Here is a 72,089-nt window from a genome sequence, read left to right as displayed (position 1 = left end):
TATAAAAAGAAGAGATTAGGTCACAGACATGTGTGCACACAGAGGAAGGACCGTATGAGGATATAGTAAGGAGGTGGCCATGTGAAAGCCTGGAAGAGAGACCTCAGGAGAAACCAAGCCTGCCAGCGCCTTGGTCTCAGGCTTCCAACCCCTAGACTGAAAAAGTAAATTTGTGTTGTTTAAGCTACCCAGTCTGTGGTATTTTGTTATGGCAGTTCTAGCAAGCCAATACAAGTAGATACATTGTAATATGTAGAGAATCCATTAAAATAAAATAAAACTGTACAAAGAGAATGTATCAAGAAGCTGTTAGACATATTAAAATGGAATACTAAAACATGCACAGATAACCCAGAAGAATGCAGGAAAAAGAAACGGGAACAAAAATAGAACAAACAGAAAAAGTTAGAATATAGTAGACTTGTATACAAACATATCAATAGCCACATTAAATATTAATAACATAAGCATAATAATTAAACTGTTTTAATCATGAACTTAAAAATAACTGTGTTTCTACAAGAAATCATATATAATGATGTCAGTAGTTTTAGAGTAAACAAAGGAATAAAATATACAAACGCTCATGAAAAAAGCTGCAGTGATTACATTAATATCAGAAAAAGTAGACATTGGAGTGATAAAAATTATCAGTGATAAAGAGGGACAATGCATAATGATTAAAGGATAATCATAAACATATATAAATCCAAATATGTACATGATTAAAGCAGAGTATCAAAACATGAAGCAAAGAGTGGCAGAAGTAAACAAAAAAATAGATAACTTAAAAATTGTAGTTGGAGACTTTAACACTTATCTCTCAATAATTTGCGGGACTAGCAAACAGAATATTAGTAAGGATAAAGAACTTAAAAACTCTGTCAGCCAATGGGCTTCTGTACCTATGGTGATGGTTCTGAATAAAATTTGCCTTACCATGTTTTAACAAGTGTATTCGAATAATTTTTAAAACAATATTATAAATTCAATGACACTGTGAAATGTTCTCAGTTATGTGAGAAATTAGGAATTATTTTATCCATGTACATACATAGTGAGAGAAAAATAATGCAAAGAAATATTAATAACTTGACATCTCTTTTAAATAATATTTAACTATTTTAACACTTATTTGGAAAAGAAGATTAGATATGCTATTAGGAAGGACAGAGGAGAACTGCTAATAACATTACCTTATTGGCATTTGCCAAGAATAAAATAAAATTCAGGCAATTAACTAGATTTAGCTTCCTTAGAAAGTAGTATAACAATCATCTGTACCTGATTACTAATGCTTTACACCAAATCCTCCTGTGCACTACATAAAACATCCTCCTTGAGTGATGTCCTGGTGAATAATTTCCCACTCTTTCTTTACGCATTCAAAGCTATCTTACTGCCCCTTGGAATTAGTGCCCCTGGGAAACTGTCCACCTATTCCCTTCTTGAATCTAGTAATATATATATAGCTCCTAAGCACTGCAAACTCCTCACCGGATTGTACAAAACAGTACATTATCCAAACGTTTAGGTAGTAAATAAGGGTTTCCTTATCTACTTTTTTTTGAGAAAATAATTTGAATTTATATTAGAGAAAATATATATGGACACTAGGCTTGCTATAGTTAAAATTCCATATGAGCAAGGCATATTTTCTGTACTGATTGTTGCAGACGAAGCTGAAGAATACTTTCCAGTAGTTGCCATGGTGTCTGACATTATGTAGATGAGAAGTAAAATGTAATTGACAAACTAGAAGCTGTTTCCATTTCTTATATTTTATTCTAATGAGGTTATATAATTGAACTTATTTTATCAACTGGTAGGTTTAAGATTGCTTCCCAACAGACAAGATTGGATGATGCACTTTTTTTTATGTGATTTGATCCAATCAATATTCATATCTGATGTTTCAGTTATCAAAGCTAACGCTCTTTTAGTTGGCTAAGATATGGAACTTGTTTAAATTCTCATTTACCACCGAAAATATTTGCTGATGAAATCATTTGATCAAAAACACATTTAAATCTAAATTACCTAAATTATAATAATAATTAAGCACACTTGAGTATATAGCCTATATTAAGCTGAAATTAAAACCAATTCCTGTGCATATTAATACATTTATATTTTTCATGTTGAAAAAACTGAAAACTAATGATTTTTAATCAAGACATAATGGCAACTCTGGGTGGGACAAATTTGCATAGCTATATCATTTGATTTGAGTATAAAATCTGAAAATGAACATATCAAATACAGTAAAATTAAATGTTATTATACATTAAGGACAAGCAATGGAAAGTTCCTGGCTTGAGAATTTCAACTGTAGGGGGACTTAATAGCATGAAAACAATAGACACAAAGAAAGAGAAACAATTCACCAAGATATCCAACTAGGAACTTACCTAGAGGAAAAAATATCAGAACAACATATGAACTGTGTATCAAGAACATCCCTTCATTTTTTAGTTGATAATAAATTAACTATTATTACTAACTATTAACAATCTGCTACATGTAAGACATATTAATTACAAATGCTTCATACCTCAAGGAAATCAATGAAAAACATAGGATGGACAATGAAAGACACTGGAATAAGCTTTAAGTTAAAGCTAAGAAAATAAACAGAGGGGAAAAAAATTCTGGCTTTCAAAGCCAGAAGCTAGCAGCTGGGCTATAGTGGTGCCGCTAAACATTACCTGAGCAAAAAATCTACAAGCAGTTAGAAAACATTACTCCACGGCTGTGGTGGAACAAGAGAAAGTAAGACCACTTAGAATCATACATGAATATAAAACTAAGATAAAGACACTGTGTCACTAGAAAAACAATCAAACACCCCCTCGCCAGGCTAACAGGAGTGACTGCCACCTCTTTACCAATGATAACCCTGGTCCTACATTTTCTTCCTGTCTCCTAGAAACAAACAAGCAAACAAAGAAAACTAATAGTTACATTTGCCTTGCATTCTGACAGCACTCAAACTGAAACCAAACAACCCAGGCAGTTGAAAAGTCTTAATGTCCCTGTTAACAGCGACAAATAAACAAATACCAGATTATCTTCAGCTGGCATTGAGAGATGGAGAGATTGACCCCTGAATTTAGGGGCTGGGTTGGCAACTTGAAGTTTCATTGTTCTTCTGCAGTCCTGACATTCCCAGATAACTTGGACTCTCTAGGTGGTCAGGAGGTCCTAGACAAGGCTACTTGGCAAACACACATGGGCAACTGCTGCATGTCCTTGGAAGTATACAAAGCCCTTTGCTTGCTCATTCCATTCTTCAGGACAACTGTATTAGCTTAGTGTTAATATATTCCCATGTAATAGGTGAAATCTGGGTTTTAGGTTAAATCCTTTTCCAAAGCCAGGAAGCCAATTTGTGATGAAGCCTCAGTAAACAGAGGTTTTAGGGCAGCATCCAAAGCACTGCTGGAGCCCAGTCCCCAAAGGAGAGATGTAGGAATCGTGGGATAAGTCTCTCAGGCATGAGAGACTGATAAACCTCTCAGAATTCCAGACACCTGTGCTGGAAGCTCATCTACAAGGTAAAATATTATCCCGTGGAAGGCATGGAGAAAGAATTTAGTGATGTCTGGTGGTTTCACTTCTAGGAAGTTTGAAGGAGACTCTTATACTCCTCCTGAAATGTGACTGACCCCCAGAATGCAATGGGTGGGGGCTCTCCCACAAACGTCCTTCTAGTCACTCATTCATTGCCCAAAAGCTTAATGTGTGCCAACTAGATGCTAAGCATTAGATGCTGGGGATAGGACAGTGAGTAAAATAGACCATTTCCTCAGAGAAAAACATTAATTCACAAGTTACAACACATTGATATATGCCGGAACTAAGGCATTCCTTACACATTCCATTACACCTTTCCCAACTTGGGAGAGCCAAGGGGTGTGAGAGTGTCCCAGGGACACATTTTTTATTATAAAAGGAAAGCAGAAAGGAGAGGGATGTTGAAGTATTTTTGAAGGTATAATGAACATTTTCCATCCGATGGATTCTAGTTCCTCTGTGAAGTTGGTGTATAGCACTTCTTTTTTTTTTTTTTTTTTTTTTTTTTGAGACGGAGTCTCGCTCTGTCGCCCAGGCTGGAGTGCAGTGGCGCGATCTCGGCTCACTGCAAGCTCCGCCTCCCGGGTTCCCGCCATTCTCCCGCCTCAGCCTCCGAGTAGCTGGGACTACAGGCGTCCGCCACCGCGCCCGGCTAGTTTTTTGTATTTTTAGTAGAGACGGGGTTTCACCGTGTTAGCCAGGAGGGTCTCGATCTCCTGACCTCGTGATCCACCCGCCTCGGCCTCCCAAAGTGCTGGGATTACAGGCTTGAGCCACCGCGCCCGGCCGGTGTATAGCACTTCTGTGGAGGGGCCAGGGTGGAGGTGGGCAACATTTATGAGAAGTGGAGATCTGAAATACTTTTGAATAGGAAGAATGTAGGCCAAAGAAACAATCATGCAATCTTTATGGGCCTATGATCTTTGCTTGCTTGGTATGCTTATCTATTCCATATGCTGCATTTTACCTAATGTATAGTAGGCACTTAAGAAATAAGTGTAGGATAAATGAATGATTTTCAGGTGGCTTCTGAGTTGACCATCCATTCTACAGTATGTATGTATGGTGACATCCATATGTGCCATAGCTCAATAGGGGTCAGTTACTTATAAGAAAACAGGGCTTGCAAAAGCAAAGAGATGTGTTTCTGCCAAGGCAGAAAGTGTTAGAAGGAGAATAAGATGCAGTGTTTAAAATAGTTAGTTACATGACAGACCTCAAAGTCTATTATAGTGAGACGGAGAAAGTGAGAGCAAGTTGTTACATCATGTGTTTAAACCCATGTACAGATTTCACCAATGATTCAAATCCCACTGAGTACTTTATAAAATATTAAAAGAGACTATATACTCTACCCAATTAAAATTTCTATACTTTCAGCACATATCTGTAAATTCTAATAAGCAAAGTAACCTTTTTCCTTGAGGACGATTACTGACTTTAAAAGCCATTCTGAATGAAATGTTATCAAATCTAAAAAACTGCTACAAGATAATAAAACTAAGAACCACATGTTAAACAAAGAACAATTATCTCTTTTGGTACTGTCTGACATTAGGAGTTGTCTGACAGAAACCTATGAAAAAATTATATATTATAGAAATCAGCATAAAAATTAAAATAAATGTAGCTCGTAATTCATGTTTTACCCAAGTACTATTCTGATACAAATTATGCTTAGGTATTCCAATCACAATGCTGTATTAAATTCTGAACATGATATTTAAGCAAAGATAATAACAAAACCAGGATTGAGTTAGAGAAATGTCAGAACAGGGATGAATCTGAAAAGCATGTCAGACGGAAAATGGTAGAAGGAATAGTCAAAGAGTTCTTGGAAAAGAAAGTGTTCAAGAGACGACGCCATAAATCGGAACTTGTTCTAGTGTCAAGAATAAATAGATTTACTTTTCTGTATAACTCCAAAAAATAATAACTCCAATGGAATAAAGTTATTAAGAAACATATTTTGGTTCTAGCCATAGAAAATCCTAAAGAAAGTTAAATAGTTTGGTTTGGGATGGCTTCACAGTTATATTACCTCCTGGTAGCCAAAACTTAAGGGTCTACAAATCAAAGAGAGTTTATGAAACACAGTGAGAAAGTAGTTACTGGTTACTCTTACTAATAAAGCATACTTTTTTTTTTTGTATTTTTCAAACAAATCATTGTTTTAGAGTTTTTAATCATTTTGAAAGAATATATTTTTCTCCAGCTTTCTCAACAAGGAAAGTTACGCAATTTTTGTGAGAGAAGATACTAAAGAAAATCCAGAGACTATTGGAGAGTGCTAACTCTGTCAATACCCTTTTCTCATAAATGCACCATGAAACGAATAAACAGAAAAAATTAAAATACCTTATTTATTTTATAATGTCAATTTGAAAATTCAGTATTAATTATTCAATAAAATATATATTTTTATTTGGGGAATTTAAAACATGTGGCTCTTGTCTATTTCAGAAATGGAAAGAATTCATTCCTGAAGTAGCTATAAGATAAGTACACAGGCATTGGAAGGCTCCCATATTTAACTCTGTATCATGTGGACTGCATAGAAGAAAGGCAGTTCATTTTCTAAATAGTTGGATGGGAGCTAAAAACTTTTTATAAGGAAGTAGATTTTGCTCTTTGCTATAAAAAAGGAGGCAAGTATGCTTAAATGGATCATAAAAATAAAGGTGATAGAGCCAGGTGCAGTGGTTTCCACCTGTAATCCCAGTTACTCAGGAAACTGAGGCAGGAGGACGGCTTGAGCACAGGAGTTAGAGGCAGGTCCGGACAACAGAGTGAGATCTCATCTCTAAATAAATAAATAAAAATTATTGACTTCAGTACCTTGAGTTAGCCATTTATTTTGGCTTCAGTTTTTTGAATAAAAATAATACAAAAGAAAGAATTATTGAGGGATAAATAATGACTATCCACACATCCAGATTTGTTTTTTGAGTTTAGGCATAGAATAAAGAACTTCAGAGGATCAAAGATCATGGGCTAACAGCAAAAGAAGAAAACTGAATTATGCTGAAAGAATACATAAAATCAATTTTTAAAAACTAAAAAATACAAATTTTGAAATTAAGAACATATTTCAGAAAACAGTACATGCTCAGTTTCAACTGTGGAATTTTTTTCTTAAATCATTTGTGAGACTGGCTGTCAGAACTATTTAAATTGTTTGCATCAGAAATTGTTCTGATCTTCCGCCTGAAAAGAAAATCTACCTTTGTGAAATTAGATATTCTAACAGTAATCATAATACAAAACACAAACCATCTTTTATATAATAGAATATTCAAATGTAAATAGACATTAATCTTAAGATATTTGAATAGAAAAATAGTACAGGTTGACCAAAGCTTTGAGGACTTTTATGCAAATCCAACTTTGGACCCAGTCTAGGGCTTATTACTTTCTTTGTAGGATTCTTTTGATGAACATTACTTAGTGAGTCTGAACTAGCAAGAAAAGTAAGGTGTTTTAAAGAATTGGGGTTATTTTTTGAGCTGCAAGGCAGGCAGTGCTTATGAGGATGTCACGGGGTGCTTGTAATTGGACAGCCATCAGGAAGTAAAATAAAAGCTCTCTTGATTGATTTCTAATTTACAAACTCACTGCATTAGCAAATAATTCCCACTCACTCTCTAAAACATACTGATTAATTCTCATAGCATTTGAAACAGTTTTGTTTAATAGCCTTCTGTCTACTGCACCCCAACAATTCTGCACATTTGAGGTTCAACTATATGCTTAAAGTGGTTTCTGTCATTTCTCTAACCTGCTTTTACTCCTGTACTTCACTTTTACAAGTACAGAATGTAATCATTATGTAAATTGATAATGTAAAATAGCATATTGTAAGAAAGCCTTTTTCTAGGAAATTTAATTCCAACGCTTTGGAAATGCTTGACAAAGACACATGACAATCTTGCAGTTAAACTAAGTAAATGTAAAACTACAAAGGATGGGAGAACATTACGTTTAAAACGTAGAAAAATTCTTTATTCAGTTTCCCTCACAAGAGGGTTTAAGTTCTTGCTCCATTAAAAAAAATTAAACTGTAAATTACAAATGATACATTATATGTGTAGTTTATTCAAGAATACAACAATAAACTCCCATCAGCAGACCTATATTCACAGAAGAAACTTTGACATTCTATTAAAGAATAAAGGTAATAAGTATACATCTACACTGAGAAAAATTAGAATCTTTATATATATATGTTTATAAAAATGAGTATATATATTTTTAATGATTTCCTGATTTAACTAAAGTTTCAATTACTAATTCTTCCATACCTTGTAAAACAAAAGGGCTTTCTTCTGCCACACTAGTCTCTACATCTCTTTGGGATGAAATAATCACTTGCTCTTGCTCCTCTCTCTTTTTCAATATTTTAAAAAATACCAGCATTAGTTATTTGTTTATTTAATTTACTTATTTTTGGATGAATAACAGCTTTATGCTTTTACACTTAAAGACTGATGAAAAACCATTACTAATCTGATTAAAGAAATTCCAACACTCCAGCTGAAAAGTATAGTAGGCCAGGCATGGTAGCTTACACCTGTAATCCCAGTACTTTGGGAGGCCGAGGTGGTTGTGTCATTTGAGGTCAGGAGTTCAAGACCAGCCTGGCAACATGACAAAAACCCATCTCTACTAAAAATACAAAAGTTAGCCGGGTGTGGTGGCATGTACCTATACTCCCAGCTACTTGGGAGGCTAAGGTGGGAGGATCACTTGAACCCAGGAGACGGAAGTTGCAGTGAACCAAGATTGCACCTGCACTCCAGCCTGGGTGACACAGCAAGATTCCATCTCCAAAAAAAAAAAAAAAAAAGAAGGAAAAAAAGTAGGAAATAGAGTAACTATACTTACTCATTAAATAGTATTTAAGTGTTCTAAAGCACAACTTGAAAACATCCAATATGAGTGTCGAATTTCAGTACAATGAATTCAAGACTAGATATACATGTTACATGCATCAAGGCTAGATTGCAAATTACCATACTTGTAGTTGTCATCATTATCATTATCATCTTCTTAATGTTTCCTTTTCAGTGGACTTGATGATCCATTGGCAATATTTTGTGATGACTCCATATTAGTGGTAGTAAGAATGTTTTTGGACCTGAATAATGATTGATTAATTGGAGTGTTCTTTGCTGATGATGTTGCAGAGATTGATGCTTTTAGTGCTGGGGTCTGTGAAGCAGAAAGCTGTACTGTAAACCTTTTTCCCTGTGAGGGACATTGGTCCCTACTTTAGTTAAAACAGACATGATTTGTTGGGTGGTTGCCCCTAGTGTAGAATTACTTGGTCTACTAGTAACTGAACCAATGCTTAACCACGAAATTGTTACTCTTCCTGCAGAAGTAGAAATCTTTTTCTGTAAAGACTTAAGCCTATAGTTTGGAGTGATTAAGCAATGTCTGTTAGAATGTTGAATTAGGACCTGAATATGGCTTGATGAATGGCAAAGGTGTTTAATTTCTTTGACTTGAAATATCTAACAAAAAAAAACTCTTAGAGGAGAAGAGGTATTAATTTAAAAACCTGTTGGTTGGTCAGCTGGTCAGCACAACACTGGATTGCCAATCGCATAATATCTGCATCAACAGTAGCTTTCTTAGAATGTCTTAAGTAAATTTTTGTGTCATCTAAAATTGTAGTCACATACCAGAAGTCAAAATCCAACATCTGATTTATAACTCTAAGTTCATATCCTTCAGTATGTGTGCCATTATCTGTGCATCTTCCCACATGCTCTTGGGAGAGGGCATCTTGTCAGACTCCATGATATCTGGTGATGAGACTTACCCAGTTAAATCACTCACACTAATGTATTCCATTTCTGATCTTGATGCAAGTTCTTTGCCTAGTGTTGTTTTTCCAAACCCTGGTGTAACATGGTGGTTCCCAGTGTCTTGCCCCCTGCCTTATTTTTAATTAATTAATTAATTATTTTTAATTGACAAATAAAAATTATGTTAATATTGATATAACCTCAGTGGAAGGCAATTTAGCAATAGTTATCATATCAAACATATTTTGATTGGAAATTCAGCTTCCAATAATTTAACCAATAAGAAACTTGTATATATTTGTCCTGTACAATGTGATGTTTTGAAATATGTATGCATCCTGGAATCACTAAATTGAGCTAATTAACATATGCATTACCTCAGTAATATTGTTTTAAGGTGAGAGCACAAAATCTACTCAATTATTTTATAAAACACAGTGCATTATTGTTAATTATAGTCACCATGTTATACAATATTTTCTCAAAACTTACTCTTCTTATATAACTGAAATTCATACCCTCTGACCACCAGCATTTCCTGTACCACACCCAATCTTTCCCAGCACCGGGTAATCACCTTCCTACTCTCTGCTTCTGTAAATTCAACTATCTTAAATGCCACTTATAAGCAAGATCATGCAAAATTTACCTTTCTGTGCTAACATAATGTCTTCCAGGTATATCCATGTTGCCCTACACAGGATTACCTTCTTTTTAGAAGATGAATAATATTCCTCTGGATACATATACAACATTTTCTTTATCCTTTCATCCTTTAATGAATACTTAGGTGGAATCTATATATTGGCTACTGTGGATAGTGCTGCAATAAACTTAGGAGTGCAGATATTTTCAATATCCTGATTTTATTTCCTTTAAACTTATATACCCAGTGGTGAGAATACCGGATTATGTTGTAGGTCTATTTTTAATTTTTTTGAGGAAATTTCACATTGTTTACTTAATGGCTATTATAACTTACATTTCCACCAATCTTGAGTAAAGGTTTTATTTTCTTCATATCCTCTTGAACACTTGTTATATTTCACCTTTTTGATAATATTCATTCTAATGATATGAGATGAAATCTCATTGTGGCTTTAATTTGCATCTCTCTGATGATTAATAACATTGAGCATTTTTTTCATATACTTATTGGCCATTTGTATGTCTTCTTTTGAGATATGCCTATTCAGGTCCTTTCCCCATTTTTAATTCAGGTTATTTGTTTTGTTATTGTTTAGTTGTTTATTTATATATTTTGGATATTAACCTCTTATCACATGCGAGATTTGCAAAATATTTTTTCTTATTCCGTAAGTTGTCTCTTCACTATATTGGTTGTTCTCTTTGCTAAACAGAAGTGTTTTAGTTTGAGGTAACCCCTGCCTACTTCCCCCTCACGAAGTTATCTCACCACAACCTGTAGTTAGAGAGAGCTAAAATTATTAGAGTGCAAGTAAATATGTATGTATAGCAAGCCAAATACTTTTATTTATTCTGAGATTATTAAAAGTTCTGTAGGCACTTTTAGTAAAAATAAAAATCTAATTTCAACAATTAAATGCCCAGTCTAGTGTCATAATTACATTAAATTCATATTCTAACTCTAAACCTCTTTCACATTCACGCAGGACTTCATTCTCTCCCTGATTTCCTATCTTTATTGTTAGCTGCTTAGGGAAAAGGCCATACATTCATCCTTCTATTCTTCAGAACTAGATACACAGCAAATAGAGATTTTCAGGATTGTGAGGATGAAAAGTGATGTGTCCACTCTGTATCAGAAATTCCATTTGCTTTCTTTCCCTTATCCTTGCAAACCACCACTGCTAATCACCACTATTAATTAACCACAACAACCACCATTAACAACAGCAAAAATACTTAACTATTTACAAATTCAAAAATTACTTGGCCAATAGTTTTATCAAAGCTTGTTGTTTTACAAGTAATTAATTGGCCAAAAGAATTTTCTTTTATAAGATACCAACTGTCAAAGAAGGAGAGAGGCTAACTTATTTGGAAAAGTTTGATAAAATCATAGACATTCAGTGTTTGGTTGCTGGATTTGTAGATTTAAAAATTTAAATATACTAGTTCACCTATGGTGATTCTGTCTTCCATGATCTACCTATGCCTACAACCTTTACTTCCTCATTCAAAACAATGATGTGAATAGATGAATATTAATGTTTAGTCATCAGTGGGAGATTTATTTGACTCAAGTATTGGCTTTTGCACAGAGCTCTTAGTAAGGGAATCAGTATAGAACAGTAAGGTAAAGATAATAAATAGACTCATAGAACATTGAAACAAGAAATGTGGAATTGGTAAACATTTGTCAAGTTCTTATTATATGCCAGGTGCTGTTCTAGGTGCCAGAGGTACAATGGCTAACAAAGCGAGCTACATTTCTGCTCTCATAGAACATACATTTGGGTTAGTTGGGGAGATTGGCAGAGGAGGCAAAGAAATAAAGAAGACAGTTTTAGAATAATTCATGCTATGAAGGAAATGGTCTAAGGAGGATTGCCTGGGGCAATTGTTTTTAATTTTGTGTCAGGGGATACCTTACTGAATAACTGAGACCTGAAGGAAACAGCTACTCAGTTTCCTCTGTGGACAATAAGCCTGAGTGGATAAGGTTTGGCTTATTTTATTTATTAAAAAAATAAAAACAGAACTGGGATTTAGGTTCAGAATTTCTTACTATTCTTCTGATTGGTTTTCAGGATAATCATGGAATGTGAAATGAGAAAGAACTTATCTCAGGCCTTTAGTTCAACAAGCTCTCTGACACTTTGCTGTATTGTATATTCCCAAAAGATGTGCTGTTAGAGCTATTATAGACTGACAGATTCTTTCTCTATCTAGAGTACTTCTTTTAAAAGAATAAGCTCATTATTTTTCTTGGTCATAGCTGGTTAAAGATTTACAAATCCTTGCTCTCAATTTCGATATATTTAGGTTGGTTTAAAAGTAATGCGGTTTTGGCCATTACCTTTAATATTTTGTCACTGCAAGAGCCAGACAAGTCACTACATAATTATGGCAGAGTTTTCCTTTCCATTAATCATAGCTAAATCATCTTTTCCTAATATTATATATTAGTTTCCTTGATTGAGAATGTAACCGAGATTTTTCACTAACTCTCTGAGTGACTTTTTACTAGAGAAGACTAAACTCATTCATTTAATCACAAACATGTATTGAGGGGCCACTATGTGTCAGATAGAAGATAGGAGTTGAATGCAGATAAATAAACAACCTGGAAATTTTTCTGATTTCATAGAGCTTGCACTTTTGTTTGTATACATTGATTTTGTTAGTATTAAAAAAAAATCCTTTGATTTTGTTTCTAGGTCTATAAGCAGGTTTCTGTGATTTACAATACAGAAGTGACACTTCCTTCCACATAAAAGTATAGGTTAGAGATTATAACTCTGCAAATCACTTACTCAAATTTCTCATTATAGATATCTGCAACTGGATCCTGCTGTGTAAGTTCTTTTAACGGGTAAGCCTTTTCCCCCCAGCAGGATGAAACCAGATAGCAATGATGATGAAAATAAATGTTTATCACGGTAGTCACAAAATGTGATTGATTTTTCTCTTCTTTCAAAAATCTAAACCACTGACTTTATATACATGTTTTTGAGAAACACAATGGAGATTACAACAGTGTGTTTAAACACACAGCACAGTTACACAAATCAGCCATATTCCTTCCTCTCATGCATCGTTATGGATTAGAAAGATCCTCAGGCTGCAGTGTCACCACTGCTTATAGCAAGAGCTTAATATTTACAGAAGCATACTGTAAAGTTGGTAAGAATGAGAAAGTTTAAGGAACCCCACAAAGAGTGCATATCTTTAGTCTAAGAACGTTACAGATACTTTGTGTGAACACAGGGGTCAAGTTAAAATAACCCGTAATGATTCCCATGCTTAGAGAGATCTCAGTGAAGTGTAACAACCTTCTTGGCCGATAACTTTCTTCAGATGTAAACTTCAAATGCAACTACCCTTAGAATAAGCTGCCTTCACAAGTAGAGCTTCTTGACATCTGCTTTGTGGCTGAAAGCAAAGAAGACAAATGAGCCAGGCACAAAGGCACCGGGCCTCGGAACGCATGAGAAAGGACAAAGCCTGGGATCCAAAGATAAGCTACCATTTCTCACAAGCTTTTCTGTTTAGCCGTATGCTGTGTGCTGGAGACCAATTAGGTGTAAATTCATGGCTAATGAAGACAGTAATCTACACTCTTTCCCCTTCACTGGTGAGAGGAAGGAACAATGACTGTGGTCTGGAATAATGTGACCTAACAGACTGCTAGCAGAAATGAGAGTTTTAGCATCTTATCATGTATGTAGGTTAAATATGATGTCCCTTTGCCTTTCTTCTTCCTGGCCTATTTTGATGATGGAGTCTATGCTTTGCCATTAGTAGATTGTATCAATTGGTTTCTGTAAGCTTATTAGAAAGCTTGCTAACCAGCTTATTTACTATTTACGATCTCACTATTAGAGAAATTATATTTGACAGGCATTTTAGCTGAAAGCAAGGACAAAGAAGACAGTCTTGAAAAAGATGCCATTTAAATAAGAATGTGTCTAATTTGTCATGAATAGAAGATTAATAGAAGTGTTTTCTATTCCTAAATTCCAGCTGTAAATAGAACTCCTCAATTTATTTCTTTTATCTTTTCTACCCAATCACAAATGAAAAAATGACACAACAGGCCTTTTTATTTTTTAATCTATTTACCACCTGATTTACCAATACCGTAATTAGTTGAAAAATCTTTCTGTCTTTTTAATTGTCTTATCTAAAGAATGTATAAATGCTAATGTTAAAAATTAAATTCTAAGAACCTAAATATTCAGTCAGATTTTCTCTATGCTAATAAAGTCTAATTAAATATTATGACAATGAAATGCTCTGATAATTTGTGATTTCTTAATAGGCACAAATTTACTCAAATTTTCCTGCAGAAAGAAGTTTATAATTCTATATTGTTAGCTGTTATTTACTCATTTCACTTATTCAGTATTGTTAGGTGCTAATTAGATCAAATACTATAAAAGTTCCTTTCCTAACTTTAACGAAAGAATAAAAAGGTACTAACTAAGCATTAGTAAATGCTTAGCATTCTTGTTAATTATTGTATGAGAGAGATGTACAGATAACGGTCTCTTACTCCAATAATTTAAAACAAAATTGAAAATCCATGACTAACCACATGCAGTACAACATGGGACATGGATAAAATGTGTCTACCAGCTTTGTGTAGATAAATGGATTCCGTATTCTGAATCAATGCTTTCAAAATGCAGCAAAGGAAAGCAACAAAGTCATGATGATGGTGGGAAAAAATCAGCATCCAAAATAGCCTCATTTTCATCTTCAAGTCGTGGATGATATATATCAACTGAGCTATAAATGTCTAGAATGTGTCAAGGTATCTGAGGTTCTTATCTATTTTATGAACCTCAAGAAACTGCCAAAAAAAGTTGACTTTTCAAAGCAGATTGGTATGGACTGTAATCATTGGAAAAATTGGTAAAGTTGAGAAAGATCTTTTTTGATATAATCAAAATTGGGCAGGTTATTACAGCTTTGAATTCATTATAACATAAAAGTGCTAGAAAAAACACCAATCTTGAAAAATAATATCATTATTTTAATTCAAGCGCTCCTCCTGAACTTCAGAACCACAAATATTTAACTACCTAGTGGACACTTCCAAATAACATTCTCTGGTAATCTCAAGCTCAGTATGTCCAATACGGAACTCATTATTTTTCTCTAAAATACAGTTGTCCTCTTCTGTGCCAAACTTGGAAGTAATTTTGATCTCTTTACCTGCCCACATCCAATCAATCATCAAGTTCTGTTTATGTAACTTCATAAATGTCTCTTGATTCTCTACATTGCACTCCTCTAACTCAGTCCACCATTAAATTTCATCTTGAGCACGGCTACGACCTCCTCATTTTGCTCTCTGTCTTCCATTCTGCACTTCTCCAATTCAGCCTTCACACAGCAGCCAAATACGTTTTCCTAAAACCCACATGGGAACATGGCATTTCTCTGTTTAAACCTTTGTGGCACTTCCCATTGTCTTTGGGGTGGGGGGAACTCTATATAACCTGTTTATCAGATTCTGTAAATAAACCCTTTCCTTCATTTCTTATATCTTCTATCACTACTCCAAAACAATGTACTCGGAGTTTCATCCATAGGGACGGCTATCATTTTTTTTTCTAAGGCTCTATGCACTATTGTGAACTATGATTATATATTAAGTCATTAAGTCAAGTTAGTGGGTCATTCTTAATAACTTTAAAATGAAAAAATTAGAATTTTAGTAATGGCATAAACCAGAAATATATTTTGCCACATGTATATACATACAAAATGTTGTGTATATTAAGCTATGTCAAAATTTTAAAATCATCCTACTAATTAATACATACTTAATCACTTTGAACCATATATATCTTTAGCTTTAAATGGCCACCACTACAACCACCATCAAACACCTTCTTGCAACGTATCTTCTTTTCAGCACGTCTTTGCCTGGATAAATCCTACTCAACATTTAAGTCTGAGCTTTTCTATTACCTCCTACAGGACCTGAAAGCTAAAGTTTCTTGGTACTCCTGTAGCACAATGTACTGCCAACTCAATAGTATTGTTGTATACTATATATATTTTTGAAGTAAAATGATATTATTTTTTGTTTTTAAATTTTTTTATTTCAATAGTTTCTGAGGTACAGGTGGTTTTTGATTACATGGAGAAGTTGTTTAGTGGCGATTTCTGAGATTTTAGTGCACCCATTACCCAAGCAGTGTACACTGTACCTAATATGCAGTCTTCTATTTCTCATTCCCCTCTCAACATTATCCACCCCCAAGTCCTCAAAGTCTATTATATAATTCTTATGCCTTTCCATCCTCACAGTTTACTCCCACTTATAAGTGAGAATATCTGATTTTTTTTCTATACTATATTTTAATTTCCTATTTACATTAGATAATAATGTATAGGATGTGAGAGAATGTATCGTCTTATATTTTAATGTATTCATACTACCTTTTATAGCACCCAGCACATTATTGTAAGTACTTAATAAATATATGCTGAATGAATAAATACATTTTCTGAAAATTCTGGCTCATCCAGCCTCTCTTTTTTGTTATTGAGTCATAATATTCCTGTTTTTCATAATGTATGCTGTATCTTTGTCCTTTGACTATCTAGAGCAAAATGGTATTTTCTTATATTTTCAAATAAAGAGTTTCTAATTGAACGATTAAAGTATTTCAAATTATTCAATAAAAATATGAAATAAAATAACTTTATATTTAAATTACGGCTTTCCTCCATTTTCTGAGCATTACTGGCATGCATATTAATCCTCAGGGTCATAGTATAAAATTTTATGAATTATTAAAGATATGCACATGTGCGTAAAGAGATGAAAGAAAAGAAAATAATTTACTCAATATATTAGTACTGTTCATTTCATGCTGTTTTCTGAATGACAAAGGTAGATAAATCAAAATACAAAAACATGAACATTTCTGATGTAATATAGTTCAAGGTGACCCTTATTTCATGAGTTACAGAGTATATTTGGATGGCGCTTCTATCTTGCTCACTGTATACATTTTCCTAATTCTTGATTGCAAAAGCAGATGGATAATGTTAAGACTTTATTTTATGGGAAATTAGACATTATAAACATAGCTCTAAAATACGTTTTATTTATTTAGAAATGTGCTCATTTGAGATGTGACCAGAAGGCAAAATTATTTTGCTGATATTTCAAACTACTTACTACTCTAAACATATAAAGTGATGTAAGTGGCAATGCCAGATGTGACTAATTATCACAAAAACACTTCCTTAATCTAGGATCTGGAAAAGTCTATAGCTAAACAGTTCTTATATTTGATATCTGAACCTCGATTTACACTGGAAGCTGTTACGAAGCAAAAAATAACACAGCTCTAAAAATAATAGGCTCCAAAATCTAAAGGTACAAAGACCCCAGTTATGGAAATGAAGATTAAGCCCAATATATTTATAATTTAATATTGATTGAAATTTAAGTTGGAACTGGGATGCTAAAATATTAACAGCTAATTTAAATTTCAGAGAAAATGATATATCTATTTACAGAATTATTTGAAGAGACATTGTGTAGAGATTATAGTCCATTAAAAAAATGAAGAAGAGGTCTCAATGTTACCATAAAATTTAAATTAAATCAATAGTTATTCTGGGCTCAGTCATCATTGAGACTTTTTCTAATAAAATATATCTAAAAATAGTAGCAATTCCTATATGCCAAGACTTGGTCTTTGGACTTTATCTATTGTTCTAGACAGTATCTCTTGGTTTTTCATGCCACTCTCTCCGTCCTGTATTGTCTCTGCACTACAGGATTAGAAAACTTCATTTCCCAGATGCCCTTGCCAGCTGGGCTACTAATCTTGTCTGAGATTAGAAGGGGGGAAAATGTGGGAAGGAGATGATGATGATACTTCTGGCTCTGGTATTGGTTGGTAAACCCAGGCTCCAGTAGCATATGCTGTGGTTTCAGTCTATGCATCAAGAAGAATGCAGATTTTGGGTCCCTATGAGCTCCCTGGTGACTTTTCAGACAGTAATAATGACAATTATAATAGTAGCTGTTCCTGCAGCTGTGCTCCAGTGGCATCATGGGAGAATGTGGCCCTTTCTCTCCTTATTCTCAAGGGTAGCAGCAGCTTCCTGCAGTTACTATTGATATCTCTGGGTAAGGTCCCTATTGTTTTTCCAACCCTTTCAAAACATTTAAATTCAATTCCTTATATTTATTTCTAGTTTATGCTTAATATCTAGAATAGTTTCTGTTTATTAATAGTTTATTAGAGTATCTATTCACTGGACATATAATAATAAGTATATTGACTCATTTAATCTCTACACACTATGTTCTAAGATAGTTATTTTATTCACTCCATTAGACAGATGAGGAAAGAGAAGCACAGAGTGATTGAATAACTTTCCAGAGATTAGCCATCTGTTTCTAGCATCTAGGCTTTTAACTGCTATGCTGTGCTGGTTAAACCAAATACCCCTATTCTATTACTAGGAGGTTTATTTCCACAGCTTGTTTGCTGGTAACCTTGAGAATGTGCATGTATGCTACAGGAATCTACATTTGCCAAGAATTGGAGAAAATTAAGTTTGTAGTCTACAGATGCGAACTATGCTTGTACTAGGCAGTTGAATTTGCTATATTACCTTACATAATCAATATTCTTTGATCGCACAATTCTACTTTTTTCTTTGCTTTAGCAGCTTTATTTTTATTTATTTATTTTTTATGTCAATAGCTTTAGACATACAATGGTGTTTAGTTACAAGGATGAATTGTATAGTGATAAAGTCTGGGTTTTAGGGTAACCTATATACCCTGATAGTATACATTGTACCCAACAGGTAATTCTCCATCCCTCACCAGCCCCCTCATACTCCTTCCTTCTGAATCACCAATGTTCATTTTATCACTCTGTATGTACATAGTTTAGTTCCCACCTATAAGTGAGAACATTCAGCATTTGGTTTTCTGTCCCTGAGTCACTTTTCTTAAGGTAATGGTCTCCAGTTCTATATAAGTTGCTGCAAAATACATTATTTTCTTCTTTATATGGCTATTTTCCATGGTGTATATGTAGATGACATTTTCTTTATCCACTCTTCAGATGATAGACACCTTAGGTTGATTCCCTATCTTTGCAATCGTGGATTTTACTGCAATAATCATATGTGTCCAGGTGTCTTTTTGATATAATGACTTCTTTTCTTTTGAGTAGATACCCAATAGTAGAATTGCTGGATCAAATGGTAGATCTACTTTTAGTTCTTTACAAAATCTTCATGCTGTTTTCCATAGAAGTTGTGCTAATTTACATTCCCACCAACAGTGTATAAACCTTCCCTTTTTACCACGTCTGTGCTAACACATACTGTTTTTTGACTTTTTAATAATGGCCATTCTGGCTGGGGTAAGGTGGTATCTCATTGTAGTTTTAATTTGCATTTTCCTGATGATGAGTGGTATTAAGCATTTTTGAATGTTTGTTGGCCATTTGTAAATCTTCTTTTGAGAAATGTCTGTTTATGTCATTTGCCTACATTTTTACGGTGTTATTACTTTGTTTCTTACTGATTTGTTTCAGTTCCCTGTAATTCTAGATATTAGTCTTTTGTGATACATGCAGTTTGAAAATATTTTCTCCCATTCTGTTTACTCTGTTGATCATTTCTTTGGCTGTGCAGAAGTTTTTTAGTTTAATTAGGTCCAATTTATTTATTTTTATTTTTGTTGCATTTGCTTTTGTGGTCTTAATCACAAATTCCTAGGCCAATGTCTAGAATATTTTTTCTAGGTATTATTCTAGAATTTTTATTGTTCAGGTCCTAGATTTCAGTCTTTGATCCATCTTGAGTTAATGTTTGCATAAGGTGAGATGTAGGGATCCGGTTTCACTCTTTTCCAGGTGGCTGTTCAAGCGTCCCAGAACCATCTACTAAATAGGCTGCCTTTCCCCAGAAAATGTTTTTGTCTGTTTTGTCAAAGATCAGTTGTTTGTAGCATTTGGCTATATTTCTCGGTTCTCTATTATGTTCCATTGGCCTATATGTCTACTTTTATACCAGTACCATGCTTACTATAGCCTTGTAGTATAATGTGAAGTCGAGTAATATGATGCCTCCAGATTTGTTCTTTTTGTATAATTACATTAGAATTAAAACCTAGTATATATAATTCTATGAAAATCACAATGGAAGTACCACTTTAAGCCCACAAGAATGGCTATAATAAAAAAGACAGACAATAACAAGTGTTGGTGAGGACACAGGAAATTGGAACCTTCATACGCTGTTGTAAGGATGCAATATAGTACAACCACTTCAGAAACAATTGGACAGTTTCTTAAAAAGTTAAGTGTACATCTACCCTTGTGATCCAGTAATTCCACTCCTGGATATCTACCCAAGAGAAATGAAAATATATTTTCACACAGAGACTTGTCCAAGAATAATCATAGCAGCATAATTTTTGCTATACATATTATTGGAAACAATTCAAATGTCCATTAACTGATGAGTAAATTTTTTTTTTTTTTTTTTTTTTTTTGAGACGGAGTCTCGCTCTGTCGCCCAGGCTGGAGTACAGTGGCCGGATCTCAGCTCACTGCAAGCTCCGCCTCCCGGGCTTACGCCATTCTCCTGCCTCAGCCTCCCAAGTAGCTGGGACTACAGGCGCCTGCCACCTCGCCCGGCTAGTTTTTTGTATTTTTTAGTAGAGACGGGGTTTCACCGTGTTAGCCAGGATGGTCTCGATCTCCTGACGTCGTGATCCGCCCGTCTCGAGTAAATGTTAAAAGATGTAAGCAATGGAATGTCAATTGGCAACAAAAAAGAATGGAGTAATGTTACATGCTGCAAAATGGGTGAACCTAAAATCATTAAGCTTAGTGAAAGAAGCCGGATTTAAAAGGCCACAAATTGTAGTATTCAAGTTAGTTTGATGAAATGTCCAGAAAAGGCATACATAGAGCTAGAGTAGGAACAGTAAGTGACCATGCAAATGAGCACAAGGGATCATGTAGAGGTAGTGGAAATATGATAAAAGTAGTTTGTGGTGATGATTGCACAACTATATATCTGTCAAAATCATTGAATTGGGCTGGTGCGGTGGCTCACAAGACCAGCCTGACTAACATGGTGAAACCCTGTCTTTACCAAAAATACAAAAGTTAGCCAGGCATGGTGATGCAGGCCTATAATCCCAGCTACTCGGGTGGCTGAGGCAGGAGAATCACTTGAACCTGGGAGGTGGCAGTTGCACCATTGCACTCCAGCCTGGGCAACAGAGTAAGACTCCATCTCAAGAAAAAAAAAGTCATTGAATTGTACACTTAAGGTGTCTGAATTTTGTGGTATGTACATTAAATCACAATAAGGTTATTTAAATATTACTTGAATATTTAAATACTTTCTATGTCTATTAGGCCATTTTGCATTGCTATAAAGAAACACGTGAGACTGGGCGACTTATAAGAAAACAGGTTTAATTGGCTCATGGTTCTGCAGGCTGTACAGGAAGCATAGCAGCATCTGCTTCTGGGCAGGCCTCAGGGAACTTTTATTCATGACGAAAGGAAAAGCAGGAGTAGGCACTTTCTATGGCAAAAGCAGAAGCAAAGAGAGAGAGAAGGGGGAGGTGCCACACATTTTTAAACCACTAGATCTTGTGTGATCTCAGCATGAGAGCTCACTTATCACCAAGGGGATGGCTCAAGTCATTCATGAGGAGTTCACCCCCACGATCCAAACACCCCCATGGGGCCCAACCTCCAACACTGGGGATTACATTTCAGCATGAGATTAGCATGAGGACAAACGACATCAGTGAGTAAAAATTAAATAATTCCTATAAGTTAATTTTGAAATACGAAGTAAAATTGTTTTATTCTGCACAATAAAGCAACTGTTACAATTTTAAGCTTTTGAAATACAGTATCATTGACATCTTGAAGAAATAGTTATTGTGTCCATTTAAAAACAATAAAGGCATATGTTCAGATGATCTTCTATAAGACAGTAGGAGAACATTTATGTTTATTTTCGTAAGAACATACTTAAAGACTGTTTGTCAATGACGGATTTAAACAAAAAAATATTTAATTAAAAAATGAAACCCAAAGCATTGACTAACAATTTGGTAAGTATCAGCCAGGTCTAGTGGCTCACACCTGTAATCCCAGCATTTTGAGAGGTCGAGAGAGGAGAATTGCTTGAACCCAGGATTTCCAGACCAATCTGGGCAAAAGAAAAACAAGACCCTGTTCCTACAAAAACTATTTAAAAATTAATTGGTCATGGCGGCATGGCATGTACCGTTAGTCCCAGCTACTTGGGAGGCTGAGGTAGGCAGAATACCTGAGCATAGGAGGTTGAGGCTGCAGTGAACCATGTTCACTGCACTCCAGACTGAGCAACAAAACAACACCCTGTCTCAAAAAAAAAAAAATTGGTATCACTGTGTTAGTAGTATAGAACATGTATTTCCTTATCACAATAACCAGGACATAGCAACCTTCAAAACCTAAAAAAGCTTAATAATGGACAGGTTTTGGAGATTATAAGCAATTATATAATTTAACAAATTATCATCAATATTATAACTATCATTATTGCTTAAAAGTGAAAATAAATTTAAGTGTTCAAGAAGATACAAGAAATAATTATATCAGAAATTGCTTAGTGATTTTGTCATTTAAATGGCAATAAATTGATAACATACAGAAATATAACTAAACAGAAAATAGAAAGTACTTGTGCACATTAACTTATATTTCATGTGAGAATTAACTATGTGAGATATTGTAAAGAAATCTCTGAAATACTGATAAGAATAAGTAAATGAAGCATGCTTTGATTTATGTAAGCAAGTACTACTTTAATGTAAACAAGTAAGTATGCTTTGTTAGTATTTTATTATTTAATTAATAGACTATCATAAATAAAAGTCAGATCTATCTGTGATAATAATTTTAAAACTCTTTATATGATACACAGAAATTACTTGTTAAGAGTGTGATGGAGGCCGGGCGCGGTGGCTCAAGCCTGTAATCCCAGCACTTTGGGAGGCCGACGGGCGGATCACGAGGTCAGGAGATCGAGACCATCCTGGCTAACACGGTGAAACCCCGTCTCTACTAAAAAATACAAAAAAAAAAAAAACTAGCCGGGCGAGGTGGCAGGCGCCTGTAGTCCCAGCTACTCGGAGGCTGAGGCAGGAGAATGGCGTAAACCCGGAGGCGGAGCTTGTAGTGAGCTGAGATCCGGCCACTGCACTCCAGCCTGGGCAACAGAGCAGACTCTGTCTCAAAAAAAAAAAAAAAAAAAAAAAAAAAGAGTGTGATGGATACTGAAAAGCACATCTCATAGTTAAGAAGCATAGTGATAGAAGTTTAATGTGGAGAATAACATCTCTAAAATATTACGAGAGACAATTATAAAAGAACTATTTTTTTAATCTCAGTAGCCATTTCTTCACTCATCCGTCTACATAGTTACTAAAACCCTACCGTATGCCTATTAGCTATTTAAAGCCCTGTAAGTATCAATGACCTCAAACCCATATTCTTCAAGGTTTGATTTTCCCTATTACATACTGAGAATTTGTAGGAGGAGAAATTTTATGTGTCACTTGAGTTCTCTACTTAGCAAAGGTGCCAGAAGATGTCTATGTCTCTCTGATTCCATCGTGAGCCATTTCTTCCTTAGCTGCCCTTCACAGTCTAAAACCCCTGGGCACGATCATCTTTGGATTATTTCCGAACTCCAAATTCTATTCCATTTCTCTCTATATATACATATCCTTATGTTGGTATCACTCTCTTTTCATTACTGTCCCTTTGTGCAGTAGGTTTCAAAATCAGGAACTATGAGTGTCCAAATTTGTTCTTTCTCAAGATTGTTTTGGTTGGTTGGGGGCCCTTAAAATTTCATATGAATTCGAGCATCAAATTTTCTACTTTTATAAAACGTATCTGTTGGACTTTTAATAGAGACTTCACTGATTTCGTAAGTTTGCTTTGGGTGGTACTGACATCTTAACAACACTGAATCTTTCTACCCATGATCACAGAATGGCTCTACATTTATTTAAGTCTTTAAAAATTTCTTTCATCTTTGTTGTATAGTTTCCAGCAGATGAGTTTCTTACCTCCTTAGTTTAATCTATACCTAGATATTTTTTCTTCTGAATTATATTATAAATGGAATAACTTATTACATTTCCTGTTTGGGTTGCTCATTCCAGCAACCCCAGACTGATAACACAACTGATTTTTGTGTGTTGATCTTTGAAACTTTAATGAATCCATTCATTAGTTCAAGTAGCTGTCCTGTGGAATCTTTGGGATTTTGCTATAAAATCATGTTCTTACTAGAGATAATTTTAAATTCTTCCATTCTAACTTGGATGCCCATTTCTTTTTATTTATATTGTCTAATTGTTCATGCTAGAATGCCCAATACTATGTTGAATAGCAGCGGAGAAAGTAGGCATCCTTATCTTATTCTTAGTTTTTGGAGAAAGCCTTATCTTTCATCAAGTATTATGTTAGCTGTGGGTTTTTCCTAAATGCCTTTTGTTATGTAAAGTAAGTCCTGTCCTACTCCTGTTTTTCTGAGTATTTTTTATCATAAAAAAGGTTTGGATTTTGTCAAATATCTTTCTGCATCAATTGAACTAATCTTTTTTTTTTCATTCTGTTAATTAATTTTCTGAGGTTAACCCACTTTTGCATTCCTATAATAAATTCCACTTGGTCATGATGTATAATCCTTTTAATATGCTGTTAGATTCAGTCTGCTAGCATTTTGTGGAGAATCTTTGCATCTATATTTCTAAGGGATATGTGTCTGTAATGTCCTCTTTTGTGATGTCTTTATCTGGCTTTAGCATCAGGATCATGCTGGATTCATAGAATGAGTTAGTAAGTATTCCCCCCTCTTATATTTTTTAGTAGTTTGAGAAAAAAATGGTATTAATTCTTATTTAAATGATAATGGAATTCACCAGTGAATCTCTCTGGTCTTGGATTTTTCTTTGTTGAGCAGTTTTTGAATACTGATTTAATCTCTTTATTACTACAGATGTGTTGAGGTTTGCTATTTCCTCTTGAACAAGTTTGAGCAATTGGTGTGTTTCTAAGAATTTATCCCTTTCAATAGGTTATCTAATTTGTTGGTGTACAATTGTCTGCAATATTTTGCTGTAGTCATTTTAATTTTTATAAAGTCTGTAATATCTCCACTTTTATAGTTTTTATTTTAGTTGTGTTCTCTCTATTTTTTATTATTAGTCTAGTTAAAAGTTTGTCATTTCTAGTTTGCAACACAGATGCCTCTTGACTTGAAATGGGATTCGGTTCTGATAAAACACTTACATTAGCCTACAACTGAGCAAAAATCATCTGGCAACACAGTGTACTGTAGAGTATCAGTTGTCAGGAGTCACCACTTGTGACAGTGTGGTTAACTGGGAGCTGCAGCCCACTTCCACAGCCTAGCAACATGGATGAGTGTACATCATATTGCTAGCTCTGGAACAGATAAAAATTCAAAACTCAAAGTATGGTTTCTACTGAATGTGTATCACTTTTGCACCATCATAGAGTTGAAAAATCATACAACAAACCAAGGCAAGTTAGAGATCACCTGTATGTATTATTTCTGAATGTCTCAATTATACCAAATAACCTAGTTCTTGGGCCATGGTTTGAACTTGAGAGAAATATGTGTAACAGGAAGAAACAGGAAGCTCAATTAGCCTTAGACTGCCTTCACTAACATAAGCTTCTTTGACATCAGTTTTCCAGTGATCTTTTTGTTGGTAAAGTGAGAAAAAAAGTGAATGAGAAAAAGGAAATGAGAAAGGAATATTCCCAAGGAATTTTAGTAAAGAATCCATGTGGGAGATGAGTTCTCTTGAGTCTGTTTTTTTATATATTTCTTAAAAAATGAATAATGCTGCTATAAACATTCTTGTTAACGTTTTTTGATAGGGAATGCACGCATCTCTATTGGGTACATACCTAGGAATGCAAGTGCTGGATCACAGAGATTGCATATATTCAACTTTATTTATTTATTTTTTGAGACGGAGTCTCGCTCTGTCGCCCAGGCTGGAGTGCAGTGGCCCGATCTCAGCTCACTGCAAGCTCCGCCTCCCGGGTTTACGCCATTCTCCTGCCTCAGCCTCCCGAGTAGCTGGGACTACAGGCGCCCACCACCTCGCCCGGCTAGTTTTTTGTATTTTTTAGTAGAGACGGGGTTTCACTGTGTTAGCCAGGATGGTCTCGATCTCCTGACCTCGTGATCCACCCGTCTCGGCCTCCCAAAGTGCTGGGATTACAGGCTTGAGCCACTGCGCCCGGCCCTATTCAACTTTAATAGATACTTCCAAGATTGTTCTTCAGGAGTTTGCAGAAAAATTATGTCCCTAAAAGAAGTATATGATTTCCAGCTGCTTCCGATGCTTGCCAACACTTATATATGACATGTTCAGCTTTATCTTTAAAACTGTATCTATTCTAGTGTGTGAGAAGTGATATCTCATTAGGTTTTATCTTTTATTTCCTTGATGATTGATGATATTGAGCACCTTTTCAAATATTGATTGTTCGTATGTATATTATCTTTTTTGAAATGCCTATACAAGTCTTTTGTCTTTTATAGCGTGGCTTTTCTCTTGTTGATTTATAGAAGTCTTTATTCTGGATATCAGTTTTGTCACATGTATGTATTGCAAATGTTTTTCTCCTACTCTGTAGTTTGTCCTTTCACTTTGTTAACGGTATCTTTTGATAAACTCCTGTTGTTCTTTTAATTTAATGAAGTATAATTTATCAAATTCTTCCTAGTGTTTATGTTTTTCTTAATGTTTTCCATGTCCTATTTAAGAATTTGGTTCCAATTGGGCAGAAACTAACTTGAGAATCCTGAAAGAAAATTAGCATCAAGGATGAGATAACCTTTATTTTAGTAAACATTTCTCATATATATATTATTTCTCTTTCTAATGTTTTTATAATGCTTTAAGAGCAAGTTGCCATAGAGCTTTCTGAGATGATAAATATGTTCTATATATTCACTATCCAATATGATGGTCATAAGCCACGTGTGACCATGAGACTTTGAAATACAGTAATATCATTGAAGAAATGTATTTTAAATTTTACTTGATTTAAATTAGATTTAAATTTAAATAGCTGCATGTGGCTAATGGCTATCATATTGCATATATAGCTTTAGAAACTTTGGACTTATTTTTCCAGTTGACTCCTATTTCACCTTGTGAATTTGATTGCCATTTAATTTTATCACCAATTTAAGAACAAGGAAACAGAGGCACATAGAGGATAAGTAACTCGTCCACCATTGTAGTACTGTTAATGAGTAGAGTCTGCAATCAAATCCAGGTCTATCTGATTCTGGTCTTGTTTTAAAAACCATGAGGGCCGGTCGCGGTGGCTCACGCCTGTAATCCCAGCACTTTGGGAGGCCAAGGCGGGTGGATCACGAGGTCAGGAAATGGAGACCATCCTGGCTAACACGGTGAAACCCTGTCTCTACTAAAAATACAAAAACTAGCCAGGCGTGGTGGCAGGCACCTGTAGTCCCAGCTGCTCAGGAGGCTGAGGCAGGAGAATGGCGTGAACCCGGGAGGCGGAGCTTGCAGTGAGCAGAGATCACCCCACTGCACTCCAGCCTGGGCGACAGAGCGAGACTCCATCTCAAAAAAAAAAAAAAAAAAAAAAAACATGAGGAGGCGGCCGAGAGCAGTGGCTCACACCTGTAATCCCAGCACTTTGGGAGGCTGAGGGGGATGGATCACCTGAGTTCAGGAGTTCGAGACCAGCCTGACTAATATGATGAAACTCCGTCTCTACTAAAAATACAAAAATTAACCGGGTGTGGTGGCGGGCACCTGTAGTCCCAGTTGCTTGGGGAGGCTGAGGTAGGAAAATGGCTTGAATCCAGGAGGCGGAGGTTTCAGTGAGCCGGGATCACGGCTCTGCACTCCAGCCTGGGTGACACAGCGAGACTCCTTCTCAAGGAAAAAAAAAATAAAACCCTCAGGACCTATATATACAAAATAAACCCATCATTAATTTTGAGACGAGAAGAGATGCTTGTCTGAAGACACAAAAAACTACTTAATTAAAAAAAAAAAAAACTTGAAATAAATCTCAAAACCGAAGCCATCTCTTCCCTATGAAGCCTTCGCAATAATACCAGCTCAAATTGGTTTTTGTGGTTCCAATTCCCTTTGTACTTATTCTTTAAAGCACTTAATTAGTATCTTATTGTAAATTGTATTTCCCAATGCTCTGAATAACAGACATTGATAGAGTTTGAAGTAACTTATAATAGAAGCATTATTCTCCTGTTTATGTTTTAATACATGTGTTTATTACATTCCCAATGTGATTAGAAACTGTAAACTTCTGTGCTCAGTTTCAAGTCACTAACAACTGGTCATTTTCCTTTGGAAATATGGAATGGGTCAAAATTGAATCACTTAGTCCCTTCTACCCATCAGAACTGTTTTTCTATCTTTTCCTCTTTTTGTAATTCTTATCTTAGTGAACACTATCCATGTAGTTTCCCATATCAGAAACCTCATAACCTTGTCTCACCCACCTCCTGGTCCACCTGTTTTTAAAACATCTCTTGTGTCTTTCTCAACTCTCTCCAACCTCACTGCCATGTTATTAGATGAAGACTTCCATCTCTTTTTTCTATTATATTGTGAGATTATTGTAACTTGTTTTTTATGCTAGTCTTGCATTCTTCCAATTATTCTTCATCATGCTCAAAGGCTAGCACTCTAAAATTCAAATAACAACATGCATTCAACAAAAGGTTTCCAATATATACATTGCATACCCACTATGTTCTAGGCACCATGCTGCCTATAGAAAATACAGCTATAAGTTATAAGTTAAATTCTTCTCCATTAGCTACTAGTCAAAGTCCAAACTTATAATTGCACTTTATAATCTGCCTAATTCTCCTATAAAATCAAGCACCAATTCATATCTCTTCCCCCAGGGAATATTTCTCCCCATATATTCTATTACCACCAGAAGTTTTTCTACTGTATTATGGGTTTTTGTGCTTTTGGAATTTGATGTGTACTTTATACTGCCAATAATGCCTTTACTTACCTCCAAAAATTACATACAGCTCTATAACAACCAATCATATTTTAAAATGTATGAACTTAAATATTCAAAATTTGTGAACTTAATGTTATTACTTTTGAAAATCTCAGAGACAGAAAACTACTTCCATGGTAACTGGGTGGAGAGCAGAATTTTGATATGAGTAATTCAGAGAAGTTTATTAGTTTGAAATGTTATTTCCTTTCCTTATTAAACAACAATAAATCACTAACATTCAGTAGTCTCTTGTTTTCCATTAATTTTGTAGAAAATTAGTTTTTACATTATGTGGTTCTTTTCTAATTTATACTTTAAGTTCTGGGGTACATGTGCAGAATGTGCAGGTTTGTTACATAGGTATACACTTGTCATGGTGATTTGCTGCACCCATCAACTCGTCATCTACATTAGGTATTTCTCCTAATGCCATCTCTGCCCAGCCTCCCATCCCCCAAAAGGCCCCAGTGTGTGATGTTCTCCTCCCTGTGTCCATGTGTTTTCACTCCTTTTTTTTTTTTTTTTTTGAGACGGAGTCTCGCCCTGTCGCCCAGGCTGGAGTGCAGTGGCCGATCTCAGCTCACTGCAAGCTCCGCCTCCCGGGTTTACGCCATTCTCCTGCCTCAGCCTCCAGAGTAGCTGGGACTACAGGCGCCCGCCACCTCGTCCGGCTAGATTTTTGTATTTTTTAGTAGAGACGGGGTTTCATCGTGTTAGCCAGGATGGTCTCGATCTCCTGACCTCGTGATCCACCCGTCTGGACCTCCCAAAGTGCTGGAATTACAGGCTTGAGCCACCACGCCCGGCCTTCACTCTTTTTTTAACTTTTAGGTTCAGGGCTACATGTGCAGGTTTGTTACACAGATAAATTGCATGTCATGGGAGTTTGGCATACAGATTATTTCATCACCCAAGTAATAAGCATAGTAGCTGGTATGTAGTTTTCTGATCCTCACTCTCTTCCTACCCTCCTCCCTCAAGCAGACCCTGGTATCTGTTGTTCCCTTCTTTGTGTGCATGTGCTCTCGTTGTTCAGCTACCATTTATAAGGTACAACATGCAGTATTTGGTTTTCTGTTCCCATGCTAGTTTGCTTAGGATGATGGCCTCCAGGTCCATCTATATTGCTGCAGAGAATATGGTCTCATTCTTTTTATGGCTATTTTTCGTGTTGCACATGTACCAGATTTTCTTTATCCTGTCTACCATTGATGAGCATTTAGGTTGATTCCATGTCTTTACTATTGTGAATTAAGGATAATACACATCACCACATGGAATTGTTTACTAATAATTTTTCATGTTCTGGGAAGCTCCAAAATATCAAAAAGTCACAAAATAAACTTGAGTGTTGTTGACATGTGTGGCTTTTCACTCTTAAGGGTGATTTGCACATATTTTTAGGTGTCCAATTTTAAGTGGTACCATGAATGTTTTATTGAAAAGAGGACTTAAAATGAGAATAATTATCATGTATAGAACAGGAATATGCCTAGCAAAAATTAAGCAGAAAAAATTAGCACAAACATAATGTTCTGTTTCATTTTAGAGCTTTTATTGATTGAAGGAAAATGAGAAGGAAGAAAATACAAAGAAATGACATGGTTGTCCCATTATGGAAAACAGTATGGCAATTCCTCAAGGATCTAGAACTAGATGTACCATATGACCCAGCCATCCCACTACTGGGTATATACCCAAAGGATTATAAATTATTCTACTACAAAGACACATGCACACGTATGTTTATTGCGGCACTATTCACAATAGCAAAGACTTGGAATCAACCCAAATGTCCATCTGTGGCAGACTGGATTAAGAAAATGTGGCACATATACACCATGGAATACTATGCAGCCATAAAAAAGGATGAGTTTGCGTCCTTTGTAGGGACATGGATGCAGCTGGAAACCATCATTCTTAGCAAACTATCACAAGAAGAGAAAACCAAAGACCGCATGTTCTCACTCATAGGTGGGAACTGAACAATGAGATCACTTGGACTCGGGAAGGGGAACATCACTCACTGGAGCCTATCATGGGGAGGGGGGAGGAGGGAGGGATTGCATTGGGGAGTTATACATGATATAAATGATGACTTGATGGGTGCTAACGAGTTGATGGGTGCAGCACACCAACATGGCATAAGTATACATATGTAACAAACCTGCACGTTATGCACATGTGCCCTAGAACTTAAAGTATAATAAAAAAAAAAAAAAAAGAAAGAAATGACATGGTTGTCTTAGTTAACAACTATCATCTTACATGATTATCTGTCCTTCCTCTCTGCTGCTACATTTAATAACTTGAGGGTAATTAAGAAAGAAGGAACAGAATGTATGTAATACTATGTCCAAAGCAAATGACTTACTTTAGATTTTTTATTTTCACTATGTCTAATTGATTAACTCCATTAAACATACTAATTTACAGACTTTGAAACTAATGATATACTACTAACGTGTTTGCTTTAAAATTAATTTTCCAAATTTAAATAAGCACTTGAAAATATCATTAATTCTCCTGTATTTATTAATGATGTTTATTGCTTGCTTCCATTATACCACATATTTAGCTAATTTCTAATATAAATATAGAAAACATGATTTTCACTACCGTTAAAGACATTGAAGTCTAGTAATGAAGAAACACAAAAATTAACAATTATAATAAATTATGATATCCTGTGAAATATATTAATTATAGAATATCAATAGTTACAGTACACAGAGTATTTCTTTATGTGTTCCAAACTGTACTAGTATTGTTTCATTCACCATTATTGAGAATCTTAAGCATTACTTTTTATTTCTAATGCCCAGAGTAAAAGTTTCAATGCAGCAGAGCCAGTATCAAATGCCAGTCGTATTTGATTTCAGAGCCTGTGTGTTTTATATGTACAGACAGGAGACATCTAACCTAACCAACAAAGTCATTCAGCTATGCCTTGAAAAAAAAATCAGATAAATACTTGTATAAGAGAAGGTAAGGTACATAATGCACTGGAGAACTATTATTATTTTATTAAAACTCTAAAATGAGAAAGGTCACAGAAATGGTATCTAGAGAAAGTGGGACAGTAACCACGAATAATGACCTCATATGCCATTGTTCACTATTACAGTGTCCTGTATTATATATTTTATGTTTGAATTCATACAGATCTCATTCTTTAAACTGTATTTCCTGAGCTTTACTATATTTAGACACATAAACCTTCTCAAAACACTTTACACTATACCAACTTATATAGGAAACTTTTAGCACGTACTTTTCTTGATGATTGTAATTAAGTTTGCCCATGTTCACTTTGCCAACAGTAAGCTACTGACTAAGCATTCTCTTTTACTTGCTGGATATTAAATAATGAAATCAAACATAAAATGTTTTGTCTTTTATTGAAAATGCAATGTGTTCATAATTCTTCTTTAAGAAAGTAGAGCCATTCTATTTTGATTTAAATAATTTCTTGATTATTTTTGTTGATAAATATGTAAGTTGTTTATTTTAAAAATAAAACCTATATAGATATTTCTAAATTTTACAGGATTATTTTTCAGACCAATGTTTTGTGAACCTGCTTAATATATTATAAACTTTAAACAGGAGACACTGTTAAGACATTTCAAACTGTTTAAACTCCATTTGTATTGTTAATAGTATTTCATTTATAGTGTTATTTTTTCCACTTGTGTTAATATTTTTCTGTAAATATCCAGCAGTTATTTAGTTTAGGTCTCATGAGTTTTGCAAATTTTATAAGTAACTGAGTCTCCAGTAACAGCAGAGGGAGCTCACACTGTATGATTTAGATTATTGCTAAGTATTTGCTTCTATGGTTCAATGTCAGGCTCGTAAAACTAAAACATTTATTTTATCAAAGGAATTTGCATAAATAGGCAATGGCAGATATAATTTATGTACTATGCTTTATAGCAATAAAATATAGAGTAAAATAAATTTAATAACTTCATTACATTGCATTCATTAAACTCAAACTAATGAAAACTAAACCTGAATCACTTCCAAGTGATAGAATTATCCTAGATTTCCATGTCTCAATGAAATCCATCTCCTGAACTCCAGACTTTGATATCTACTCAGTATCTTTCTTCAGATGTGTAATAAACATCTCACTCAGTCCAAAAGTAATCTTCCCTTTCTGTCAAACTGTCTCTCACAGTCTTCCCCATCTCTGCTGAGGATAACATCATCCTGTAATTGCACAAACCAAAGTCTTGGATTCACCTTGACCTATCCCTTTTTCTAAAATTTTAGGTCTCACCCATTGCAAAGTTATTTTTGCTACTCTTTCAAAATATTTTAGAATCCGACTACTTTTCAATATCCATATGAATATGGATGCTACTATCTATCATAGTTTTTTTTTTTTTTTTTTGAAATGGAGCCTCGCTCTGTCGCCAGACTGGAGTGCAATGGCGCAATGTCTGCTCACTGCAACCTCCGCATCCTGGGTTGATGCAATTCTCCTGCCTCAGCCTTCCAAGTAGCTGGGACCACAGGTGCCCACCACTATACCTTGCTAATTTTTTGTATTTTTAGTAGAGACAGGGTTTCACCATGCTAGCCAGGATGGTCTTGATCTCCTGTCCTCGTGATCTGCTCACCTTGACTTCCCAAAGTGATGGGATTACAGTCGTGAGCCACCGCACCCAGCTCCATCATCATTTCTTACTTGGATTACTACAAGAGCCTCTTAAAGAATATTCTGTCTTTTTTCCATGTAACTTCCACCCTCAGTTTATTCTCAGCACAACAGCAAATAAAATCTTTTAAAAATAAAAGATCTTTTATTTTCTTCAGAGACTTCCAATGAAATCCAGTATCTTTTCAATAGCCTATTAGGCCTAGTACAATCACTCCCAAGAGAAGCTCTTAGACATAGAACTCTTAGCAGGAAAAAGTAGACCCTGATTAACAGGGGTGTGTTGGGGGTCCCTAGGAGAGATATTGGTCAAAGTGTGCATAGTTTCAGTTAGACAGCATGATTAAGTTCTGGAGATCTATTACAGAGCATGATGACTATAGTCAATAATAATGCACTCTATACTTGAAAATGGCTAAGAAAGTAGATTTTAAAAGTTCTAACCACCACAACAACAAAAAAATGATAAGTTTGTGAGGTGATGGATAGCTTAATAAACTTGATGAATAACTTAATTAAATCCATTGTGGATTTGCTCATTCCAAAATGTATACATATACAAAAAATCACGCTGTATTCCATAAATACAATGAAAATATTTTTTAAATAGATGAAACAAATTTTTAAAGAGGTACCAAAAATTCAGTAATCAAGCTAAATAATATTTAAAGTAATAAACTAAAAATCAATATCAAACAAATATGTAACAAGGAAAATATCAAAAATTTAAATATAAGCAGGTTACTCTGGTTAATTTATGATCTGGTATCATTGTGTAACTGGAACAGTTGTTTGTTATCAACTCTCTTTTCCTGGGTCTGGGCAGCAGTCATCACTCCTTGCCTGGCATGTTTATGAGACTTCACATGATTTGAAAATTTATTTGGCAACTCAGATTTACTACATAAATATATCTATTCTATAAGCATATATATAATACATAAAGGTATATGTGCATAACGCATTATACATATATATAGGTCTATGTAGGCATACTTCATTTTATTGCACTTCACAGCTACTGTGTTTTTTTCAAATTGAAGTGTTGTGGCAACCCTGCATTGAGCACATCTATTGGTGCCATTTTTCCACAAGCATGTGCATGTACTTGCTTCACGTCTGTGTCATACTTTGGCAATTCTCACAGTAGTTCAAATTTTTTCATTATTATTATATCTATAATGATTGTCCATGATCAGTGACCTTTGATACTATTATTGTAATTGTTTTAGGGCACCACAAACTATACCCATATAAGACAGCAAACATAATCAATAAATGTTTTGTGTGTTCTGACTGCTTGCCAACGAGTTGCTTCCACGTTCTCTTTCTCTCTCAGATCTCTGAGGACACCCAATATTGAAATCAGGTCAATTAATAACCCTACAATATTCTCTAAGTGTTCAAGTGAATAAAGAGTTATATGTCCCTCAGTTTAAGTCAAAAGTTCTAGGGCCCTTAAGAATTATGCTAGATTATGCTAAATCTACTCTGCCTGTGTTCCATTAATGAAAGTCATAAGTCAAAAGCTACAAATGATTAACTTTAGGGAGAGGCATGTCAAAAGCTGAGATAGGCCAAAAGCTCAACCTCTTGTGCCAAACTATTAGCCAACTTGTAAATACAATGAAAAAGTTCTTGAAGGAAATTAAAAGTGCTGCTCTAGTAATCACACATATGATAAGAAAGCGAAACAGTCATTTTGCTAATAGGAAGAAAGTTTTAATGGTCTGAACAGAAGATCAAACCAGACACAACATTCCCTTAAGCCAAAGCCTAATCCACAGCAATGCCCTTTTTTTTGATTCTTCAAAGCTGACAGAGTTGAGGAAGTGCAGAAGAAAAGTTGGAAGCAAGCAGAAATTGGTTCATGAAGTTTTAGGAAGAAAGTCGTCATCACAATATAAAATTACAAGGTGAAGGAGCAAATTTTGATGAAGAACTGCAACAAGTTCTCCAGAATATCTACTTAAGAGAATTGATGAAGGTGGCTATGCTAACAATAGATTATCAATGTAGATGAAACAGCCTTCTGTTGGAAGAAGATGCCATCCAGAACTTTCATAACTAGAAGTCAATGCCTGACTTTGAAGATTCAAAGGAAAGATTGGCTGTCTTGTTAGGAGATAATGTAGCTGATGACTTTAAGTTAAAGCCATCTCTCATTTGCCATTGTGAAAATTCTAGGCGCCTTAAGAATTATGCTAAATCTTCTCTGCCCTTGCTCCATAAATAAAACAACAAAGCCTGGATGACAGCACATTTGCTTACAGCATGGTTTACTGAATGTTTTAAACTCACTGATGAGAGCTGCTGCTCAGAAAAAGAGATATTTTTTAAAAATATCACTGCTCTTTGACAATATGCCTAGTCACCCAAGAGCTCTGATAGAGGTATACAAGAACATTAATGTGGTTTTCATGCCTGGTAACACAAAATCCATTCTGCAGCCCATGGTCAACTAACAATTTTAGCTTTCAAGTCTCATTATTTAAGAAATGCATTTCAGAAGCGTTTAACTTCCACAGATAGTGATTCTTCTGATGGATCTGGACAAAATAAGTGAAAAACTTTCTGGAAAGGATGTAATGCCACTCAGAATATTCGTGATTCATGGATGGAGGTCATAATATCAACAAGAGTTTGGAAGAAGTCGATTCCAAACTTCCTGAGTGACTCTGAGGAGTTCAAGACATCAGGGGAGGAAATTGCTAAAGATGTGGTAAAAGTAGCAAGAAAACTATGATTACAAGTAAAGCCGGAAGATGTGACTAAATTGCTGCAATCTGGTGAAAAATGTTAATGGATGAGGAATTGCTTCTTATGGATGAGCAAAGAGAGTGATTTCTTCACATGTAATCTATTCCTGGTGAAGACGTTGTCAATGTTGTTTTAATGACCAAAGGGTTTATAATATTACATGCACTATGTTGATAATATAGTGGTGGGATTTGAGAGGATTGACTCCAATTCTTAAATTATACTCTGCATAAAATGATATCAAACAGCATTGCATGTTACAGAGAAATCTTTCACGAAAGGATGAATCAGGTAATATTATAAATTTCATTGTCTTATTTTAAAAAATTGCCACAGCCACTTCAAATTTCAGTAACCACCACTTTGACCTGTCAGCAGCCATCAACATCAAGGCAAAGCTCCCCACCCACAGAAAGATTATAACTGCTGAAGGTTCAGATGATCATTAGTGTTTTTAACACTAAGGCATTTTTAAAAGGAATTAAATATATTGTATTTTTAAACCCAATCCTATTACACACTTAATAGATTTCAGTGTAGTGTAAACATAACTTTTATAACATTAAGAAACCAAAAAAATGTATGTGATTCGCTTTATTGCTGTGGTCTGGAACCAAGCATACAATATCTCTGATTTATGCCTGTGTGTGTATGTGTTTCTATAGGAGCCTATGTATAAGGAGATGTATGTTGTACACACATTATATACATAGGATACATATAGAGAGAGTCATGTATTATATATTATATATATATCTCCATATATATGTATCTTTCTATCTCTATCACTCTTTTTCTCTCTACTTCAATATATACATGTCTTCCTATATATATATGTATATCTCTATATTTACTCCCACAGCATATATCTCCATGTATATATAAATTCTCACATACAAATTTACCTAAATATATCTCCATATATATCACTGTTTTCACAGATATAGACAAAGCTCTAATGTATATTGTGTGTGTATATATACATAGCACATACATGTATGTGTGTATACAGTCATGTGTCACATAATCATGTTTTGATCAACAACAGACCTCATTTATAATCTTTGTCTCATAAGATTATAATAGAGCAGAAAAAATTCTATCACCTAGTGACATCATAACTGTTGTAACTAACATTCCTACTTCAGTGGATTACTGAAGTGTCTGTGGTGATGATGATGTAAAAAAAGCTATTGAGCTGCTTAATTATATAAATGCATAACATATACAATTATGCATAACACATAATACTTGATAATGACAATAAATGACTCTATCACTAATTTATGTATGTACTATGTCGTACTTTTTATTGCTATTTTACAGTGTACTTCTTCTACTTATTAAAAAATGGTTCCATAAAATAGCCTCAGACAGGTCCTTTAAGAGGTACTCCAGAAGAAGCCATTGTTATCATTGGAGATGACAGCTCAATAAATGTTATTGCCCTTGAAGACCTTCCAGTGGGACAAGATGTGGAGGTGAAACAGATATTCATGATCCTGACTCTGTATAGGTTTGGGCCAATATGTGTGTGTTCCATCATCTTTTTTAAGAAAAAAAAAGTTTTAAAAAAACAAGAAAATAAAGATAAAAACATAGCTTATAGATTAAGAATATAAAGAAAGAAAATATTTTTGTGTAGCTGTAAAATGTGTTTGGGCTTTAAAACAAATGTTATTACAAAAGGTCAAAACATTTTAAAACAATATATGCTACAAAAGTTATAGTAAGCTAAAAGCTAATTTATTATTTAATAAAGGATTTTTAATAAATTTGTATATCCTTTGTGCACAGTGTTGATAAAGCCTACAGTAGTATACAGTCACGTCCTTGGCCTTCACATTCACTCACCACTCACTCACTGACTCCTCCAGAGCAACTTCCAGTCTTACAAGCTTCATTCTTGGTAAGTGCCCTATACAGGTACACCACATTTTCTATTTTATATTCTGTTTTTACTTACCTTTTCTATGTTTAGATAGGTTTAGATGCACAAGTAATTACTATTGTGTTATAATTGCCTACAGTATTCAATACAGTAACATGCTATACAAGTTTTAGCCTAAGAACAAGAGGCTACACCATATAATACAGGTGTGTAGGATGCTATACCATCAGGTTTTTGTGAATACACTCTATGATGTTCATACAACGACAAAAATTGCCACTGATGCACTTCTCAGAATGTATATACACATTTCTAAAGAAATATCTGATGTAGCTCAAGCATATAAGCTATGTCTGCAATTTCACAGACATAGTAGGTGCTACTAAATATTGGTTGAATGTTTATTGAATATATGTGATAGACATTAATTTTGATTGATTTTTAGGGTACATATGCTGTCATGTATTTTCAGTTCTGTGTTATTATACTAATGATTTTTTTTGTCTAATACCCTGAACTTTAAAGCTAAACTTGGTGAGAATTATCAATCAATCATATGTGTGTGTGTGTGTGTGTGTGTACATATGTTTAATAACGCATAGTAGGTATTTAATAAAAGGAAGCTGATTTATGGTATAATGTACTTGTAGCAAAAGGATGAAAAAAACTTTGTAATAATTTTCTTTTTTTTTCAGTTTTTTTTTAGGTGAGATTCACATAACATAACACTTACAATTTTAAAATGAACAATTGAGTAGCGTTGAGCACCTTCACAGTGTTGTACAGCCATCACCTCTACCTAATTCTAAAACATTTTAATTACCTGAAAAGAAAACCTTTTAAACATTAAGCATCTTTCTTCTCTCCAGTCCCTGGCAACCACCAATCTGTGTTCTGTGTCTTATGGACTTATCTGTTCTAGATATTTCATATAAATGGAATCATGCAATATGTGACCCTTTGTGTCGGGCATCTTTCACTTAGCATGTTTTTGAGGTTCATCCACATGGTGGATGAATCAGTACTTCATTCCTTTTTTATGGCTGAGTAATATTTCATTCTGTGATATACAACAGTTTGTTTCTCCAGTTATTCATTGATGGGCATTTGAGCTGTTTTCATTTTTTGGCTGTTGTAAATAGTACTACTATGACCATGTACATACATTTATTGGTTTGCATTCTTTGAGGTATGTACCTAGGAGTAGAATTACTGGGTCATATGATAATTCCATGTTTAACTTTTTGAGGAGCCGTCAAGCTCTTTTCTTCAGTGGCTGCACCATTTATACTCCCACCAGCAATGTACAAGAGTTCAAACTTTTCCACTTGCTTGCCAAAACTTTTTATTTTCCATTTTTAAAATTATCATTCTAGTGAAAGTGAAGTGGTACTTCACTTTGGTTTTAATTTGCATTTCCCTAATGACTAATGATTTTGCACATCTTTTCATGTGCTTGTTAGCCATTTGTACATCTTAGGAGATCCAAATGTTGTTATTTTTAAAATTTTATTCAGATATACATTATTCAGATTTTTAAAATTATACATATTGTTTCATTAGGATTTGGGGGACAAGATGTTGCTTGGTTACATGAATAAGTTTTCTAGTGGTGATTTCTGAGCTTTTGTTGCACCTGTCACCTGAGCAGTGTACACTGTACCCAATGTGTTGTCCTTTATCCCTCACTCTCCTCCCAACCTTTTCTCTGAGTCCCCAAAATCCATTATATTATTCGTATGCCTTTGCATCATCATAGCTTAGCTCCACTTATAAGTGAGAACATATGATGTTTGGTTTTTCCATTCATGAGTTGCTTCACTTAGAATAATGGTTGCTACCCAGGTTGCAGTGAATGCCATTATTTCATTCCTTTTTATGGCTGAGTGGTATACGTAAACTACAATCTCTTTATCCACTCATTAATTGATGGGTATTTGGGCTGGTTCCGTATTCGTGTGATTGTGAATTCTGCTGCTATAAACAGGCATGTGCAAATATATTTTTTGTATAATGACTTCTTTTTCTCTGGGTAGATACCCAGCAGTGGGATTGCTGGATCAAATGGTAGTTCTACTTTTAGTGCTTTAAGGAATCTCCACACTGTTTTCCGTGGTGGTTGTACTAGTTTCCATTTCCAACAGCAGTGTAAAAGTATTCCCTTTTCACCACATCCACACCAACATCTATTTATTATTATTATTATTATGGCCGTTCTTGCAGGAGTAAGGTGGTATCACATCGTGGTTTTAATTTGCATTCCCCTAATCATCAGTGACATCGAGCATTTTTTCATATGTTTGTGTCCATTTGAATATCTTCTTTTAAGAATTGTTTAGTCATGTTATTAACACACTTTTTGATTTTGTGTCCATTTGAATATCTTCTTTTAAGAATTGTTTAGTCATGTTCTTAACACACGTTTTGATAGGAATGCTTATTTTTTTCTTGCCGAATTTTTTGAGTTCCTTGTAGATCTGGATATTCTTGGTTGGATCGCGAAGATTTTTTCCCATTCTGTGAGTTGTCTATTTACTCTGCTGATTGTTTTGTTCGTTTGTTTGTTTTTGTTTTTGATTTTTCGCTGTGCAGAAGTTTTTTAGTTTAATTAAATCCCATCTGTTTGTCTTTGTTTTTTTTGCATTTGCTTTTGGGTTCTTGGTCATGATGTCTTTGCATAAGCCAGTGTCTAGAAGGATTTTTCTGATGTTATTTCTAGAATTTTTATGATTTCAGGTCTTAGATTTAAACCCTTGATCCATCTTCAGTTGATTTTTTTATATAGTGAAAGATGAGGATCTAGTTTCATTCTTCTACATGTGACTTGCAATTATCTCAGCACTATTTGTTGAACAGGGTGTCCTTTCCCCATTTTAGGTTTTTGTTTGCTTTGTTGAAGTTCAGTTAGCTGTAAGTACGTGGCTTCATTTCTGGATTCTCTATTCTGTTCCGTTTGTCTAAGTGCCATTTTTATACCAGTGTCATGCTGTTTTGGTGACTATGGCCTTATAGTATAGCTTGAAGTCAGGTAACATGATGCCTCCAGGTTCGTTCTTTTTGCTTAGTCTTACTTTGTCTATGTGGGCTCTTTTTTGGTTCCTTATAAATTTTAGGATTGTTTCTTCTAGTTCTGTGAAGAATGATAGTGGTATTTTGATGGGAATTGTACTGAAATTGTAGATTGCTTTTGGTAGTATGTTCATTTTCACAATATTGATTCTACCTATTCATTAGCATGGGATGTGTTTTCGTTTGTTTGTATCATTTATGATTTCTTTTAGCAGTGCTTTGTAGTTTTCCTTGTAGAGGTCTTTCTCCTCCTTGGTTAGTTATATTCCTAAATATTTTATTTAATTTTTGCAATTATTGTAAAAGAGGTTGACTTCTTGATTTGATTTTCAGCTTGGATGCTGTTGGTGTATAGCAAAGCTATTGATTTGTGTACATTAATTTTGTATACTGAAACTTTGTGAATTCATTTATTAGTTCTAGGAGCTTTTTGGAGGAGTCTTTAAGGTTTTCTAGGTACACAATTATGTCATCAGCCAACAGCAGCAGTTTTACTTCCTTCTTACTGATTTCTATGCCTTTTATTTCTTCTTTTTTATCTGATTTCTCTGGTTAAGACTTCCACTATTACATTGACTAGAAGTGGTGAGAGTGGGTGTCCTTGTTTTGTTCCAGTTCTCAGAAGGAATGCTTTCAACTTTTCCCTGTTTAGTATATTGTAAGCTGTGGGTTTGTCATAGATGTCTTTTATTAAAGTATGCCCCTTCTATGCCAATTTTGCTGGGGGTTTTAATCATAAAGGTATACTGGATTTTGTCAAATGCTTTTACTGCATCTATTGAGGTGATCATGTGATTTTTGTTTTTAATTCTGTTTATGTGGTGTATCACATTTATTGACTTGTGTTTGTTAAACTATTCTTGCATCCCTGGTATGAAACCCACTTGATCATGGTGGATTATCTTTTTGATATGCTGTTCAATTTGGTTTGCTAGTATTTTGTTAAGGATTTTTGTATTCTTTTTTTTTATTTTTTTTATTTTTTTTATTATACTTTAAGTTCTAGGGTACATGTGCATGACGTTTATATCATGTATAACTCCCCAAAGCAATCCCTCCCTCCTCCCCCCTCCCCATGATAGGCCCCAGTGTGTGATGTTCCCCTTCCCGAGTCCAAGTGATCTCATTGTTCAGTTCCCACCTATGAGTGAGAACATGCGGTCTTTGGTTTTCTCTTCTTGTGATAGTTTGCTAAGAATGATGGTTTCCAGCTGCATCCATGTCCCTACAAAGGACGCAAACTCATCCTTTTTGATGGCTGCATAGTATTCCATGGTGTATATGTGCCACATTTTCTTAATCCAGTCTGTCACAGATGAACATTTGGGTTGATTCCAAGTCTTTGCTATTGTGAATAGTGCCGCAATAAACATACGTGTGCATGTGTCTTTGTAGTAGAGTAATTTATAATCCTTTGGGTATAGACCCAGTAGTGGGATGGCTGGGTCATATGGTACATCTAGTTCTAGATCCTTGAGGAATCGCCATACTGTTTTCCATAATGGTTGAACTAGTTTACAATCCCACCAACAGTGTAAAAGTGTTCCTATTTCTCCACATCCTCTCCAACACCTGTTGTTTCCTGACTTCTTAATGATTGCCATTCTAACTGGTGTGAGATGGTATCTCATTGTGGTTTTGATTTGCATTTCTCTGATGGCGAGTGATGATGAGCATTTTTTCATGTATTCATCAGCGATATTGGTCTGTATGTTTCTTTCTTTCTTTTTTTTTTTTTTTTTCGTCATGTCCTTTCCTGGCTTGGGTAGTAGGGTGATAGGGTGATACTGGTTTCATAGAATGATTTATCTTTCTATATCTCTCTTTCTATATCTTGTGGAATAGTGTCAACAGGATTGATACTAGTTCTTCTTTAAATGTCTAATAGAATTCAGCTGTGAATTTGTATGGTCCTGGACTTTATTTTGTTGGCAATTTTTAAATTACCATTTCAAACTTGCTGCTTGTTATTGGTCTGTGCAGAGTTTCCATTTCTTTCTGGTTTAATCTTGGAGAGTTGTATAGTAATTTATCCATCTCCTCCAGGTTTTCCAATTTATGCAAATAAAGATGTTCATAGTATCCTTGCATGATCTTTTGTATTTCTGTAGTATCTATCATAATGTCGCCCATTTCATTTCTAATTGAGCTTATTTGGATCTTCTGTTTTCTTTTCTTGCTTAATCTCACTAACGGTCTATCAATTTTATTTATCTTTTCAAAGAATCAGCTCTTTGTTTCATTTATGGTTTGTATTTTTGTTGTTTCAATTTCATTTGCTTCTGCTCTGATCTTTGTTTTTTTTTTTTTTTTTCTTCTGCTGGATTTATGTTTGATTTGTTCTTGTTTCTCTACTTCTTTGAAGTGTGACCTTAGATTGTCTATTTGTGCTCTTTCAGGCTATTTAATGCAGTCATTGAAGGCTATGAACTTTCCAGTTAGCATCGCCTGTGCTGTTTCCATGAGATTTTGATAGGTTGTTTCATTATTATTGTTCAGTTCAAAGAATTTTTAAATTTCCATCCTGATTTTATTGTTGACCCAAAGATCATTCATGAGCAGGTTATTTAATGTCCATGTATTACTTGGTTTTGATGGTTTCTTTTGGAATTGATTTCCAATTTTATTCCACTGTGGTATGAGAGAGTACTTGATATAATTCCAATTTTCTTAAATGTATTTAGGCTTGTTTTGTGCTCTATCATATGGTCTATCTTGGAGAATGTTCCTTATGCTGATTAATAGAGTTTATATTCTGCAGTTGTTTGGTAGAATGTTCTGTAAATATCTGTTAAACCATTTGTTCTAGAGTATAGTTTAGATCCATTGTTTCTTTGTTGACTTTCTGTCTTGATGACCTGTCTAGTGCTATTGGTGGAGTACTGAAATATCCCACTATTACTGTGCTGCTGTCTATCACATTTCTTAGGTTTAGTAGTAATTGTTTTTATAAATTTGGGAGCTCCAGTGTTAGGTGGATATATATTTAGGATTGTGAAATTTTCCTGTTACACAAGTCCTTTTATCATTGTATAATGTCTCTCTTTGTCTTTTTTAACTGCTATTGCTTTAAAGTTTGTTTTGTCTGATACAAGAATAGCTACTCCTGCTCACTTTTGGTGTCCATTTGTGTGAAATATCTTTTTCTGCCCCTCTGTCTTAAGTTTATGTGAGTTCTTATGTGAGTCTCTTAAAGACAGTAGATACTTGGTTGGTAAATTATTATCCACTCTACAATTCTGTATAATTTGAGTGGATAATTTAGGCCATTTACATTCGACATTAGTATTGAGATACGAGGTACTGTTCTATTTATTGTGCTGTTTGTTGTCTGAATAACCCTTTTGTTATTTTGGGTTTTTTTTTGATAGGTCCTGTGAGATTTATAGGAAGCTTTGTAATAACTTTCTATAGAAAAATGCAATGCTATTTTCTCAGTTGAAAAAAAATATGATAGAAATAATTAGTTTCAATCTCTATGTAACCTTTCCTTCAATTTTCTTAAAATAATAAGTTATGTAAATCATATGAGTCTGATGGTATTTAAGCTGGTATTTTGGACTGGTAGGTGTCTGATTGCCTGTTATAAGTAAAAAAATACAAATTGTAACTGATTGTCTTAAGAAATATATTTATACTAAGATTATTGCATTATTTTATCATTTTTATAGGCAATAATACAAACATGATCAAATCTGCTCATTACTCAAAATAACTGTATAGCTGTCCTCCACTGTCTCAAGACCAAAACTGAACGGCTTTTGCATGGCTTCTGCATATTTAGCTAAAACAACGTGTTGCTTTCTAAAACACATCAACCATGCTGAAATTCAGAAGCCTTTGACCATACTATTGTTCTGTTTATTTGAAATATTTACTGTGGCAAACCTCATCAGTAGTCTCCCCAAATCTACTTTCTCTTTGTCCAGATCTTTCAGTCTCCACTGCAGTTAAGTACAGCACGGGATGAAGTTCTGTGAGACAACGAAATGCATGCCACTTCTAAGTCTGGCATACAAATCTTCCACAAGCACTCCTCCAAGCTCTGTTTATTTAACTGATGAGAACAACTTCATAAAGGGTTAATATTGGAAGTCATGCATTAAAAATTCCAAATAGCCATTAGTCTGAGTATGAGAATAGTTGTATAAAGAAGACTTCCTTGCTGTAAATTAACCTGCTCTGGATGTACTTATGAAAGAGATAAACTTATTGCTCTACTACCATTAAAACAGAAATAGATGATATTGTCACTGGATTTTTTAGTGTGAACATTATCAGAATAAACATGAAGTCATTTGTGTTAACAAACAAACAAAAACTCTTCTGACAAATAGAGCTATGTAAGTGTGTAAAAACAGAGTTCTCATACTTGTATGCCTGATAACAAAACCATCACAAAAGACTTTGCAGATACCACAACCTTGCACAAAGGCCATTGTAACCTTACAAAAAATGCTGGGAGGACATCTGCCCAGCAACTGCCTGTCTAACCTCAGACTTGTGTCACTCTTATTGATTTGTGTAGCCAAGGATAATCATTTCAAAGCAATCATGTAGTCCTTGTCATTTTTCCTTTAAAAACTCTTTGTCTTTCTTTACCTTCCTGAATACATAATTTACTCTGGCATGTGTGTTCTCATTGCAACATCCTATTGAAGAATAAATATATCCTTTTTTTTAGGGAAACTGTCTCTGTTTGTAATGTAGGTTTACATGAGCTTATCCTAATATACTGCTAACAAATACCAAATACCTACATCTATTAAGTAGATGTCTTCCCTGACTTTTACCCAACTCCCAAGGCAGAAGTGGAGTTCTCTTTTCCCACTGAAATAGCTACAATTATTCCCCAGATAAATTACAACATTCAATGGTAAATATTTGTATATTTGTCTTCCTCTTACTATTGAACTCTTAAAGGAGGAGGATTTAATTTTCCGTTCTCAGAGTCTCAGATACAGAGTATCTAGAACACTCTAAATCCTGAATATTTATTGCTTTATTAAATTAATACATAAACAAATGAATCAATGGCCTCAGAAATAATACATACCTAATTCTACTCAGCAGCACTTTTCAAAATTGAAATATTAGTTCATTGAACCTTTAAAAACTGCAAAATGCCTCCTACATACTTCTTATCTTTTTCTCTCCCTCTCTTTCTCCAGTCAAATACCACCACCACCACCAACAAAACAGAATCCTCACAGATATATCCACATGAAAACAATGTCTTTTTAGAATCCAGATGTTCACATTACAGATTATTAGGGACTTTCAGAAGCTCATCTTGTCAAATAAAGTTTGCATTTTCATAACATTCACTACTTAATATAGACCATAGTGAATGTAGTAGAATACAAACTCTAATAACAATTGTTATATTCAAAATGCTATTTTTCTCCTTTAGTTACAAATGAGAGATGCTTTAAATTTATATTGGAAGCACACATCAGTATGGTAAGGACATAGCCTTCAAAAGGTCAGTTGTTATCGTGTACAAGGAAACTGTAATAAAATTGCATTGCTCATTCACTTGTAGGGGTTTATTAGTTAAATCTGAAATGCTACTTAGTAATTTTCACACAAGTCACATAGTTCAAGTGCACACAATACAAAGCAATTACACAGCAGTGAAAATTTGACAAAGGAGAAAAGCAAGATCAAATTCAGTAATGTCTACCTCTTTCTTCTAAAAATAATGTAACTTTGGCTCAAAACATAGTCTCCTGACTATTAGATTGCTCTATATTGGAAAACAGAATATCGAGAGAGAAAAGGGAAAAAAGGGTATATCAAGAAGTAGAACTAGCAATAACATCTACTGAATTATATGGTTCCAGAACATTGTAAATGTAGCAAAACAGTAGAACTATAAGAAAATGAACATATGGAGTAAAAACATAAGCGGATAAACGCTTTTTCTATCTTATGCTTTGAAAATTTTTTTAAATCTCCATTAGTTCTATGGAGTAATTGTGCAATATTTTTCAATTATTTCTTTTCAATAGTCCTCTCTGATACTTAGAATTTCAACAGTCTAGTTTTATATCAAGGGATAACATGATTCAACAATTTTGCATCTATTTATTATCACTCTTTGTCTCCCCCATTTTAAAATGCCTATTTTTCCTGGTGGCTTGCCAACATTTCCAATTCCATTAGAATGCATTATTTCAATACAAAAGCACTCTTTTAGTTTGCTTATAATGAATGGGAATATTTATAGGTGTACTTTTCTTAAATGGCATGTTTTCTATAAAATTTACATTTGAAAGAATTGTTTTACAAATTTACATAACTATTGCACATATATAATTTTCAATTTGTTTGAAAACAATATATTTAAGCAAGAAGATAATAAATATTTACTTCATCTATACTGTACAATAAACTCTGAGTTTCTATTGTGCTAGGGTAAGACCGTGGTATAAACAATCCAAACTCATTTTAACATATTATTGAAGTATATTGTGTTTCAATTCCACAACATATATAATTTCTATTTGGTGGAATTTAGTAAACTTCAGTATGACTTCACATTGTTGGATGTTAAAAGAATAAATATTTAGTATTGTTTCTTTGATTGTTTATTTGGAATATCTATTACCAATAATCAGAGTTGGTTCCTTCTTTCCTTACTTATATACCTTTTGGATTTTTCCCTCAACAAAGTAGAAGTACTATATAATATAGAAATTTTAAGTAGCTCCTAATATTTCTAGATATAATCTCAAAAGCCATCATCTTTGAAGTTACTTACAGAAATAATTAGTTTTTAAGTTTTTAAGGACTTTCCAATGAGTGAATAAATGAAAAAGAAATACTTAACAGGAAACATTTAAAATAGTAAAATTGGATTATCTGACTCTGCTGTGCCTCCACAATTTTCACCAAATTTATTAGTTATCCTATAGTTATTTATACTTTCCTTTAGCTAGCCTTCACTAACTTTATTTCTTGAACATATGTAATCAACATTGGAAGTAATTCTAAAAGCATTCATGCCAAGAGTGAGAAGCCAGCTTGAAATTAGAACTTTGTTTCAGTTTATATACATCCAGCCAGTACCCATACACATTCAATAAATGAATTTAAAGCAATTCTGGGTCTATCCAATATTTAGGGACACCATTAAACCTTACCTTTTATTTCCAAGACTGTCAACAGAACATTCCATGAAGAATGTGTCCCAGAAGAAGACATCTGACAGAGAATCATAAAAGCCGAAATAGCATGGCTATTAGGTTCAATTATAAAATCTGATTGATAAGGAAAGAAACAGGAAGTTTACATATATAAAATGGATGTGAAGAGATAGAGTTAGAAAAACATAGATTTGGGTATAGATGTAAATATAGATGAGAAGATTTAGAAATAGACTTAGAAGAATGTATAAGTACAGATAAAGATGTAGATACCAATTCTAAAACAACTTGTTACCATCTCTCCAGTTTCCATGAAAAGAGAAGAAATATCTTTGGGTCTTGGTGAATTGGGGAGAAGAAACTGAGCATGCTCAACAGACCCTCTTCCTCTTATCTCTTCTGGATCCTGTCTGTGCAGAGGAAAGCATGTGTTCACCTTGGATATTTTCTATGTGGAAAGAGTGATGACTCTGCCTGGGAAAGGTGAATGCACAGGCAACTCAGTGAATAAATGAATCTCATTACAAGTATTATAAACTTTATATCTCAGTCCAGTCTATCACTAGTAAAGCTAATAGTTCAACTTCTAAGTTTGGAGAAACTGACTCAACTTGTTTTGCACTCAGCTGTGTTGGAGGGATGTTATTTTTTGTCCCAGAAGATAACCATTTTGAATTCTTATAATACATAAATATATGATTTTCTTAGAAACAAAATGGAAATATATTTCCTGTCAGTTTGCATACCAAATAATGCTTCATATACAATATAGATGTTCTAACAAATATAAAATGACCCACTGGGTAAGAAATAAAATTAATTATTTTCTTGGGAAATACATTTTTTTATAAATTCTGAATATACAATGGCATCTTTGACTATCTTGATTGATTGAAACTTTTCACCTATTCTTTGTGATACAGCTAAGTACTGGGGCAGGGGACACCCCCCAATCCGAGACTTATTAATGCACAATGTGTCCTATATAAATAAAACCCTAAATAAAATTTATTTCGCCCATTAGCAGGACACTATGTATTCCATCTAACCTCTGATTAAAAAAATAACATTTTAGATGGAAAAAAAAGGACTGATACGATGTGTAAAGCACTGTTTTTGATACTAAAGGATTCACAGAATTGCCTAATCCAAGATCCCCTCATTCTAAGGGTTGAGAAAAATTAAAACAAAAATGATTTCTCATCTGTCTGTCTATCCGTCTGTCTATCTATCTATAATGAGAGATGTAAAAAAATTTGGTTGAACGGTGTGAGAACAGATTATTCTCTCTTTAGAAATATTAAGGCAGGACTTTGAAAGATAAATAAGACTTCAACGGCATATAAATAGAAGCACAGAAAATAATACTAGCAAAGCCATAGGTCAGTTTCATTAATGTTAAATACTTTATTGCAGCAACTACCAATATTGAGGGATTACGTTGGAAAACTACTAATATATTGGAAAAGCTAGTTGGACATTTTGTCCCGATCGAGTCACTCCTATACCATGCAGTTGACATTCTATAAAGCAGATCCCTGAGTTCCTCTCCTCACACAAAAGTTTAAAGAGAGAACCATCTGAACTGGTTCATATTATGGTATTCTCCTCAACTTGCTTAAGTTTCTCTTGGTCATCCAACTAGTGTCATCCAGGACCCATTTATAATCTCATTATGGCTGAAAGAACTCACAGTCCATGGATGTCCTATCACGTGAATTTCACACATCTGCCAAAGATTTTACAAGCTTGCCTTCCTTCATAAAACACTTCATTAAATATCCACTTACTCTTCTCCTCCCCCTCATTGTTTCTTATTCCATCTCTCTCTGTGCTTCAAGTGTATTTGATATTTTCTTTGGTTTTTGTTTGTTTTTGGTCCTTCATGACAAAAGACTTTTGTCAAAACTGGGAACTAACTTTTGCTTTTTGCTGTATCCTGAGGGCATAATAAAATAATAATATATAATAGGTATTAAATTTACACATATATTTGCCTTCGGAGTTATTCTGGCAACAAATGAATGAATATCACTTCCATAGAAGTCTCAATCCAATGACTTAGGAATCAAGTTCAATAAAAAACCATTTTTGAAAAGGCCTTAATTATATCCTGCAAGTATTGAAGAACAATACAATTTTATTTAGGCAAGTAGTTGTTTTAAACTTCTGAAGGCCTAAAGATCCTTTAGAACCATTAAAATCCAAAAGAGCTAAGGGAATTGAGGAAGAACAAAGCTGGAGGCATCCGATTTTTCTATTTCAAATTATATTACAAAGTTGTAACAATCAAAATAGTTTTTGGTTCTGGAATGAAAATAGACACACGATCCAATGGAAAGGAAATAGAGTCCAGAAATAAACCCACACATGTAGGGTAAACAAATCTTTGACAAAGTTGCCAAAAATACACAATAGGGAAAGATAGTCTCATCTATAAATGGTGTTGGAAAAATTATTCACATGCAAAAGAATGAAATAGAAACTTCATCTTCTACCATACACACAAATCAACTGCAAATAGATTAAAAACTTAAAACATAAGACCTGAATCTGTACAACTCCTGGAAGAAAACAAAGGAGGAAAGCTCTTTTAAACTGATCTTGGCAATGGTTTTCTTTGGATATAATACCAAAAGCTCAGGCAACAAAAGCAAAAATAAAGAAGTGGTACTACATCAGATTTAAAAGTTTCTGGGCAGAAAATCAACCAATCAACAAAACTAAAAGGGAAACTAAGCAATGGGAGAAAATATTTGCGAACTCTATAACTGGCAAGAGGTTAATATCTAAAATATATAAGAAACTCCTGCAGCTCAATAGCAAAAACAAACAAAAAAGATCAAACAACAATGGCAACAACAAAATCATCCATTTAATAAAAGAGCAAAGGACCTGAATAAGTATTTTTCCGGAGAAGATATAAGAATAGCCAAAAGCTGTAATAAAAGGTGTTCAACACCACTACGTATCAGGGTAATGCAAATCAAAATCGAAATAATATATCACCTTATATCTGTTAGAATAAGTATTTTCAAAAAGTCAAAAGGTAACAAGTGTTGGCAAGAATATGGATAAAAGGGAACCTGTGTACACTATTGGTGGGAATGTAAATTGGTGCAGCTGCTATGGAAAACAGTATGGAAGTTCCTCAAAAAATAAAAATAAAAATAGAACCACCATATGGTCCAGCAATCCCACTTCTCGGTAAATTTCCAAAGGAAATGAAATAACTATCTCACAGAAATATCTATACTCCCATGTCCATTGGAGCATTATTCACAATAGCTAAGATATGAAAATAACCTACGTATCCATCAATGGATGAATAGATACGTAATATGTGACACACACACACAAATATTCTTCAATCTTTTTTAAAAAAGAAAATCCTGCTATTTAGACAACATGGATGAACCTGGAGGACAATATGATAGTGAAACAATCCAGACAGAGAAAAATGAATACTGTATGATATCATTTATATGTGGAATATAAACAAGTTGAAATCCTAAAACAAGAATAGAATGGTGGTTACCAGGGTCTGGGAGGTGGAAGAAATGGGGAGATGATGGTCAGAGGACACAAACTTTCAGTTTTCAGATGAGTAAGTTCTGTAGCTCCAATGTATAGCATGGTGACTATGGTTAATAATAACATGTTGTATACTTAAAATATGGTAAGAAAGCAAATGTAAATGTTAGCACACACACACATAAAGGTAACTATGTGAAGTGATAATAGTGTTAATTAGCTTGATTGAGGTAATGATTTTACAGTGTATATATGTATCAAATCATCACTTTGTATACCTTAAATATATATGATTTTTGCCAGTCAGATCTCAATAAATCTAAAACAATTTTCCAGAGGGTATCCTGCCCAACTACTACCTCCACTTCACTTTATTAAATGTTAAAGTAAAAGGTTTGTTCTTTATACAAAATATTGCCAGTGTTAGAGCCTGATGAAGAATACAACTTAGGACTCTTCCACCAGATCCTTGGGGAAATCCTGTCTATAAGGATTATAAAAATCCTGCTTATAATACTTAGAAGAAGTATTATTTAGAGTTTTTAAGCTATAACACATGCTATCTTCTATGTACATTTTGTAGTTGGATCAAGCGATGGCATCAGATAACTCTGAAGTAGGGTCAGAATGATTGGACTATTGATGAAATTGTCCTAATTCACTTGTATTTTGATGTAATACCATTGGCCTTATATACTGAGTCATAAGAAATGTCACGTGTAAGTCACTGTTGTATTTCATTTTGTGAACATTATCAAATCATTTTTTATTTCACAGACCATCTTTATGAAGCTTTCTCAATGAGAACCTCAAGTGTGACGACTGTTCACCACCCATTTGTAACTCAATACTGTTCAAAATGAACAATACTGTTCAAAAATGAACCAATTCCTCAACCATCCTAAATAATGAAATTTAATCAAGATGAAATAGGTAATCAGAATAATCTTATAGTTATTAAAGAAATTTAATTTATAATTAGAAAGGACAAAAGGAAGTAATACTGAGGTTCAGATGGTTTCACTGGAGGATTTTAACAATGATTAATTTTTAAATCATATTTGATCAATTTGAATGCCACAGTTATTTTTCCCACACTAATATCCTGTTTGTAAACTATCATCTTGATTCTTTTTGTATTTTTACAAAGCTTGCATACAATTTTCATCTTTGCATGAAAGACAAAGCAGCATATCTATGTCTGGGATACAGTGATGAAAATTTTCATACAAATATCAAAAATTATTTACTTTCTATTTCTATGCAAAATGTACTTTTTAGATTTCTAAATGTCTTCAGGAGGAAGCAAAATATTATGAAATGAAATTTAATTTATATTCATTTTTTAGTGGGTCTAAAACTTTCCTCACTAATTTGTTTCCCAAAAAAATGGTACTAGAGCTTTGAAGAGTGAACTGTGACATATCTGAGAAAGTCTCTCCATTGAACTAAACAACTATCTAACAGGTGGAGCAACTAGGCACTAAACTTTCATTTCAAATACTTACATGGGTTTAAGAACTTAAATGGCTACAAAGGGCAAAAAAAGGGTAAGTTAATGAAATATGCTTAGAGTCATTCTCATGTCATGAATAAAATGAATAAATGCATTTTTAAAATATGACATAAGAATAGAAATATGGCAATACTTTCTGTCTCATTTTTTCTTAAAGTAAGTAGTCTTTCCATTTACCTTTAACTTTTGCACCATGAACTATGAGTGCATAGAACTACTTGTTCATTTAATATACCCACCCAAGGACAATTCTTAACTGATAGTTTGCCTCAGTGCTGGGAAAAGAAAGTTAGGAGAGACAGAAATGTGATGCAGACAGACTCAGCTCCAGTTTATTATTGTCTTGATGAAATGTGGATCCAATTATTGTCAAATGTTACTATTATTCAGGAGGGTCCAGAACCACACACATTTTAAATGAAATGTATAGTATAAAAATTTGTGCCATCCAAAGTAAACCTTTCTGTGTCTGGGATACAGTGGTGAGCCCACCTATGACCTCTACGTAACATATTCATCTATTGTCCTCTGGAATTTAATGTTGTGGAGGAAAAGTCTAACACATCCTAATTTTCCTTTACATCATTTGTTATTAGCACTATACAAATGCCAAGATATTTGTATAGTTTAAAAGATACTATGAAAATTCTAAATGTTTGGATGTCTAAGTTTGAATTCCTTTATTCTTTTTCCATGTATGCTGTGAGCATGTTTTACTTATAAATTTGACTTCAACTCTAGAATAGTTTTTCACTGTACTATTGATTTTTAATTGTTTATTCTTTATTAATTTTCCAGTTTATAGGTAGTTTCTCCAGACGCTATCTTCTATCATACAGCTGTCATCTCTCTCCATATTTTTGCCTTTGTTCAATTCCCCTGCACATTTGGAGAGGTTCCCAGTGTTCTCATGTACAACAAAGCTCTTCCTTAGCCATCCTTTTTTATACTCTTGCCTTGATGGAAATAAAATTGGAGTATTTCCCGGCTAGGTAATTAAGGCAGGTAAGACTACAGCTATGTTATATATGCACACATACAATCATAGCTATCATATATATTCTACATACAGTTAGATAGAAAAATGTAGCATACTAAAGAAATATAAGACAAAAACAGACTCTGAAATATGCACTGTCTGTTTCACTTTCCCTATCCCTAAATGCACAAAACAATTTTAAGATCTTTTTAGGATTTGAGAGAAAATGATACTCTAATGTATCCATCACAATCATAAAGAATGCAGACCTTTTTAAAAATTTTGCAACTACAGTAGAGCGCTTAAATGGAGCAGTGGCTTACCTTCTCATGTGGAGGAAGAGAATGAAGAAGGGAAAAAGAGATAGCCAGGCCTCCATCTCTGTGCAGAGCCATCTGTCTATCACTAGTCCAAAGACAACAAAGAAAAAGGTGGAAGAGAAGAGCCAAACTACTGTGACTCATTCACTAAAAAGAGAGCCCTATTAATGATCTCAAATTTCCGACAGCAATTCCTTTTTCATCGCCGGGGATGAAGAGAAAGATAAGGGACTTTTTTAAAAAGATACTTTAGATTCCTATTCAGAGGAGATACACTGGTTCTAATGCAGTTTTTATTGTTTCATTGCACTCTAATTCCTAGTAAGCCCTTTTCTTATCTCATTCACCTCTTTTTAAAAAATATTTTGGATGCCTATCAGGGATTTCTAAATTCACCTAAATCTGATTTCTTATTATCTCATCTTATATGTCATTTTATGGAATCTGCATTTTATTAAATTTTGATGTCAATAATCTTTCAAAAATATTCTCCTATGTCCTAGGAATAAACCATTTTGACAATATCTTCTCCCTCTGTTTCTTTGGGCTATGTGTTGCTTTCTTTATTTTATTTGATCATGTATATGTTTGCATATATTTGCTAATCTTTGCATTTTGAAACTTATTCAAGCCATAGTACTGGATTCTCAAGTACTGTAAGTGTGATTTTCTTGGATTTGCATCATTTAATATTTATTAATATATTAAATATTCATTGAGAGCCTATTTTCATACCATGAGAAATCATTCCATTTGATTGCTGGTATAATTCTCCTTTCAGGTACCAAATTTATTGCTCCCAATATGGCTCTTAACTTTGGGTAGTAATAAGCAAAACTTGCCAAACTGTGTTTTCCTTTTGCTTTTTTTTTTTTTTTTTCTAATTCCTGCGCAAACCATCTTTGCATATATCCTTTGTGATCATTTCTAAATCTGATATTTGCCACAGCAGAGAAGGCACCACAAAATGTATCTGAAATTTCATGCAGGAAAATCATGCCCTTCCCTAACATTAACACCAGGAAATATTTTACTGTTTTGTAATAATTATTTTAGAAATTTCAGACAGATTCATTCAGGCACCATTATTACATCCCTAACTCAACTCCTAATGGTTTGGTTATTGTGTCTCTTGCTTTAGTACACAGCTGACCTTGAATATCACTACATCACATGACAAGAGTTTCCAAGGAACCCCACTCCAAGGCTGCTCCAACATTCCCTCTTGCCTATAGCACTCAACCTTTGGTAGACTCACTCAGTTTGATGTTGTGTCATTTTTTGGATAGAAAGGTTCTATAATATTGGTCCAGGAATAAAAACACATTTTCTTCAAAGTTAGAGGTTTTTTTAATGTGTGTGTGTATACACACACACACACACACACACATATATACACACACACACAAATATATATGTATACATAAATATATATATATAAATATACATATTTAAGGTGTACAAGCACAATTTTGCTACACAGATATTTGGCCTAGTAGTGAAGTCCTTGCTTTTAGTGTATCCATCACCCTAATAATGTGTATCGTACCCTTTAAGTAATGTCTTATCATCCACTCCCCTCCCATTGCCCCACTCTTCTAGTCTCCAATATCACTCAGTCCACACTTTATGTCTATGTGTAGATATTATTTAGCTCCTGCTACTAAGTAAGAATATGTGGTATTTGTCTTTATGTTTCGGAGTTGTTTCAGTTAAGATAATGGCTTCTAATTCATCCATGTTGTTGGAAAGGACATGAATTCTTTCTTATGACTGAATAGTTTTCCACTTTGTATATATACATTTTCTCTACCCAATCATCCGTCGATGGATTTTTAGGATGATGCCACATCTTGGCTATTATAAGCATAGAAATGGCTTGATAAGCATAGAAGTGGAGGTATCTTTTTGGTATAATGATTTATTTTCCTTTGGGTAGATACCCAGTAATGGGAATGATGCATTGAAGGATAGTTCTATTTTTGGTTATTCAAGAAATCTCCATACAGTTTCCCACAGAGGCTATACTAATTTACATTCCCACCAACAGTTTATAAGCATTCCCTTTTCTCCTTATTCTCACCAATGTCTGATATTTTTGTCTTTTTAATAATAGCTATCTGACTGGTGTAAGATGATATTGCCTTGTGATTTAATTTGCAATTTCTCTGATGATTAATGGTGTTGAACATTGTTTCATATGTCTCATCGTGATTTGTATGCTTTCTTCTGAAAAATATCTATTCATTTTTTTGCTCACTTTTAATGGAATTTTTAAATGTAATATACATTTATAATTTATTCTTAATATTTCTTATTGACATTTGTGTGTAAATGCAGGAGATTTAGCATTACCATTAGAATTGTTTTTAAAGGTTGGAAAAGAGTGGCATCTTTTCCCTTTCTAGTAGAAAACATTGTGACACATCTATAGGTATCATGTAGATTTTCCTAGAAAATGAAATTTGCTAGCTTGTTAAATTTTGGAGAGGTTTGAGAAGGGTACATAATCACCCATCCATCTTCTTTTCCAGATTCTGAACCAACTGAATAGACAGAGAGTACTAGTAGAAAATTTTAGCGTTATCTGTTTTATCATTGGTATAATTGGATGCTTACGCGTGGCATGGACTTAAGGCCAAAATGCATTTTTCTAATGTTACCTTCTCACTGATTAAAATTTATTCACCTAGGCACAGAAAGGACAGCCAGATAATTCAGGGCTTTCCTCAGGTGGGTAGGGATTGTAGAAGCTCTATGCCTAGGATATGGAAGTACCACTAGGGAGAACCTATAGACATTATCAGAAAACAGAAGGCAGCTTCGTGATAAGCAGGAGGACAGACCACATTAGTGTCAAGTCGATGACTGTTGGGGCCTCAGCAGTACACTACGCCTCATCTTATCTGGAAGCCTGAAAATGTTCTTTCAAGAGAGGTTGGAAACATGAGTAGAAGAATCATAAACATTTTCTCCAAAATATACTTTGTCAAATTGTCTTTTGATATAGTTATGATTATGTCCTCATTTTAAGGTAGCAAGAAACCCTCAGAGTAAATCATTCTGCCAGCGGAAAAGAAGCAATGAAGAGCTCCTGGCCATACGTATATAGAATTATGCCATACGACATCCCTCACTTTTAGTCAGTGTTCCCACAGTTCTCATCATACTTTCTGTATCTCAGAAATTGTCTCTTTCAAAAAACGGTACAAGCTTCCTGTTGAAACATACATGTACTATGGTGTAACTCACAATGGAAGAGGGGATCTTTATTGTGATGATTTAGCACCATTTATAATTTGTGTATTTGAATGTAGGCTTGCTTTTTAATGTTTTTGCCCTATTGCAAAGGACTAGAAGGAGTGATTTAGTTTATTTACCTGACAACTTCATTTATAATGTCATTATGTAAGTATTAAGTCATTGATGAGTAAATAAGTTTGAGTTGATTTGACTACGGAAAAAGACAAAATTATTTAGATGTAAAGGCTATGACAGCGTGTGCTATTATTTTTAGTACATATACTTTGGCTTTATACATTTTTCAAATTTCAGGAAAATACTTCAAATGCATAAACATTTTCTATCTGGGCAATTGTTTATTTTCCCACTTCAAGTGCCAGTCTACTTCATCTTAAACAAGGAGATTCGCCCCCTACCAACTGATTACCCCAATGGAACTGAATTCAATGACCAAAAACATAATGGAAAAAAGTTGTGAAGAAAAACAAATTCATACCTTTCTTCCTTTCACAAAGAACAATTGTACCTAAGGAATTAATACATTTTAATGAAATAAATATGTTTTTCTATGTTTGTGTGAATTATGATGCTAATAGACGCATGCACTTCTATAATATAAACAGAAACTGTACTCATGTGGCTGAATGCTGACAGGAAAGGAAATGCTATTTAATCATTGTCACAATTAACAAATGCTTACTTTTAAAATTTTAACAAATATTAGTGGATATGTTCATGTGTACTTGACATCCTTCCATTTTACTCAATAGAACTTGCCTTTTTAATCTTATCTCCTTTCCTCTACACTCCATTACTCTAGAAATGGGCTATGTTTCACCCCTGGGAATAGTTTCATGATAAAATACTGGATTATAAAAACAAAGTGGTCCTATATTAAATAGATTATGTGGTCTACCCAAAATGTTCTGTGCCTGGTTATCCCTTAAATACCTACAGACAAAAAGACATCAAGCAAATCCCGCTTTAATACCATTCAAATGTTATTCCATCAGTATTATGTAAACAGTGAACTGAAACCACCAAAGCAATGTAGCACAGTAGGATAATTCAAAGGTTAGCCTTAAATATATCGTGTTGTTATGAAATGATGTCTCACTTTAGCATTAAGGTTACATTCAAATTTACTTAGATTCTTAGAATGACACATTTTGTTTTTTTAAACCTGAGGTTTCATTTCACATAACTTAGTGTTAGCATTTTCTTATTCGTTTTTTATTTATTTATCATTATACGCCCAGAAAGGATTATAATATATGAACATCAAATGCTGAAATGCCTCACTCCCAGTGATGCCCCTGACTGCTCCAAGATGCCTACTCCAAACTTGAAATAGCATTCCACCTCTTGACTTCTGAATTATTTAATACATTTTATTGAAAATATATACCACATCTTTACCATAATGTTAGATAGTTATAGTGCCACTGTTTAGTCATTTCTGCAGTATGTCTCTACTGTGCCATTTCCTTTCATAAATACAAAGATCAGTAAGTTCTTTGTGTGAGATGACACAGGAATGGAACTTAACTACTATGTCAGTGTAAAAACGTGTCAGGAATGTCAAAGACTGTGGGAAACACTTAGATCATATACTCCCTCAGACAATTTGAATGCCAACACTGAAAATCAACCCCTGAATCTAAAAATTTAAAGAATAAAGTGATAATGTATTAATACTTTTGGACAAATAACTCTTTCAACGGAAATTAGGCACTTCGCCAGAATCAGAGTTGAGGCCGAAGCTTGGACTTAATTATGTACCTTTGATCTCTGGGTCTACCATCCTTTACTTTTTCCCTAGGAACTCCAGTATGACCTGCAAAATACTTGTGCAACAATAACTTTAATATTTTTTTTAAAATTTGCAAAATGTTTTGCCAGCCCACATATTTAAGGTTGCTACTACGGGCTGCTCCTTTGCGGAATTAGAAATGGATGTTCCCACTTTGGGAAGCCGAGGCGGGCGGATCACTTAGTATCATGAGTTCAAGACCAGCCTGGCCAACATAGTGAAATCCCATCTCTTCTAAAAAATAGAAAATAGCTGGGCGCGGTGGTGCGTGCCTGTAATCTCAGCTACTCCAGAGGCTGAGGCAGGAGAATCACTTGAACCTGGGAGGCTGAGGTTGCAGTGAGCCAAGATCGCTCCACTGCACTACAGCCTAGGTGACAGAGCCAGACTCTGTCAAAAAAAGAAAGAAAAAAAAAAAAAAAACGAGGGAGAGAGAGAAAGAGAGGGGGAAAGAAAGAAAGCAAGAGAGCGCGAGAGAGCGAGAGAGAAAGGCAAGGCAAGGTAAGGCAAGGCAGGGCAGGGCAGGGCAGGGCAGGGCAGGGCAGGGCAGAGCAGGAAAGGCGAAAGGCAAGTCGGAAGGCAAGGCAAGGCAAGGCAGAAGTGAAGAAAGAAAGAAAAAAAGAAAAGAGAAGGGCGTCCCAGGGCCGGGCGCGGTGGCTCCTGCTTGAAATCCCAGCACTTTGGAAAGCCAAGGCAGGCGGATCTCTTGAGTCCAGGAGTTTGAGACCAGCCTGGCAAAAATAGCAAAACCCCGTCTCTACTAAAAACAGAAAAATTCACCAGGGCGTGGTGGTCCGGGCCTGTGGTCCCAGCTACTCAGGAGCCTGGGGTGGGAGTATCGCTTAAGCTTGAGAGGTGGAGGTTGTAGTGAGCCGAGATTCCACCACTGCCTGGCCACAGAGGGAGACCCTGTCTCAAAAGCAAGCAAGTAAACAAACAAAGCAAACAAAAAAACGTGAAAAAGGGCGCCCCCTCATGGGAAGGTGAATTAGAAAAAAAGCATAACTTTCCTCAAGAATCATGCAATCATACTCAAAGAATTTGTTTAGAGGAAATTTTGGCTTAACCCTGTGCAGGGCACGATTTGTATGTTCATGGTTGATCTGAATCTATGTATCTTAAATTCACTTTCTTCACAAAGCAGTGAGAATAAAGTTTTACTGAAATATAGAAGTGCTATATTAGGTGAGTGTTCTCATCACTGTATTTGTCACTTGCTTACCACCTGTTTTCTTTAAACCTTAATCCAGTTATCTTTCCTTCCGTGTGCATTTGGACTAATGTTCACTGCCATGAGACACTTTGGACTAATGTTCAGTGCCATGAGACAGCATATTATGAAAATTAGTATTTACAACCATTTTTATGAGTATCCTACCAATATGTATTTTTCTAAATTGTCACTGAAAATTTTGCATAATCTCTATGATTATGCAAAGGCAAAATGAAATGTTGGTAAAATTTTTCAATAGTTCAATTATTTCTCTATTGTCAATCCAATATACAAGTATATTTCCTTTTAAATGAGCCAAACTGATAGAAGCCAACGGATGGAATTCAGCAGTTAAAATTTCTTGTAAAAATATTTTGATATTTTGTCTTAATTTTTCTCTACAGGAGATTTTTATGCCTTGCCAGGATCTGTCATTTTGCATAAATTGAGCAGCAGACATTACTGGGATTCTCAAGCTTTTAAAAAATTATGAATACATCAAGATTCATTTAAACTTTTGTTATCAGGTAATTTAAACATATACCACACTTTTAAAGCTTTAAAACAGATCAAATAAGTTGTAACTATTTTAACTTATTTATTTAAACATATACCACACTTTTAAAGCTTTAAAACAGATCAAAATAAGTTGTAACTATCTCATCAGGGTATAATAACCAAAGGATATACAAATGTTAAGCACTTAGAACTGTATTTGGCATTAAGTAATAAGCACTCATTAAACAGTAGTCACTACTAACATCCTTTTATTCACAAAAAATCTAAAACTCACAAAATTTGAGAAGATTTTTGTTGATGTAATAAGAAGCCAGTTTACAATAAAGTTTATCTATATGAAGTCATCTGGGTCTTGTACCTTTTACATTTTTGTGTTAGGAATTTGCATGAATGGCAAAGCTAAAGAATAAATTTCTTACTTAAAGATTTAGTTTAGAATAAGCAATATATACATGCTGAATATTTAGAGGAAACAGTCAATAATAGAAGGAAAAAATAAAAGTAAGTGATGATACATGGGCATCTGGAAGAAGAAAAATATTATGTTGTTATTAATAGATTCCTTTTAAAAGTATCAGGTTTGTGTGCTGCCTTTTCAAAACCCACACACTTTGAGTGTTAAGAGGAGGAGTTGTTAGTACTGAAGTAATTATAACAGGGGTGTAAGTTTCTGTAGGTGGAAGACAACTTATTCTAAGGAGAGACTTATTTTAGACTGAAATAATATTCTATTGAATTTAAGGATTTAGGCAAGGCTGAAGTTCTCCCTGCAATGTATTCTGCAATGTAAGAATAAAAATGTGCTTCAAATTTGCACAGTGGCAAATTCTCTCTGTTAAACATTAATGTTAAGTGAAGCATATCAAGAGGCTAAACTTACCTTGTGAACTGTGTCATAGGCCTTGCACCCCTTGCAAAAGGTGAAATTTCATCATTTGCCTTTGTGCGTTTACTTGCCTAATACCTTTATTATCATAAAATTGGGATACTCTACAGCCTTTAATTTAAAACTCTGAGCTATATAAATAACTTTTACAGAGAATCATCTTTAAATAAAAAGACAGGATTGTAAGACCTACAATCCAATAATTTATTCTCAAGTTTGATTCTGGAGAATAAGAACTTTAGTGCAATGGTTTGAAAATTTCCTATCCATTTCTCTTCAGAACTAAAGAGATCTATACCCATAGCTAGTATCTAGATTTTGTATTAGGGCCCCATTTTAAAAATATTTTCAAACTCTTCTATTTTGTTAATAATATTACATATTGAAATTTATCCTCTTCCAGGATAATTGAGAAATTAGGTTTTTCAAATGTGCATAAGTGCACTTTTATAATATGGATTGACCTTAAGGTGTTAGAAAAAAAGTCGTTGAGAGGTGTTTGCTAGGTAATTTCAATTGCAAAAGAAACTGGTTATATAATTGTATAAACTTATTAATCTTTTCTCATTCTAATTGGAATTTAGCTCACTACCATGTACGGTACAAGGAGTTCTAGAACAGGGTCTGAAACATAGGTATTCAATAAATATTAATATAATTAATGAATAAAAGTAGATGCCCTAGAGGAGACTCTTTATTCAAAAGCAGGACCTCTGACTGTTAATATGGTTTAATTAAAATGCTCAGGCTCAATGTTGGTATTCTTTCCTACATCCATAGCCCTCCTCCCACTCCACTATCATGTTAATAAATGAAAACACTGATGTATTACCAGACACTAATCTATGAATTTTACATACATTAACTCGAATCTTCTTAATAATATTATAAAGTAGATATTCTATTTACTCCAGTTGAGTTAGATGAAGGACGTGAAACACCAGCAAGATAATTGACCTACCGTAAGTTACAGGGGCTCATAAGCAATTAGGATCAGAACACAGAATAGAGTAGCTTCACGGCCCTGCAAAACACCCTGCCCTGTCCCACCCTGACTCCTAGCCATGTTTGATGACAAAATGTCAAATCTTGCTCTTTGTGGATAATTTGCCTAAAGATAGAGAGAAATTATCCTGCCTCCACCACATACTCTCTACCTGGTCACATTTCCCAGATCATGGGCCTAGAAAAGCAATCTTTAGCTCTTTTAGAGTAAAACAGGCTAATAGAGCAAGCCTGCAGCCTGAAAAAATTTGATTTCACTCTTAATAACATACTTAATTATGTTACAAATCTAGCATTTATTTGACTTTCCCAGATTAAAGTTCAGAGTCAATTAAGCAATATGTAAAAAAACACAAAAAACAAAACAAACAAACAAACAAAAAAACAAGACTTGAGAACTTTGGGGATGTGATTCCCAAGTGCCTAAGTGGCAATGTTTCCCGTGTATCTGAGGCTCAAAAATTTCACATCGAGAGAGGTGCTGGCTTTCAAGTGCTGAGTGACTATACTTGAATCATATGGCAATTCATTCCCAGATCCCAAGTCATCACATATCTCCAGAGAAATGTAGGAGATGAAAGCACGGGACGGATTTACACACCCAAGGGGGCTCATTTAAGACCTATCCCAAATGAGGATGGGGGAGTATCCAGAAATGATTCCCCAGGATATGCATGCTTTGGTACTATGATTTCCTTACCCGATTCCAAATCTTGTACATCAAAACAACAGAAAGATTCATAAATGCAGAAAAGCTCATTGGCTGAATAGTGGTGGCAGAAATGAGGACATATTTGGCTGGAAAGTGTTTAAATCCTTGTGATCTCAGAGCTCATAATGTGTACAAACCCAGAGACATCATTAACCACGTACAGAGTTGTGCTTCTGTAGTGGCTTCTAACATTGAACATGAGAGAGCAAGACTCCCTGGAAATAAACAAAATCCACCCCTATGTCCCACACCTAACGTCAGGACAACCAAAAGGCATGAATGGATGTAGAAAGCAACAGTACCCCAGAGCTTAACTTATTGGACCATGAATTACTCTCTGGTATGTAAGGAAATTATATTCCCGGAGGCAGCCTCTGAGGTGGTTTTAACCTAGAAACTTTTCCAGAATCCTCTGTAAGCCCCTGCTTTAAGGCAGGGGCTTTATCTGTTGAGTGTTGCTGCTTCTGTAGTAGCTGTGGTATTTTACCACAGCTGTAGTAGCTTAAAATGACACCAATTTATTATCTTAAAGTTGTTATGGTCTGTAGTTCAAAATGGGTTGGCAGGATTGTGTTCCTTCTAGAAACTCAAGAGGAGATTCCAATTACCTGTCCTTTTCAACTTCAGGAGGCTTCATGCATCCAATGACTCATGATCTTTTTCCTTCATCTCTAAAGACAACAGAGATCTGAATTCTTCAACACTGAATCACTTTGACCTCTACTTTTAACAGTTTCTTCTCTGGTCTTAATCCTGCGGCCTCAATTTTATAAAACCCTTATGAATACATTAGGTCCACTTATGTAATACAGGATAATGTCTCTATCTTAAGATTCTTAATCACATCTACAAAGTCCCCTTTTGCCATGAAAGGCAACCGTGATGGTTAATATTAAGTGTCAACTTGATTGAATTGAAGGATGAAGAGTATTGTTCCTGGATGTGTCTGTGAGGGTGTTGCCAAAGGAGATTAACCTTTGAGTCAGTGGACTGCGAGAGGCAGACTCACCCTCAGTGTGGGCGGGCACCATTTGATCGGCTGCCAGTGCAGCTTGAAAAAGCAGGTGGCATAAGCTGGCTTTTGCTGAGTCTTCTGGTTTTCATCTTTCTCTTGTGCTGCATGCTTCCTGCCCTTGAATGTCAGACTCCAGCTTGTTCAGCCTTTGGACTCTTGGACTTACACCAGTGGTTTGCCAGGGGCTTTTGTGTCTTTGGCCACAGACTGAAGACTGCATTGTCAGCTTCCCTACTTTTGGGGCTTTGGGACTTGGACTGAGCCACTGCTGGCTTCCTTGCTCCTCAGCTTGCAGACGACCTAACTCGGGACTTCACCTTGTGATCGTGTGAGTCAATTCTCCTTAATAAACGCCCTTTCATATATACATATATCCTGTTGGTTCTGTCTCTCTGGATAACCCTGACTAATGCAGTGACATAGCCAGAGGTTCTGAAGATTAGGATGAGGAACATTTTAGGCGGAGAGCCATTATTGTACATACCATAGAGGCCCATAATAGGGAAAGAAACTATAGTTTTTTAGGATGATTTTCTAAAACTTCCATTATCCATGGAGGCCTGAGCTAAAATTTGCCTGTTGTTTTTCTGTGATCACAAGGAAAATGTTTGCTTTTTATTAGAGGCCAAGGGACAGTTTATGGGCAAGCGTTATCTTCTTTTGGAGGAGTCTGGAGGTGGACTGATTATTACTCATGTTTAGGGCATGTGGAAGTTACTCAGTGAGGGAAGGAATTAGGGCTATTACTCATGTTTAGGGCACGTGGAAGTTACTCAGTGAGGGAAGGAATTAGGGCTCACAATGACAGTAAGTACCAATTTCCTCCTTAGCCTGCTTTAAGGTCATTTACATTTGTCACAGGATATTTGACCAAGCTGTTAATTGCTATCTCCATTGACAGATGATACTCCAGTGAAATGAAAGCAAATTTTGCCCTCATGTCTTCTAAGTTTTGGGCTTTTGGTCTCAGGGATTGTAAGTGGCTTTGTGTTTCCTGTGCCTCCCCTGCCTCCCCCCGCCTCACCACCCCTTAAAAAAAGTTATTAGGCACTTAAACAGCTTGATCCAGGTTTTCATTTTAGAAGGAATTTAGTTGGATATTCTGGAAAGGACAGAAATGAAATCTGGTGTAGGATATTTCTGGATTGATAGAGAGGTTTAAGGTTAGCAACGCTGGATCTTGAGTAAGGGGAAGTGGATATGATTTCTTCCGCAGTCAATAACTATTGTGGCAATGCCTCAGGAGGCTGCTGGGATTCTGAAGGAGTCAGCTGATGTGTTTGCTGGATGGACTAAGCATCAGGTTCCTCTGTATCTCCTAGACTCCCCTAGAAGTTGCCAAGAAAGGAGCCTTGCATTGTGATACATTCTTTGGACACTGGTGACAGAAAACACAATTCAACTGAATTGAACTACGACTGTGAATGTGTTGACTCATGCAACTGACAAGTCTGAGATGAGAGCTGCAATCAGCTGCAGGGGGGTTGGTGGCTGTACTCTCATAGGATCTTAAAAGCCTTCAACAAGACCACCAGGCTGCCAGTCTTTCTTTCGCCTATTGTTTTTGTAATATTACAGACCTGAGAACAGAGAGGAACATTTGATTTATTTTTGGCTTTTTCAGGATCAGACAGATTTGGTACCAACACACGTGGATGATGGTTGCTCTAGATGGTTCATGAGTTTCTGAGAGCTCAGTTCTTCCCAAGATGTTCTCCTTTCTATTTTCTGCCTTGGAGATCACAAACCACGCTCCAGACTTTTTCCCAGGTCATAAGGGTATATTCTGACCCCAGCTCTTTCCGTTATATGTTAATAGAGTCCAATTCTTTCTCAACATGCAACTCCCTATAAACCTTTGAAGTCATTTTGCTTAGAAAAATAGGAGAAAATGAAGTGGAAAATTAGAAAACCCTCTACTCATAAACTTTAGAGTGAAATATAAATTGGTACATGTAAATAGTTATTTGTTAAATACTATCAAAGCATAAAATATACCGTTCAACTTCTAAGAGTGTAATAGCACATGTACATGAAAATATACTTACAATCATATTTATTACAGCATCATCTGTAATAGAATAATGTAAAAATTAGTTGAATATCTGTTGGTACATCCTTACAGTAGGATGTTATAGAATTATTAAATGAATATGCAGACTCAAGTTTTCTGTGATATAACTTTTCAATAAACGTAAGAGACTGCAGATTAAATTGTACGACATTGTTTCTTTTAAATAATAAATAATAAAATAATGCTTCTTTTAAAATGGTTGCTTTTAAAAAATATGTTTTTTTATGTTGCTGCATATAAATATAAAAATATGTATATTAACAGAGATAAAGAAATGTCTGTTTGGATTTACAATGAAGGTGATAATTGTACCCACCAAATGTTTAAAGGTAGTTGCTAATAAAAGCAAATGTATTTATATTTCATTTACATTTTATTTAATTAAAAATAAATAGTGAGAGGTCAACAGTTTGAGACCAGCCTGGACATTATGGTGATATCCCATCCCTACAAAAATTAAAAATAATAAAAATAAACTGGGCATGGTGATACACACCTGCTGTCCCAGCTACTTTGGGGGCTAAGATGAGAGGATGGCTGGAGAACCAGAAGCAGAGGTTGCAATGGACTGAGATAGTGCCACTTCGCTCCAGCTTGGATTACAGAGAAAGACCCTAACTCAAAAAATAAACATAAAATAAGATAAAACAACAAAATAACAAATAAAACAATAGTGGACTTCTGGGTGATTCTTATAGTCATTTGATGAGAAAAACATGGGTGCAGGGTTTAAGGCATACCTATCCTACCTCAACTACAGCAGTCTCAGCATAGAAATAGTGAAGCTAACAACAAGCCACATCTCCCTGAAAGTTTCTCTTATGTAAAACCTATAGGAGTGACAAGGTAAGTGTGTGTTTGTGTGTGTGTGGCGGGGGGTGGGGGTGTATGTAGTATGTATCTTCCAGCTTTTTCTTTTTTCATTTTGTCTGCTTTCAGTGTGGTTTTTCTCCCAAGGCTCTTTGTGAAACCTATTTGAAGATAGTGGTCACTGCTAGACATACTCCCTGATCTGCCAACATTGCCTTCTTCTGTCCCTATAAATTTCACTCCCAACCCCTGTTCCTAATACCAAGTACTATCACTTTCTTTCCTGATCCTGGGAATCTCCTAGAATCACCTATGTGGTGCTTTGTTATCTGAAGTTCTTAGTGACAACACTCCAGATATGTCCATAACACATATGCTATGTCCTGGGCTGTATGTGAGAAAAATGTTAATCTTTTATGTTGCATTCTTCTAGAATAGGTGCTAAACTTTAATGTTCTGATGTTTTACAGATATTTACCTACAGCCTCTTCTTCTGTATTTCAAACAGGAGCCCATGTGATTGCTAAGCTGAGAAAAGTTGTCTAACAACAACAGAATGTATTGAGAACAACAATTCCTTCCCTTAGAATAACTCTTCTCCCAAAAGAGTTTTTGATTCCTCATGAAAATAGCATGAATATTAAGAAAAATATCCACTAATATTCTGGAAGGATTATTAGATGTCAGGTATTGTTACAAGTACTTTACATATATTCACTCATTTAATCTTCACAATGCTTTGAGGTGTATAGTAGAATGCATCATTTTCATTATGATAAAAACCATGTGATATATTTCAAGCCACTCTATAGATCAATTTTAATACACGTTTTACTAATATTTATAAGCATCGTTCTCAAAGTCCCTGTTAAATTTTAAAAATACAGACCAAACTGAGTCAGAGTATCAGTTACTTTATCCATCAAAGATTTACAATAAAAACCAGATTAATTTTAAAGCAAAATGCTATTTTGATATACAATGTACATAATAAGGTAGGATAAATTTATAATGTAAGAAAAAAGACAAATACTAAAGACCATACAAATACAGTCTGAATAAAGTACAAATTGAAATGGGAGTTACTTATGAAGAGGTATGTTGCCAAGTTCTCTCTTGTGATCTGTGAAGTCAGCCTCATAATTTTCAGTTACTCATACCTATTCTCCCTTTCCTACATCAATTCATGGTCTAAATCCTAATGTACTTCCATTGATATCCACTCCTACTGCTCTGTTAATTTCCAAGATGCTCTAAGCATCCAACGACACTTAAGTTGGCCTTGTCCCCAAATACCTTTTCTACTCCCATAGAAAAAAGGTTTTATTCTTTCAATCCATTTCAGTTTAATTTTGGCTCCCAGTGATCCAGATACCTAAGAACTTAAAAACCATACCAAACTGAGATTTTGCACTCAACAATTTGTTTTTTGAAAATAACTTTCACCTCTTTCAATGCTACTTTCTTTCTTTTTCCTTTTTTTAAAATTACACTTTAAGTTCTGAGATACATGTGCAGAATGTACAGGTAAGTTACATAGGTATACAAGTGCCATGGTGATTTGCTGCACCTATCAATCTTTCATCTGCATTAGGTATTTCACCTAATGCTATCCTTCCCCTAGCCCCCGACTCCCCGACAGGCCCTGGTGTGTGATGTTCCCCTCCCTGCGTCCATATGTTCTCACTGTTCAACTCCCACTTATAAGTGAGAACATGTGATGTTTGGTTGTCTGTTCCTGTGTTAGTTTGCTGAGAATGATGGTTTCCAGCTTCATCCATATCACTACAAAGGACATAAACTCACCCATTTTTATGACTGCATTGAGTTCCATGGTGTATGTTTGCCACATTTTCTTTATCCAGTCAATCATTGATGAGCATTTGAGTTGGTTCCAAGTCTTTGCTACTGTGAACAGTGCTGCAATAAACATACGTGTGCATCTATCTTTATAGTAGGATGATTTATAATCCTTTGGGTATATACCCCGTAATGGGATTGCTGGATCAACTGGTATTTCCAGTTTTAGATCCTTAAGGAATCACTACACTGTCTTCCACAACGATTGAACTAATTTACACTTCCACCAACAGTGTAAAAGCGTTCCTATTTCTCCATATCCTCTCTAGCATCTGTTGTTTCCTGACTTTTTAATGATTGCCATTCTAACTGGTGTGAGATGGTATCTCATTGTGGTTTTCATTTGCATTTCTCTAATGACCAGTGATGATGTGTTTTTTTTTTCATATGTTTATTGGCTGCATCAATGTCTTCTTTTGAGAAGTGTCTGTTCCTATCCTTCGCCCACTTTTTGCTGTTTTTTTTTCCTCTTGTAAATTTGTTTAAGTTCCTTGTAGATTATGGATATTAGCCCTTTCTCAGATGGATAGTTTGCGAAAATTTTCTCTCATTTTGTAGGTTGCCTTTTGCTTCTGATGATAGTTTCTTTTTCTGTGCAGAAGGTCTTTAGTTTAATTAGATCCCATTTGTCTATTTTGGCTTTTGTTGCCATTGATTTTGGTGTTTTAGTCATGAAGTATTTGCCCATGTCTATGTCCAAAATGATATTGCTAGGTTTTCTTCTAGTTTTTATGGTTTTAGTCTTACATTTAAGTCTTTAGTCCATCTTGAGTTAATTTTTGTGTAAGGTGTAAAGAAGGGATCCAGTTTCAGCTTTCTACATATGGCTAGCCAGTTTTCCCAACACCATTTATTAAATACAGAATCCTTTCCCCATTGCTTGTTTTTGTCAGGTTTGTCAAAGATAATATGTTTGTAGGTGTGTGGCATTATTTCTGAGGCCTCTGTTCTGTTCCATTGGTCTATATATCTGTTTTGGTACCAACACCCTGCTGTTTTGTTTACTGTAGCCTTATAGTATAGTTTGATGTCAGGAACCATGATGCCTCCAGCTTTGTTATTTTTGCTTAGGATTGTCTTGGCTATACGGTTTCTTTTAGGTTCCATATGAAATTTAAAGTAGTTTTTTCTAATTCTGTGAAGAAAGTCTATGGTAGCTTCGTGGGGATAATATTGAATATATAAATAACTTTGGGCAGTATGGCCATTTTCACAATATTGATTCTTTCTATCCATGAGCATGGAATGTTTTTCCGTTTGTTTGTGTCCTCCCTTATTTCCTTGATCAGTGGTTTGTAGCCTCTTTGAAGAGGTCCTTCACATCCCTTGTAAGTTGGACTCATAGGTATTTTATTCTCTTTGTAGCAAATGTGAATGGGAGTTCACTCTTGAGTTAGCTCTCTATTATTGGTGTATAGGAATGCTGGTGGTTTTCGCACATTGATTTTGTATCCTGAGACATTGCTGAAGTTGTTTATCAGCTTAAGGAGATTTGGGGCTGAGATGATGGGGTTTTCTAAATATACAATCATGTCATCTGCAAAAAGAGACAATTTGACTTCCTCTCTTCCTATTTGAATACACTATATTTTTTTCTCTTGCCTGATTGCCCTGGCCAGAATTTCCAATACTATGTTGAATAGAAGTGATGAGAGAGGGCATCCTTGTCTTTTTGCCTATTCAGTATGATACTGGCTGTGGGTTTGTCATAAATAGCATTTATTATTTTGAGATACGTTCCATCAATACCTAGTTTATTGAGAGTTTTAACATGAAGGGGTGTTGAACTTTATCGAAGGCCTTTTCTGCATCTATTGAGATAATCATGTGGTTTTTGCCATTCGTTC

This window comes from Trachypithecus francoisi, unplaced genomic scaffold (genome assembly GCF_009764315.1).
Source record: "Trachypithecus francoisi isolate TF-2019V2 unplaced genomic scaffold, Tfra_2.0 Lachesis_group11, whole genome shotgun sequence".
Taxonomy (NCBI): domain Eukaryota; kingdom Metazoa; phylum Chordata; class Mammalia; order Primates; family Cercopithecidae; genus Trachypithecus; species Trachypithecus francoisi.
This window is presented reverse-complemented; position numbering follows the sequence as displayed.